Here is a 72,089-nt window from a genome sequence, read left to right as displayed (position 1 = left end):
AGAATACAATGCCTCACCTTTAAGATCACAGTTAGGCACGGTGAAATTCGTGTCAATGAAAAAAAAGAAGGATCGGACACTGCGCTAGGGCACAACGTGGCTGAACTAGATCCGGTGGTCGGAACACCTAGGTGCAGAGGTGCGGCGGCAACACTGTGCAGACGTGCGGCAGCGAGGGACAGATCTAGGGCACAGTCCTTTGCTGCTTGGCACAGCAAGATCGCTAACGTCATCTAGGGAGGGGTGGCCGGCGCTGAGATAGGTTGCGGCGACCGAGAGAGGAGACGATGGACGACAATCGGAATGGTGGCGCCGAGGAGATGGGTGTCGCCGGAAGCCCTAGATCGGGAAATATCTTACGGAAACAACTAGTATGTCCCCGTTGGCGGCTCGGGTGCTCGATTTCCGGCAGCTCCTGCTGTCCACGAAGAGAGGGAAGGAGGCTCGGTCGGCGATCGCTCGAGCGTCGCCGGTACTAAGGCTGAGGAGAAGCGGCAGTGGCGTCGGCGTCTGTCGGGTGGCCTGGCTTCGGGCGGAGGACACAGTGAGTTCGGGAGAAGGGCTCGGTGAGGAAAGGGGAGGAGATGAAGAAGATCAGCTCAGGAAAAATTTGAGAATCGGTAGAAGGGAACAGTGGCGGCGCCGGTTTGGGCACGGGAGGAGAAGGAAAGGCACGCGGGGGAGAAGGAAACGACGGAATAAGAAAATAAAAATAAAATAAAGAAAATCAATATTTACTTGCTAAAACGGGGTAGCCTAAACGGGCTTTCCCGGGACCCAGATTTTATCCCCATAACCGAAGTCATACGATCTCCGAAAAATTCCCAGAAAATTTCTAAAAATTTTAGAAAATTCCCTTATCGTTATTTTCCATTTTTTGATATTTTACACAGACCGTGTACACCACACAACCATGTAAGATTTCTAGAGACCAGGGAAGCCTGGCCGTGTACACCACACGACTGTGCAGGGTTTCCAATAAGCAAGAGGGCTTTGGCCGTGTACACCACACAGCCGTGCCAGGTTTCCAGAGGCAGAAAAAGTCCAGGCCGTGTAGATCTACACGACCATGCAAGGGGGGTCATGGAAGATGCATGTCATGGCCGTGTACCACACACGGTCGTGTAAGGTTTGCAGAGAATGGAATGGCTTTGGCCGTGTGAACCTCACACGACCGTCCCTTGGGGCCATGTTCCACCCAAACCTCACCTCTATATAAAGCCTCCTTCATGATTTGAGAAGGGATCTTCCCCCTTTTGGGAGTAAAACAAGATTTGTGGTGTTCCTTGCCATTCTTGGAGGGATTTCCGATGATCTAGGGGTAGATCTTCACCCAATCGACTCCAGGAAGGCAAGGATTGGATCCGAAGACATTCTTCTTTGTCGATAAGTTTTCTTTCTCTCTTTTCTTGGATTTGAGGAGATTAAGAATGCTTGTAATCTTCTTTTCTTCGGGGTTTTTTCTTTGTTTTATGGATTAGATTTCTTGTTCTAGGAGGAGGGAGTAATTGTAAGGATGATTTGATGTAAAACTCTTGTGGATTTGCCAATTTTCCATTTCTATGATTTTGCCCTGTTTTGTATCTATTTGATCTTGTGTGGATGGTTGTGTTTGGACCTAATTACCATGCTTGATTGAATGTTTGGATATCTTGTGGATCTTGTAGAGATTGTACCTCATTCAATTTTCTGAGGGACGTTCGTGACAGGAACATGCTCGTGTAAAGATGTTTGAGGGACGATCTTGAGGGTGAAATAAGGTTATTCAAGGGGGTAGGATAGATTGTATGTGTTTGTATATTGTATCTTGATGCGATTGAGGAGAGATGAACTCTATATTGATTATCCGAGGGGCGTACGTGACATGCAAGCCCGTATAAGGACAACATAGATTCATTCCAAATTGATCACGTTTACGTATAGATTTTAGTCCTAGGTCGGTTGTCTATTCAAGAGGGAACTGGCAACCTTCTACAAATAATGGACAATTGAGAAATAAGATTTGATTGATCATTTACATGGAACAATCCTTACAAAGAAACCAAAACTCCTAGAACATTCCCTTTATCGTTGCCCTTATTCTTGTTTCTTATTCTTTCATTTTCTATCTTACTTTTCATAGTTTTTACTTTACACTTGTCAACCCATTGATTGGTGGTTTATCTAACTCGCGTTAAGATATCTTTAGTGCTTATTCCAGTCCCTGTGGATACGATATCTTTTATTATTACTTACGACATTTCCGTACACTTGCGGAGGTCAACAAGTTTTTGGCGTTGTTGCCGGGGACTGCGCTATAACATTAGGGATTATCAATTGAGTTAGACTAAACATAACTTTTCTTTTCTTTTCATTTGCATAGTTGTAACTAATCTTTAGAATCCTGATTTCATAAGTTTTTCCTTTCGAGTATAACATTCTTGTCAGTTCTTTTTGTTGTAGTTCTAATTCTGCATTCTTGATTCTAAACATTTTAGTCTAACTTCTCTCTGTTTTTCTTTTGATTTAGTTTCTTTCTTCTTTTTCTTTTGTAAACATATCTTTCTATCTTGTTCTTGTATATGTGAAGATCTAACTTTGAAGGAGAACTTCTTCCTCTAGACCCTGAGATAGACAGAACATTTCATAGAAGAAAAATTTTACAAAGACAACAAACAGAACAAGAACATTCTATCATGGCGAATATACCACTAAAAGATTATGCAACACCTTATGCTAGGGGTTTTCGGTCTAGTATTTCAAGACCTTCAGTTGAAGCAAATAATTTTGAGATCAAACTGGCTATTATTTCTATGGTGCAGCAAAATCAGTTTGGTGGAGGACCGCATGAACATCCCAACCAACTATTAGAGGTCTTCTATGAGATATGCGGCACAATGAAGATGAATGGTGTTCCTTCTGAGGCAGTACTCCTATTATTGTTTGGGTTTTCTTTAAGAGATAGAGCTAACAAATGGTTGAATTCTTTGGCTCCAAATAGCATCACCACATGGGAGCAATGTGATCAACAATTTCTTGACAAATTTTATCCTCCAAGTAAAACGACTCATATGAGGATCTTATTGCAAGCTTCAAACAAGCTAACTCAGAATCTCTATTTGAAACTTCGGATATATATAATAGTATGCTCAGACAATCCCCGCACCATGGTTTGGAAAGGTGGTTAGTGCTACATATATTTTATAATGGCATCAATTATCATACAAAGGTGTCCCTTGATTCAGCTGCTGGAGGGGCACTTATGAACAAAAGCTTGGATGAAGCCGAAGAGATAATTGAAAGTGTAGCACAAAATCACCATCAATGGGCTAATGAAAGAAGTGGTGGCTATTCTTGTGTGAACCCAACAACAAAATCATCAAGGAAATTTGATATTGATCAAGTGACTTTATTGACTGCAAAACTGGATGCTCTCACAAAAAGATTTGAAAACATGGGAGCTAGCTCAAACACGGTCATTGCTATTGTTTCTTCTTGTGAAGTATGTGGAAGTTCTGAACATTCAAATGACTCATGCCCATTGGGAGCTATAACTGCACAAATTAATCAATTGGAACAATGTGGTGCAATCATGGGTTTTAATCAAAGGCAGAACAACCCATACTCAAATACCTATAACCCTGGGTGGAAAAGTCATCCTAATTTTTCCTACAGAAATAATCAAGGTCAAGGACCATCTATGGGGGCAAGACCTAGTTTTCAGTCCGAGCAGCAGAATTTTCAACAACAACAATCTTCTCATGGCTTTCCTATGTCTAAAATCGAAAAGATGTTTGAAGAAATTATCTCCAATCAGAATGAAATAAGCAGGATATATTGAAGCTTACTCAGAGAATGGATAATTCTGAAAGACATCAAAAGATTCAGGATAGCTAGATTGCCCAATTAGCTTCCTCATCTTCTAGAGCACAAGGACAACTACCTGGTAAACCTGATGTTAATCCTATAGAGGACTGCAATAGAATTGAGCTTAGGAGCGGACGGACCTTGAGAGACCCTCAAGTGACTGCTCCAAAAGGGATGTAAACTGAAGAAGAGCTCTCTCCTCCAAAGCTAAATTAGATTCAAGATGATGAGGAGAGTACCACTAAGGTTGAAGAGACTCTTCCACTTAACCAACAAAGTAGAGTTGTCCCTTTTCCTCAAAGACTTGTAATGCTCAAGAAAGATGAAGAGTTTGGCAAATTCTTGGAGAATGTTAAAGAAATTTGTGTTGAAGTGCCACTTATTGATGCAATTCTTCAAATGCCCAAGTTTGCCAAATTCTTGAAGAACATCATGTTAAACAAAAGAAGGAGAGGAGATATAGAGACCATAGCACTTATAGAGGAATGCAATGCTCTTTTGGAAAGGAATACTTCCCCAAAGTTGAAAGATCTTGGAAGCTTCTATATTCCTTCCAACATAGGAATTAAATTTATTGAGAAAGCTTTTTGTGACTTGTGGGCAAGTGTTAGCCTCATTCCTTATTCTATTTATAATAAATTAGGTCTCAAAAACTTTAAACTTACTACTATGGCACTGCAACTTGCTAATCACTCCTGTAGGTACCCTATGGGTATTGTTGAAGATGTACTGGTAGAGGTAGGTGGGAGTATAATTCCCACAGATTTTGTTGTGTTAGACATGGAGGAGGACCCAAAAATTTCTATCATATTGGGAAGATCATTCCTTGCTACAGCGGGAGCTATTATTGATGTTAAAAATCATAAACTTTCTTTGGTAATTGGTAAGAAATGGTTGGAATATGATTTATCTAATGCCTCTAACCATGCCTCTTCTCTTTTGAATGCTTGTAGCAGGACAAGCATTTATAAACTTGAGGAATGGAACTTCTATCCTCATGGGAGGCCACCAAATGAAGAAAATATTATGGTGGAAGATGTTGGGAGAAGACCTCCCAACAAAAATGACAAATATGTCTGCCCTCCAAGGGCAAGGAAAAGAGAAGAGTGATAAAGATTGGTCAAGCTAAAGACCCTAAACAAGTGCTTCTTGGGAGGCAACCCAAGGGTTCTTTTAGTTAGTGCATTTTATGTTTCCATTTTTCTCATTAGTAGTGTTTTTACTTTGTTTTCACTTTGGTTTTCAAGTTAAATTTCACTTCCATGAGTTGGCCATGATTGTTTCATGGGCATGGAAGTATTGGAGAAGCAAGAAAGGAGAAAAATCATCAAGTGGAGCAAAACAGAGCATAGTCATGTGTTGTACACGACCAGGCATATGCTGTAGAGAAGGGAGATGCTTGGGTCGTGTCTACATGACACGACCGTGTAGAGTCTCCAGAGAAGAAAAGGTACTCGGTCGTGTCTCAAACACGGCCATGTGAAGAATCCAGAGACGAAAAGGTGTTCGGCCGTGTAACACACACGGCCGTGGGAATAAATAAATTCAGAAGAATGCACTGGTCGTGTCCCAGACAAGGTCGTGTGCTAATTCCAGTAAAGGAGAATGATGAGGCTATGTCCCAGACACGGCTGGGCAAGGATAGCCGAGGAGAAGAAGGATATGGTCGTGCCAATTGGCACGACCGTGTGACTCAACCCGAGAGGAAGAAGGGAGGGGCCATGTAGATCTACACGACCCGTTTGGAGAAATCTGATCAGGCCGTGTCTCCTATACACAGCTAGATTCAAGCCTTGTCCCCAACACACCCTCCTCATCTCAACACCCTCTTCTCTCCAAAACTCCTTTTTTCTTCAACTTTTTCTCCAAAACTTCTCAGATCTAGGTCTAAAACTCTTTTCTTTCCACAAACTTCATCTAGATCTAGATTCTTCTCTTCTTCTAGACTCAAGATCTCCACTTTCATAACCCTAAGATCTATTTCTGCTTCTCTAATCACAAACAGTACTCTTCCTCTTTCAAACTTGACAATATGTCCAACCATCTTAAGTGACTTCGCAAGGGTGGTGGTGGATCTAATGGAGACAAAGGGAAGGAGCCACCCAAAGATAAAGGGAAATAACCGGTGAAAGGCAAAGGAAAGAGGACCTCACGCGACAAAGGTAATGACAACGAATTCAATATCATGTTTAGAAATGATGATCAAACAACTAGATTTACAATTCTTGTCAATAGAAAGATCGTGTGTACTAGGTATATGGACCCAACCATTTTAGATATGATGGGAATTAGAGATGATATAGATTGGATGATTGGGTTTTTGGATTGGAGTGATATTTTGTACACACATCTACCTACTTATCCTCGCCTTGTTTTGGAGTTTCTAAGTTCATTAGATGTCCATTTTTCCAATGAGGATGATTATGTTGGCAAGATAACTTTTAGATTAATGAATCAAGAATTTCAATGGACATTTAGTGACTTCAACACTTGTTTTGGATTATCTTCCGGTAGCTCTCGGAGGTTTGATTCTAGGTTTAATTGGAACAATTTTTGGAATTCGATCACCAGATTAGATCAACCATATGAGCCCTCTGGAGCCAAGGCTTCTCACATGCAAAACCCTATTTTTAGATATCTACATCGAGTTATGAGCAAAACTATTTTTGGTAGAGGGGAAAGTGATGGAGTCATTAAGAAAGTAGAACTTTATTCTCTATGGGCTATGTTACATAAGGTTGATTTTGATTCTGGTTTTCATTTTTTGTAAACCTTAGTGAGAGTTGCGAGGGCATCTTCGGGATCAATAGTTTTTGGTGGTTTGATTACTCAAGTAGCCATTAACTTGGAACTTGATTTAGATGGGTTGGAAGTTTTACATGGCAACGATATAATCGACATGGATGCATGTCTTGCTATGAAAATGATTGTTCGGGATGAGAATGGTTTTGCATTTCCTAGGAGGAATGGTTTTCCTTTACCTCTTCCTTGTCCTGCTCGAACTTTAATTCGCAACCTAGCTAATTAGGTTATCGTTGATTTAGACCCCGAATATGTCCCTTCCATATCCGGAGACACCAAGCCATAATTTGATCCCTCATCATCTGGACACCCGCAGCCTTCCGGTCATCCAGATCCAGCTAGGCATTCTTTTGCCTATGGTACGGACCCCTCTAGATTTAACTTCTCAGATTTTTGTGCATCTCTAGAATCACTTCATGAGAAGCAAAATGGCCAATGAGAAATGTTGAAAGGTCGCTTCTCTTTATCAAATGACCAGTTTAAAGAGGTTCAAAATCACTTTCAGTTCACTAGGAATTTTCAAGGGAAAGTGGCTGAATTTATCCAGGATTATGATACGGATCAAGCTTGAATGAGAGATTTTATGTAGAGCATGAGCGTCACTAGCCAACAAGTAGATGTTTTGTTTGAGTATCATATAGTCATGAGCGAAACTCTAGGTTTTCCTAGTTTTCCCATTGGCCAACCTCATCGTAGGCCTCCTTTCCCTCGCCCACCTCCACCTCCTCCACCATATTGATTTCATCGGGATGATGAAAAGTTTAAGTCTGGGGGGGTGTCGAACCTGATTTTTCTTTATGCATTCAAGTTTCCAGTTTTTGCTTGTTTTCTGCATGTTTAGTTTTGTTCTGCATTTTATTTTGGTTGTCTTGTTTTGATTTCTTGATTTTTGATAGTCACTTGACTATCTTTAGAAAATTTTGTGGCATACATCTTGAGATCATCAAAACTTCACTTATATGCTTTCTTGTCTTCAAGATTAAATGTTAGCACGTTCATTATCTAGATTCATGATACTTTAAGTGATGCTAGTAGTATGCTTAATGTACCTTTTTTCTATATCTTGGGTAGCATGACATAAGCTAAGTATCTTATGGAGATGAGTTTTAGTTTTAGCTTGACCTTAAGGATCTTATCTTCACTTCACTATACTTGATGCTTGGATTGTTGATATCATTGAAATAGTCATGTTTCATTTTGTTTGTTTAGTACTTGGTTTCCATGGTGATTTCTCAAACTTCATTTTGGTTACTAGATGAGGCTCAAATCATGTAAGCTCATTTGGAAAAATCAAAATATCCCAACATTTGTGCTAAAAGTACATTTGTGAATAAGTGTTGCACAATGCAAATACTTATGAAAAAAAAGTGTGAAAAATAGAAAAAAAAAAAGTGAATAAGGGATATAAAAAACAGTTGTCGTGAGTGGAATCTAGCAAGTCAACCCTTTGAAACCGAGTTAGGTTACTGGGGAAATGACTGCGTAGCTTCTCTTGAGATTGAGCATGCCTTTGAGTCCTTGGGTTGATTGAGAAAGATGAACCAAGTCTGTGGTAAGTAAGTGCCTATCACTAGTTACTTGTCTATCACTGGAAACATTAGGAATTCAAACTTGATGACGACTTGACTAGGACATAGATTGAAGCTTGAAGAGTTTTGAGTTACCTTGCAATATGCACAAGAGACATATGCTTGAGCCATACTTGTTTTCATGATTATGCTTGTTAATGAATCTTTTTGAGAGTTAGGAGAATGCATTAGGGATATGAGAGCATTGTAAAACATATGAATTTAGATTGCAGCATTTTGCTTGAGGACAAGCAAAGGTTTAAGTATGGGAGTGCGATGTGCGTAGATTATATACTTTTGTTTAGCATGTTTTGACGCACATTCACATACTTTGCACATGCTTTGTCTACGCATTTTCATACTTCCAGCTTTCCATTTAGCATATTTACTCTTTTTGTTCGGAGATTTGCTTTTGTGCATTTTCTGTACATAGGAGTCGAATTTGGTGAAGGTTTCATATTCAAAAGCCAAATCTGCAAGCGAAGCAAAGGAGGAAGGCATCATTCCTAAACCTCACACGACCCAGCCATGGGGAGTTGCCCAGGTCGTGTGGAGATCTTGTCCATGTAGCTGTAGTAGGAAAGGAAGATGGCTTGGCCGTGTGAACCTCACACGGCCGTGCCAAGATTTGAAGCCAAATGGAGCCAGGCCGTGTACACCACACGACCATGTAAGATTTCCAGAGACCAGGGAAGCCCTGGCCGTGTACACCACACGGCCGTGCAGGGTTTCCAGTAAGCAAGAGGGCTCTGGCCGTGTACACCACACGACCGTGCCAGGTTTCCAAAGGCAGAAGCAGTCCAGGCCGTGTAGATCTACACGACCATACAAGGGGGGTCATGGAAAATGCATGTCACGGCCGTGTACCACACATGGCCTTGTAAGGTTGGAAGAGAAGGGAATGTCTTTGGCAGTGTGAACCTCACACGGCCGTGCCTCGAGGTCGTGTGGTGCCCAAACCTCACCTCTATATAAAGCCTCCTTCATGATTTGAGAAGGGATCTTCCCCCTTTAGGGGGAAAAACAAGATTTGTGGAGTTCCTTCTTGGCCATTCTTGGAGGGATTTTCGGCGATCTAAGAGCGGATCATCACCGAATCGACTCCGGGAAAGCAAGGATTGGATCCGAAGATGTTCTTCTTTGTAGATAAGTTTTCTTTCTCTCTTTTCTTGGATTTGAGGGGATTAAGAACGCTTGTAATCTTCTTTTCTTCGGGTTTCTTTCCTTGTTTTATGGAGTAGATTTCTTGTTCTAGGATGGAGGGAGTAATTGTAAGGATGATTTGATGTAAAACTCTTGTGGATTTGCCAATTTCCCATTTCTATGATTTTGACCTATTTTGTATCTATTTAATCTTGTGTGGATTGTTGTGTTTGGACCTAATTACCATGCTTGATTGAATGTTTGGATATCTTGTGGATCTTGTAGAGATTGTACCTCATTCGATTTTCGAGGGACGTTCGTGATAGGAACATGCCCGTGTAAGGACGTTTGAGGGACGATCTTGAGGGTGAAATAGGATTATTCAAGGGGGTAGGATAGATTTTATGTGTTTGTATATTATATCTTGATGCGGTTGAGGAGAGATGAACTTTATGTTGATTATCTGGCGGGCGTACATGACAGGCAAGCCCGTGTAAGGACAACATAGATTCATTCCAAATTGATCACGTTTAGGTATAAATTTCAGTCCTAGGCAGGTTGTCTATTGCAAGAGGGAACAGACAACCTTCTACAAATAATGGACAATTGAGAAATAAGATTTGGTAGATCATTTATATGGAACAATGCTTACAAAGAAACCAAAACTCCTAGTGTTGGAGTGTATACTAAAAGCCTGACTTTTGTAAACATTTAATTATGAAATAAAAAAATCACATTGGTCAAAATCTACATTTATTTGTTAAATGTAATTGTTCAATAAATTTATATAAGTAGATAATATGGTGTGTGGTGTCACACTCAGAAGATCATGTTGTCGGTTCTTTATAATTATAAACAGTTGCTCGTGACTAAGATGGAAAGGAACAAACCATCGGAATAGTCATAGTGTAATTAAGTATTAGTCTATTTTGATTAATAAATTACACTGGTACACTCTAAGTGTATTGAGTAGGACCATTTAGGTAAGTTCTTTTTGTACTGACTTAATAAAAGAACTAGACCTTAGTTATTATAGAAGTGTGTGCTCTTAATCCTAATTTAATAGCAACCACATATATTTAATATTTATTTCTTTGACTTATCAAAGGGTGAGGTTTAGCTCGATAAATCAATATGCCCGATAAGTTGGGAAATGATATTACTTATAGTGTGTGTTGTTGATTATAGAAGGATTTTGTATCCTAGTTATCTAGGTTGAGAATGTCCCCAAGAGGAGCTCATAAGGACTGTCATGTTAAACCCTGCAGCTGGACTTAGTCGGACATGACAATGAAGTTGAGTGGTACTACTCTTGGAGCTAGATATTAATTAAGTGAGTTGTCAGTAACTTAGTTAATTAGTGGACATTTGTTATCTTAAACACAGGGAGACTAACACACTCATAATAAGAAGGATCCCATAATGTAATTTGGGATTGGTGCGGTAGTGTGATAATAACTCTCTAGTGGAATGAGTTATTATCGATGAACTTGAGTTGTGTGTTCGGGGCGAGCACGGGATACTCAAGCTCATCGGAAGGCCAAAATCAATTTATCCTCAAGGCCCCTGTCGTAGCCTCATTGTAGCCTCAAGTCCATCCAAATGTAAGGCTATTCTTGGTGTCCAACAAGTGGGCCGGTCCAATGCTTGGTGGCCAACCAAGGGCAAGCCACATCCTCTTCTATAGGGGCCGGCCCTTTGCTTGGTGACCAAGCATGAAGGGGTCGGCCACAATAATTCAAAAAGGGTGGGTTGTTTTGAATTTTTAAAATCTTCTCTTTGTAGAAAACTATAAGTTTTAAAAGAGAGATTTTAATTTTCAAAACTTTCCTTATTTGAATTAGGTCACATGTTTTAATAGAGAGTTTTAAATGTTAGTTAGAGCCCTAGAGCCAATCATTTGATGATTGTATTATGCACTTGTTGTATCATATTCTTATATAAATAAAGGCATTTTTTTTAGTTATTATACTTACTTGTATTGGTGCCAAATAAACTAAGTATAATAGCGTCCTTGAGTAGAAGGTTCTCACCTATATCAATCGGTTAGTTGAACCGATAGTGAGATGATATAGGGAACACTACTCTTAATCATTCCTAATCGAGTATTAACATTCAAGGACAATGTTAATGCAATAAGACTAGCATGTAGGTCAACTCGATGACTTGATCTCACAAGTCATGGATATAGAGATATCAAGTTGACACATGGGTATGCATTAAAGAATGTATACTGAATGACCCGCCATGAGAAAGTATCATGGATCGTTATATGAGTGTCATATACTTTCTCATGTGGCTATTAGTATGACTACTAGTCCTTAGACCTGTAGTCACCATGGTTCCCTACATAAGGAGTTATGTACTTTGGTTTCGTCAAACGTCACTCGTAACTGGGTGGACTATAAAGGCGATTACTGGATATGTAATGAATTATGCAGAGGGATGTGAGTGATGTAGATGAGATCTATCCCTCCTATATGACGGGAGAGACATCGATATTCTTGATAGAGTGAGACCACGAAGTGCATGGCCATGCCCAAATGAGTCAATATGAGATATTGAGCTCATTTGATTTAGTGAGTCTACTTGGAGTTCAAGATTTAGATTGGTCAGAGGATGACACGGTCTATGCCTCACATTGATCAATCTATATGTCTAGGATAGAAGGACACTTGTCATATTTTGTGAGGAGTCACAATTAGTAGTCACAAGATGATGTTGGATCTCAACATTCTTGTAACTTGGGTAGTAATGATGTGTTGCTAGATACCGCTCATTACTTATGTTCCTAAATGAGTTTAGGGGCATTGCCAACGTTACAAAAACCTATTGGGTCACACACTAAGGACAATTAGATGGAGACTAGGTTCATATGATGAACCAAGAGGATTAGATTCATGTGATGAATCAAATTGGATTAAGAGTAATCCTAATTGGGCTAATTGAGTTGGACTCAAGTTGATTCATGTGTTCCATGAGTCTAATTTAGATTATGACTCATTGAATCAATTTAATTAAATGAATTAGATTCATTATATTAAATTGGCTTGAATTAAATGGTTGGATTAGATCAACCATGAGAGAGATTAAGTCAAGTTTGACTTGACTTGAGAGGAAGAGGAAGAGTCAAGTTTGACTTGACTTTATACCACATCATTTGTGACTTGGCATTAAGTGGCCAATGATGATGTGCCACATCATCATGTTTAGTACATGTGTGTGCCACCTCATGGAGGTTACAAATTCCCTCTTTAATGGCCACTTAATGCAAAAAGGGGGTTACACTTCATTAGTGGTCAACCACTTTTGTAGAGGAATGAAAATTGATTTTCATTCAAGGCTCATTCACATCATCTTCTTCCTTAGGCTCTCTCCTCAAGCTCTCCCTCTCCTCTCTTGGCCGAACCTTACCAAGGTGCTAGCACACCTTTGTGTTAGGTTTTCTCCACCTATTTGTTTGTGTGGATACTTCCAGAGGTTTGTACACTTGACAACCTCGAGATCCGGCATCATTTGGAAGAGCAGGATATGCGAAGGGCTTCACATCAAGGGTAATTCCTTCTCCTAGTTTAGAACTAGCATAAAACTCGTACTCGTAATGTTTTCAAAAGTTTTACTTCGCACGGATCCGGTGGCATGGGGGTTTCGGGGTTTCCACGACGCGAAAAAGCGATTTTCGTGGCCCAAAAAAGCGGTTTTCGTGTCCCGAAAAACCCAACATTAAAAGTTTTAAAACTTTCCTTTTTTAACCATCCTCATGGTTTAAGAAAAAAAAGGGAAGAAAAGTTTTAAAATTAAAATTTTCTATCATCATGTTAAAAAAGAAAATTTTATAAGAGAGTTTTTAAATTTTAAAACATGGTTTTAATTTTTAGAAACTTTCCTTTTTTAACTCCTACTTTAGGAAAGAGAGCTTGTAAATTTTATAAGAGTATTACTTCTTTTAAAATTTTAAAAATATTTATTCCTTATTACTCTTGATAAGGTGGCCGACCACCTTGTTTGGTGGCCAAGCAAGTGGCCGGCCATAATTAAAAATAAAAAATCATCACAAAAATTAATGTTGGTGATTGATTCAATCAAGAGGAAAGAAAAGGAAAAATAAAAAGGGAAAAGGAAAAACTAGAGGATGATTTTATTTTTTGTAAAATGTTTTTCCTTATTTGTCTTGGGCAAGTAATATAAAAGAAGGGGTGAGGGGGCTTCATGAGACACAACTCTTATTCTCTTGCTTAGAGAACCTCAAGTGGCCGACCCTCTTTCTCCCTTCTTTTTCTCCTTTGCTCTCTTCTCCTTGGTGGTGGTGGTGGCCGGATTTTAGAAGAAGAGGAAGAAGCTTTTGAGTGGTGCTCATCTTGGAGGATCGTCGCCCACACGACGTCCAAGGCGAGGCGAGGAATACGGCAGAAGATCTCGAGGTTATTAGCTTACAAAGAGATGGTATAACTAATAATTTTCTTCCGCATCATACTAGTTATTTTCTTTTTAAAAATTCTAAATACAAGAGGCAATTAGATCTAGTTTATTGAATTTATTTTTCAATTTTGTGTTTTCTTCTTTTTCGAATTTGTGATTCGATTGTTCGTTTTGGTTAACCTAGAGTTATTTAAGGAAATTAAATATTAGCTTTCCTTAAAAGGCTTTGACTAGGCGGTGGTGGTTGCTCCCATATCCAAGAAGGCCATGCGCCTCGCCATGCAGTCCTGAAAGCCAATTTTGGATATTAATATTTAATGGAATTAATAACATAGGTGGATTTGAATCAATAGTGTTAAGTTCTGCTTGCGATTCAAATCTAAACCATTAAGAACAGATAAGTTAAATTTGGAATTAATGATGTTAAGGTCCATCTGGGATTCCTAATTTAACTTCTAAATAACACAATAGGTTATTTAAAGAAAGGTTCGATATTTGTACAAAAATTTTTGTACAGTGGAATCGGTACATTTTCCTAGGACTAACCAACAATTGGTATCAGAGCTAGGGTTTGTCTCTGTGTGTTTAGAGTTCAAATAGTTTATGCACATGTCATACATAATTTAGGCAGGACAATAGTAGGATGTGCTAACTCTTTGGTTGCAGGCTCCAACTATTATGGCTTATAGATGTTGTGTGTGATTGGACCCTTGGACATGTCAAGGGCATTACTTTGTGTGTGCATGATTGTATGTAACTAATACAGCAGGAGCTGTATTAGCCCTAGGATTTTAGAATTTTATTTTCGATCTAGATTACATGTACATTCCCTCGAGGAATATAGGATCGATATATGTAAAATTCTATTTTTGTCGCGGATCGGATGCTTGCAAGGCGTGGTACTTTTGAAGCACCAGAGGCACAGCAGAATAAGAAGCAAGATGGATGCGACGTCTCGACCCGATGGTGGTGGCTAAAGATGGCAGCATCTAGGGTTGGAGCATACTGAAGACAGTGATGGAAAAAGTCATAATAGTTGGAAAATTAATTTCCAAATTTATTGCTTTTATTTACTGTGATGTTTATGTAAATGTGATGTATGCTAGCATAGGTTAAAATCCTCATTTTAAATAACTAAATGGGAGAGGGATTTTAAATAAATCTCATGGTCTCCATTACTGGTTTGTAAGTGATGCAACAAGCTTGCGTGTTGGCTCTGAGTGCCTCCCTCCACAACGGATGGGTTTGTTGCATATCACTAGATCAAATTTCCTTTTATGGATGGTTATACGAAATTATTTAGGAGCGTGTGATCTTCTCCAACTGAAGGGGCACAATCTTATTTAATGGACTTAGTATCAAGTAATGGTATACACTTAGACGAAATCAATAGTATCCTCCCCAACGGAGTCACTGCTATTGTTTTGTGTGACCAAAGTGAAACAACTATTAATTTTCTTTGTCATGAAGTTAGATGACAAGATAATAAAATTAATGGGTTACACCCTCCTCTTACAAATGTTGAATTTGTATACGTCCACACTAACGTGGCATGCAATATTCACGGTGATGTGAGGTGTTGGTTAATTTAAAATAGTATTGTTTGAAGAATCAATATTATTCTAAATTTAGAGTCTTGACCAAAGTTTATTTTTGTGATTTTTAGGATGACTTTCAACCCACTGGCCATTATACTGAAAGAGAACAAACTTACTGGTCCCAACTATATTGATTAGAAAAGTAACCTGGACATTGTTCTTACTGCTGAAAGCTATAAGTTTGTACTAACTGAGGCTTGCCCTGATGCACCTGATGGTGACTCTACCCCAGAGGAGATTCAGTATCATAAGAAATGGGTAAAAGCTGATGAGATGGCGCGATGTTACATTTTGGCATCAATGTCAAATGTATTGCAACATCAGCATCAAGATTTACCTACAGCTTATGATATAATGAACAATCTCAAAGAACTCTTTGGGAACCAGAGTCGGACTGCTAGGCAATGAGAAAGCTAATGACAGCCACCATGTCTGAGGAGACACCCGTAAGGGACCATATCCTCAAAATGATGGCTTATCTGAATGAAATACAAGTCCTTGGAGGAGAAATTGATGGGAAAACCCAGGTCGATATAATTCTCCAAACACTACCTAGAAGTTTTGAGCAGTTCCGCCTGAACTATAACATGAACAAAAGAGAGTATACGTTGGCGGAACTTTTGACAAAACTACAGGCGGCAGAAGGAATATTTCATCACAGTTCTCAGATTCACTATGCTGAAAATGGTTCTACTTCAAAGTCGAAAGGCAAAAAGAAGAAGAAATAGGTCTTTTCAGCAAAGAAGGTGAATAAACCTCAAGGTACAGGACAGAAAGCTGGAATGAAGAAGCCGAAGGGCAAGTGCTTCATCTGCAAGCAGTTAGGACATTGGAAGGCGGACTGTCCTCGTAGGAATCAGAACAATAAAGGTATATCTCATACTCTAGTAGTTGAAACATATTTAGCGGTATTATCTATCAGCACCTAATGTATAGATACGGGAGCCACTGATCATGTCTGCAATTCTTTGCAGGGGTTCCAGGAAACCTGACGACTATTTGATGGAGAGATAACCGTCTACATGGGCAATGCTACTAAGGTGGCGGTGTTGCAGTGGGGACGTCTACTTATCTTTTGATAGGAACAGAAATTTAGTTTTAAGAAATTGTCTTTATGTATCCAGTTTTAGAAAGAATTTAATTTCAGTTTCTAAACTGTATTTGGATGGATACTCAGTTTTCTTTAGTAACAATGTGGTTATAAAGAGAAATAAAGTGATTATCTGTTCTACTGCATTGGTTGGCAATTTATATACTTTAAATCTAATTTCTCCCACAAAGTAAAATATGAAAATTAATAACACATCTTCTAACTCTAATAAGAGAAAAAAACCTTCGGAAATGAACCAAACGTATCTTTGACATCTAAGGCTTGGTCATATTAACTTAAGTAGGATTCAAAGGCTTGTAGCCGATGGACTCTTGGGTTCATTAGAGTTGGAAAATTTTCCAACATGTGAATCCTGCTTGGAAGGTAAAATGACAAAGAGACATTTTAAGGCCAAGGGGTATAGAGCCAAAGATGCGTTAGAACTGGTTCATTCTTATTTGTGTGGTACTATGTCTATCCAAGCAAGAGGTGGTTATGAATACTTCGTCTCTTTTATAGACGATTATTCAAGATACAGATACATTTACCTGATGCGCCGCAAGTTTGAATGCTTTGACAAGTTCAAAGAATATAGGGTTAATGTGGAGAAACGTCTTGGTAAAAGTATCAAGACATTACGGTCTGACCGTGTTGGCGAATACCTCTTTGGAGAGTTTAGGAATTACTTATCAGAAGTCGGGATTCAATCCCAATTGTCTGCACCTGGTACACCCCAGCAGAATGGTGTGGCAGAACGAAGGAATAAGACTCTTATGGAAATGGTTAAGATCGATGATGAGTTATTCATAATTACCAAATTCGTTTTGGGGATATGCTTTAGAAACAGCATTGTACATTCTGAATATGGTACCTTCTAAAACAGTTCCTTCTACTCCTATGGAATTATGGAATGGGCATAAGCCTAGTCTGAATCATATCCAGATATGGGGTAGTCGAGCACATCTACTGAAGGGAGATACTGACAAGTTGGAATTACGTACAGAAGTTTGTCTGTTTGTGGGATATCCTAAGGGAACGAAAGTTTGTCTGTTTTTGGCATCTCGATTTTTCGAAGAAGATTATGTAATGAACCATAAGCCCATGAGTGAAATAGTTCTAGAAGAAATAAAAGAGGACACGTCCACTTCAATACCAACAGTACAAGATGAAGTACCACAAGAGACTACAACACGTGTCACACATGATACACAACCACAGACGGTGCCTTGTCGTAGTGGGAGGGTTGTAAGGCAGCCTGAGAGATTCATGTTTTTGGGAGAGTCTTCGGACTTGATCCCGGGTAAAAACATGAACCTGATCCCCAGACATATGATGAAGCACTCCAAGATATAGATGCAGTATCTTGACAAAAGGAAATGAATTCTAAAATAGAGTATATGTACTCTAATAAGGTCTGGGAGCTTGTGGAACCACCTGATGGTGTAAAAGCTGTTGGATGCAAGTGGATCTATAAAAGGAAAAGAGGGACAGATGGGAAGGTAGAAACCTTCAAAGTAAGGCTTGTTCCGAAAGGGTACACTCAGAAAGAGGGAATCGATTATGAGGAGACTTTTTCGCCGGTAGCTATGCTTAAGTATATCCGGATACTCTTATCCATTGCCACTCATATGGATTATGAAATTTAACAAATGGATGTCAAGACAGCTTTTCTTAACGGAAGTCTTGAAAAAAACATCCATATGAAGCAACTAGAAGGGTTCATTGAAAAGGGCAAAGAGCATCTAGTGTACGAGCTCAATCGGTCCATTTATGGACTGAAGCAAGCTTCAAGGTCTTGGAACATCCGGTTTAATGAAGTAATCCAGTCATATGGATTTATTCAGTGTCCGGATGAGTCTTGTGTATATAAGAAGTGTAACGGAAACGTGGTGGTATTTCTTGTACTATACGTAGATGATATTTTGTTAATTGGCAACAATGTCAAGGTATTATCGGACGTAAGGGTATGGTTGTCCAAACAATTTGATATGAAGGACTTAGGAGAATGTGCACACATCCTTGGGATCAAAGTCATAAGGGATCGCAAGAAAATAATGTTGTGCCTATCTCAAGCTTCATACATAGATACAGTCCTTGCTCGTTTTAGCATGCAGAACGCCAAGAAAAGTTTCTTATCTTTTAGGCATGGAGTAGCCTTATCTAAAGAGATGTCTCCGAAAACATCAAAGGAGATGGAGGAAATGAAGGCAGTCCCTTTTACTTCGGCTGTAGGAAGCCTTATGTATGCGATGCTATGTACGAGACCTGATATCTGTTTTGCCGTGGGCATGGTCAGCAGATATCAGAGTAACCCTGGACAAGGACATTGGACTGCTGTAAAGCATATATTGAAGTACCTGAGAAGGACTTGAGGTTATATGCTAGTTTACCAAGCAGACGATTTGCTCCCTATGGGTTACACTGATTTGGACTCCCAATCAGATAGGGACAACAGTAAGTCTACGTCAGGCTATGTGTTTACTCTAGGAGGAGGAGCCATTGCATAGAGGAGTGTTAAGCAGAATTGCGTCTCGGACTCAACCATGATAGCTGAGTATGTGGCAGCCTCTGAGGCAGCCAAAGAAGCTGTATGGCTCAGGAATTTCCTAATGGATTTAGATATGATTCCTGGTTTGCCCAAGATCATCAAAATTTGTTGTGATAATAGCGGTGCAGTTGCAAACTTGAAGGAACCACGAGCTCATAAGGCAAGTAAACATATAGAGCGCAAGTACCACCTGATACGAGACATCGTCAAGCGAGGAGAAGTTGTCGTCGCTAAGATTGCATCAGCGGATAACCTGGCAGATCCTTTCACTAAGGCCCTTCCAGCGAAAGCTTTTGATCGACATGTGGAGGGGATGAGAATCAGATGTATGGCAACAGATATGGCAGCTTAGACTTTTAGTATAAGTGGGAGATTGTTGGAGTGTATACTAAAAGCCTGGCTTTTATAAACATTTAATTTTGAAATAAAAGAATCACATTGGTCAAAATCTACATTTATTTGTTAAATGTAATTGTTCAATTAATTTATATAAGTAGATAACATGGTGTGTGGTGTCACACTCAGAAGATCATGTTGTTGGTTCTTTATAAATTATAAACAGTTGCTCATGACTAAGATGGAAAGGAACAAACCATCGGAATAGTCATAGTGTAATTAAGTATTAGTCTATCTTGATTAATAAATTACACTGGTACACTCTAAGTGTATTGAGTAGGACTATTTAGGTAAATTCTTTTTGTACTGACTTAATAAAAGAACTAGACCTTAGTTATTATGGAAGTAAGTGCTCTTAATCCTAATATAATAACAAGCACATATATTTAATATTTATTTTTTTGACTTATCAAAGGGTGAGGTTTATCTCGATAAATCAATATGTCCGATAAGTTGGGAAATGATATTACTTATAGTATGTGTTGTTGATTATAGAAGGAATTTGTGTCCTAGTTATCTAGGTTGAGAATGCCCCCAAGAGGAGCTCATAAGGATTGCCATGTTAAACCCTACAGGTGGACTTAGTCCGAAATGACAATGAAGTTGAGTGGTACTACTCTTGGAGCTAGATATTAATTAAGCTACTGTAACTTACTTAATTAGTCGACATTTGTTATATTAAATATAGGGAGATTGACACACTCATAATAAGAAAGATCCCATAATGTAATTTGGGATTGGTGCGGTAGTGCGATAATAACTCTCTAGTGGAATGAGTTATTATTGATGAACTTGAGTTGTGTGTTCGGGGCGAGAACGGGATACTCAAGCTCATCGGCAGACCAAAACCAATTTCTCTTCAAGGTCCCTGTCGTTGCCTCATTGTAGCCTCAAGTCCATCCAAATGTAAGGCTCTTCTTGGTGTCCAAGAGTGGGTCGGTCCAATGCTTGGTGACCAAGCAAGGGTCGGCCACATCCTCTTCTATAGGGGTTAGCCCTTTGCTTGGTGACCAAGTATGAAGGTGACGACCACAATAATTCAAAAAGGGAGGGTTGTTTTGAATTTTTAAAATCTTCTCTTTGTAGAAAACTATATGTTTTAAAAGAGAGATTTTTATTTTAAAAATTTTCCTTATTTAAATTAGGCCACATGTTTTAATAGAGAGTTTTAAAAGTTTTAAAACTTTCCTTTTTTAACCATCCTCATGGTTTATGAAAAAAAAAAGGGAAGATAAGTTTTAAAATTAAAATTTTCTATCATCATGTTAAAAAATGAAATTTTATAAGAGAGTTTTTAAATTCTAAAACATGGTTTTAATTTTTAGAAACTTTCCTTTTTTAACTCCTACTTTAGGAAACAGAGCTTGTAAATTTTATAAGAGGACTACTTCTTATAAAATTTTAAAAATATTTTTTCCTTATTACTCTTGATGAGGTGGCCGGCCACCTTATTTGGTGCCCAAGCAAGTGGCCGGCCATAATTAAAAATAAAAAATCATCACAAAATTTAATGTTGGTGATTGATTCAATCAAGAGGAAAGAAAAGGAAAAATGAAAAGGGAAAAGGAAAAACTAGAGGATGATTTTATTTTTTGTAAACAGTTTTTCCTTATTTGCCTTGGGCAAGTAATATAAAAGAAGGGGTGAGGGGGCTTCATGAGACACAACTCTTATTCTCTTGCTTAGAGAACCTCAAGTGGCCGACCCTCTTTCTCCCTACTTTTTCTCTTTTGCTCTCTTCTCCTTGGTGGTGGTGGTGGCCGGATTTTAGAAGAAAAGGAAGAAGCTTTTGGGTGGTGTTCATCTTGGAGGATCGTCGCCCACATGACGTCCAAGGCGAGGCGAGAAATATGGCAGAAGTTCTCGAGGTTATTAGCTTACTAAGAGAAGGTATAACTAGTAATTTTCTTCCACATCATACTAGTTATTTTCTTTTTAAGAATTCTAAATACAAGAGGCAATTAGATCTAATTTATCGAATTTATTTTTCAATTTTGTGTTTTCTTCTTTTTCAAATTTGTGATTAGATTGTTCTTTTTGGTTAACCTAGAGTTATTTAAGGAAGTTAAATATTAGCTTTCCTTAAAAGGCTTTGACTAGGCGGTGGTGGTTGCTCCCATATCCAAGAAGGCCATGTGCCTCGCCATGTAGTCCTGGAAGCCAATTTTGGAAATTAATATTTAATGGAATTAATAACATAGGTGGATTTGAATCAATAGTGTTAAGTTCCGCTTGCGATTCAAATCTAAACTATTAAGAACAAAAAAGTTAAATTTGGAATCAATGATGTTAAGTTCCGTCTGTGATTCCTAATTTAACTTCTAAAGAACACAATAGGTTATTTAAGGAAAGGTTCGACACTTGTACAAAAATTTTTGTACAGTGGAACCGGTACGTTTTCCTTGGTCAACCAACACCTAGAACATTTCCTTTATCGTTGCCCTTATTCTTGTTTCTTATTTTTCCATTTTCTATCTTACTTTTCATAGTTTTTACTTTACACTTGTCAACCCATTGATTAGTTGTTTAGCTAACTCGCATTGAGACATCTTTAGTGTTTATTCCAATCCCTGTGGATACGATATCTTTTATTATTACTTATTACATTTCTGTAGACTTGAGGAGGTCAACAGTGGGCGGACGAGAAGGAGGCGTGCGACATTTCCGAGGGACGAGAAGCCGGAGTGGAAGATTGCTCGAGAAGGCCAAAATTGGGTTTGGGTCAGCCATAATTCGGTTGGATGAAATCACCCAAGTGAGCGGGGCCGGAGCGAAAGACCCGGACCGAGGTGAGCAGCACCGGAGCAGAGGGCTCGGACCAAAAGTCAACTAGGTTGACTTTAGTGGTCTAGGCGCCCGGAGCGATTCTGGGCTTCCGGAACTAGATTTTGACCGGATCACGGTCAAACATGATCCGTTGTGAAGGGGATAAAATTTTATCCCTCCTAGGCTCCTGGAACCCTCTAGGCGCCCCGACCAAGCTATTCATTCATTCAAGCAATTAGCAAACCAACACTTGTGCGCTTCCATTTTTAGTTTAGCTTCTATTTTTTGTACGTCATTGCTGTAAGAGGCTTCTCCGCCTGAAGGAGATATTAGTGCAGTTCATTCCTTGGATTAACAACCTCTCTGTTTATAACCTAGTCAAAATTCTGGTGCCTCTACCTTTTTAGTTCTTTCTTTAATTAATGCAAGTGTTCATTTGAAAGTCCGAGAAGGGTAGTTTTGTTTTTTATTTGTGCAGGCTACTCAACCCCCCCCCCCCCCCCCACTTCTAGCCAGCCAACGCGGACTAACAAGTGGTATCAGAGCCAGGACACTTCAAAAGGACTAACCACCTATCGAAGCACCGAACAAATGGTCGGGCCAAGCATATACCCATCGAAGTTCGAGGGGGAGTTCGCCAGCTGAAAAAAGTGAATGCAGGTATTTTTCAAAACTGACTTTGATTTACTTTTAATTATAGAATTTGGTTTTGTAGTACCGGAGGGCAAAGAAGAATACCAGTGGACAAAAAAAGAGCAGGCCAACTATGTGGCAAACGGCAAAGTAGAATTTCATCTGCTGAGTGCCCTTCCGCCACAAGAAGTCAACCGGATCGGCAACTACGACTCAGAAAAGAAACTGTGGGAAAAGTTAATTGAGCTACACGAAGGGATGCCCGAAACCAAACTCGCAAGAAGGGATTTACTTCGCAACCAGCTCACTAGCCTGAGACTTGAAGAAGACGAAACAGTTGTGCATCTAAACTCGAAAATTAAGGATATTGTCACTATACTGTCGAATCTCGGAGAAAAGGTAAGTAATCGAGATTCACTAAGGTACTCACTCAATTCATTTCCTATAAATACTAAATGGGCATCACTAATAGATGCTTTTTATATATCTAAGGACTTAGAAACTATTTCCTTATAAGAATTATTTTTCACATTTGAAGTGCATGAATAGGGATGTGCAGGTACGAAGGAGATGAAGCACAACATTGCCCTAAAGGCATCGAGAGACGAACCGGAGTCAGAATCCTCTCTTGACGATGAAGAAATGGTAATGATGGTAAGGTGATTTAAGAAATTATGCAAATCTAGGAAAACTAACCATTCCCAGGGTAGAAAGAAAAGGATGATCCGATGCTACCATTGGAACGAAGAAGGGCACGTCAAGGACAACTGCATCAAGCTAAGAAACAAGTACAAAGGAAAGAAGCCTACCCAACTGAACAAATTCAAGACATTAAAAGTGATGTGGGACGATACGCCGTCTGAATCGGAAGTCGAGGCCCTCTCCGGACTTGCATTAGTGGCAAGTCATCAAGATGAGGAGTACGATTCAAGCTCGTTCTAAATGAGCATCGAGAGCATCGATGAAGGGGGAGCTACGTTAAAAGAAAGTAACAGTTCAGTGGGAGACACGGATAACGAGATCGACAAGGTAAATCAAGTACGATCTCTTCCTCCTGATAAATTATTTAAGTTTGTTAAATTATTAACTAAGGATTGTTGTAAGTAAGAAAAGAGATTAAAAATTTATAAGTAATTCTAGGTAAGTCTTGCCCATTAGAAGAATTAGACAAATTAAAATTAGAAAATAATAATTTAAAAATATAAGTAAATAACTTAAAAAATCATGCATGTTCACATAATACAAATTTTAGAAAATACAACAATTTAAATTGGTATTTTAGATATCACAAGGGACAAATTAGGAATATTTCAAAAAAGTATGTCGCTAAGAAATTCCTAGTTAATCCAGTTGGTTGGAACCTATATTGGGTTCCAAAGTCTTGTTTAACCTGAACTCTAGATTAAACTTAGTGCTTTCAATGAGAAAATTAAACATTAAATTTCTTTATGAGGCTTTGTCTAAGAAAGTGGTTGTTGCTCCAATAACCAAGAAGACCTAGTGCCTCGCCACTGCCTGGAATTCAAAATATTGAAATAAAATATTTAATTAACTTACTGATAAAGCATTAAAATTTAAATTAAATAATGCTTTAAAAGGGGTTTTAAACATTTTTTCTAAAAATTACTTAAATTTATTTTTAACCATAGAATTTTTAACTTAGAAAATTTTCCTTGCCTTAAATTTTTTGCTTAAAAAAATTCTCAAAAAAATTTAGAATTTTTTTTTTGAATATTTCTTGCAAAATTGTCTAAACATAGAATTTTTTAACTTAGCATTTTTTTAATAAAGTATTGAAATAAGTTTTTAAAGTTTTCAAAATTATTACAGTTAGAGTTTCTCTAGGTACCCCAATTTTTATGTGATCAAAGGGGGAGAAGGAAAAGGTTAAGTCTAGGGCGAGGTAGATTACACTTTTTTATTTTTTGCACCTTATTGGAATATTATTTGTTTTTCTTTTATGTCTATTTACCTTAGCTTAACTTAGGTTGCTCATATCAAAAAGGGGGAGATTATTGAAACCCCAAGGTTGTTTTGATGTGATCAACAAGTTAAGTTAGGTCTTGTGGTGTTTTAACCATGTGTCTAAGTATGCAGGAGCTTAGGAGCACAGGGAGTCAAGCAAAAGACGCAGCTAGCGAGAAGGGCGGCGCGGGAGAGAACTGACGGGCTCGGTGCGTCTGAGGTACGAGGTGCTGTGGAAGAGTACGTGGGCGGACGAGAAGGAGGCGCATAGCGTTTCCAAGGGACGAGAAGTCAGAGCGGAAGGTTGCTCGATAAGGCCGAAATTGAGTTTAGGTGAGCCTTATTTCGGTTGGATGAAATCATCGAAGCGAGCGGAGCCGGAGCAGAAGACTCGGACCGAGGCGAGCAGCACCGGAGCAAAGGGCTCAGACCAAAAGTCAACTAGGTTGACTTTAGTGGTCTGGCGCTCATAGCGATTCTGGGTGCCCAGAATTCGATTTTGACCGGATCACAGTCAGAGTTCCGTTCTGTGTAAATCCCCTGTACAAAAATTTGTACGAGCACAGAACATTTCCTAGCAACTCACATACTTGATCAAATATGTATTTGATCAATCAAGCAAGTTCTTGATTGATCAAAGCGCACCTTGATCGAAGCACAAGATCGTTGGCCTCTTGTGTAGGTGTTCAGGATCCATACGAAAAAAAATAAACTAATTGCGCTGCGGAATAAGAATTAGTTATACCTTTCCTCGTATGCTAAGACATCTTGATCTTCTGCTATATTTCTCTCCTCCTCTTGGACGTCGTGTGGGTGACGATTTACCAAGACAAAACCACCTGATTCCTTCTTCTTGTTTCCAATCTTTCGGCCACCAAGAGATGCTAGAATAGGATGCCTCCTTCTCTTCTTCTTCTCCTCCAAGCAACTGGCCACAAAGTAAACTCTTCTCCAAAGGGGTGCCGACCCTAATGAAGAGGAAGGGAAAGATGCCGCCGGCCCTAGGGAAAGAAGCAAGCAAAAATAAGAGAGGAGGGGTGCCGGCCACAAGAGAATAGAAGAGGATTCTTAGGTTAGTTTTTGGGCACCACCCTCTCTTCTTTTATAATCTTTGCTGGCGGCTAAAAAGGAAAGATTTTAATAAAATTCTGTTTTAAATAAAATTTCCCTTTTATTTCTATTATGGATGGTTACAAAAAAGGAAAAAATTTAACAAAATTAAAATCTCTCTTTTAAACCATTGTAAATAGCTATAAAAGGAAAAAATTTAGCAAAATTCTGTTTTAAATAAAATCTCTCCTTTATTCCTATTGTTGTCGGCCCCTTGCTTGGGCACCAAGCAAGGCGTGGCCAACCCTTATCTTGGGCATCAAGCAAGGCTTGGCCGACCCTATGCTTGGGCAACAAAACAAGGCTTGGTCGGCCTCTTGCTTGGGTAAGAAGCAAGGCTTGGGTGGATGTGAGACTTTATTTATATAGAGGCAACAATAGGGACCGAGAGGAGGAATTGGTTTTGGCCTCCTGATGGACTTGAGCTTCTTGTGTTCGACCCGAACACTCAACTCAAGTTCATCAATAATAACCCATACCACTAAAGGGTCATTATTGAACTACCGCACCAATCCCATATTAAAATATGGGCTCCTACTTATCATGAATGTGTTAATCTCCTTGTGTTTAATATATCGTATGTCCATTAATTAAATAAGTTACTGACAACTCATTTAATTAATATCTGACTCCAAGAGTAGTACCACTCAACTTTATTATCATGTCGGACTAAGTCCACCTGTAGGGTTTACATGATAATCCTTATGAGCTCCTCAAGGAGACATCATCAACCTAAATAAATAGGTCACAGTTTGCCTTTATAATCAACAACACACCATATAAATGGTACTATCTCCCAACTTATTGGGCCTATTGATTTAACGAATAAATCTCACCCATTGATAAGTTAAAGAAATAAATACTAAGTATATGTGTTTGTTATTATATCGGTATTAAGAGTACACACATCCATAATAATAGAGGTTCTGTTCTTTTATATAGTAAGTACAAATAGAATAAGCTCAAATAGTCTTTCTCAATATACACATAGTGTTCTAGTATAATTATATAGTCAAGATAAACTAATACAAAATTACACTACAACCGTTCCAATGGTTTGTCCCTATCCATCTTGGTTGTGAGCTACTATTTATAATTTATAAGGAACTGATAACATGATCTTCTGTGTGAAACCACACACCATGTTATCTACAATATAAATTAAATGGATAACTACATCAACATATATATAAATATAAAAAGCAAAAATTTGACCAAAGTGATTCTCATTTCAAAATATCTCAAAAATAGATGTTCATACAAAAGCTGGGCTTATAGTATACATCCCAATAATCTCCCACTTATACTAAAAGACTATTCTGCTATATATGCTGCCATACATCTGATTCACATCCCCTCAACATGCCCATCAAAAGCTCTCGCCAAAGGGCCTTAGTGAAAGGATCTTCTAGTTTAGCTGCTGATGCAATATTGGCGACAACAACTTCTCCTCGCTTTACGATGACTTGTATTAGGTGGTATTTGCGCTCAATGTATTTACTTACCTTATGGGTTCATGGTTTCTTCGAGTTTGCTACTGCACCACTATATCACAATAAATTGTGATTATTTTGGGTAAACCAGGAGTCACATCTAAGTCCATCAAGAAGTTTCTGAGCCATACAACTTCTTTGGCTACCTTAGAGGCTGCCACATACTCAACTTCCATGGTGGAGTCCGAAACGCATTTCTGCTTAACACTCCTCCATGTTATGGCTCCACCTCCCAAAGTAAACACATACCCTGAGGTTGACTTACTATTGTCCCTATCTAATTGGAAGTCAGAATCCGTGTAACCCATAGGGAGAAAATCATCTGCCTAGTAAACCAGCATATAATTTCTAGTCCTTTTCAGGTACTTTAATATATGCTTTACGATAGTCCAATGTCCTTGTCCTAGGTTACTTTGATATCTGCTAATCATTCCCATGGCAAAATAGATATCCGGTCTCGTACATAGCATCGCATACAATAGGCTTCCTATAGCCGAAGTATAAGGAACTACCTTCATCTCCTCTATCACCTTTGATGTTTTAACACATATCTCTTTAGATAAAGGTACTCCATATTGAAAAGGTAGAAAACCTTTCTTGGAGTTTTGCATGCTAAACGAGCTAGGATAGTATCGATGTATGAATCTTGGGATAAGCACAACATCCTTTTCTTGCGATCCCTTATTACTTTGATCCCAAGAATATGTCCACATTCTCCCAAGTCCTTCATATCAAATTGCTTGGACAACCATACCCTTACGTCTTACAACACTTTGACATTGTTGTCAATGAGCAAAATGTCATCTACGTATAGTACAAGAAATACCATCACGTTTCTGTCACTTTTCTTGTATGCACAAGACTCATCTAGACACTGAATGAATCCATAAGACTGGATCACTTCATCAAACCGGATGTTCCAAGATCTCGAAGCTTGTTTCAGTCCATAAATGGACCGATTGACCTTGCATACAAGATGCTCTTTGCCCTTCGTAATTGTTGGTGCGGTTAGCACTAACGGTCTAACTCAGATTTTGATGAATGACAAATCAGGTTAAGTTAGGTTTGTCGTTATCTAACACTCTGATCGAGTGTGCAGGATAAGTCCAGACAGGTCGACAGGCTGACCGGATGTCTGGCACGAAGTCCAGCTAGGTCGACGGACTGACCGGATAGTTGGCGAGAAGTCCAAGCGGGTCGACGGGCTGACCGGACGCTTGGCAAGAAGTCCAGCTAGGTCGACGGGCTGACCGGATAGTTGGCGAGAAGTCCAGACGGGTCGAAGGGCTGACCGGACGTCTGGCAGGTAAGTGAGGTAAGTCACTAGAGGGGAGTGACTGCGAGGACGCGTTCCCGGGAAGGGAACATTAGGCGTCGATCCGGCTTAGATCCATTTCGGATGTCTAAGTCGAGATCGTGACTAGATTCCGGTCTCGGAAAGACGGAATCTAAGTCATACTATTTGTGCAAATTCATAAATGTGCTAACAATCTATTTTGCAGGATATATATTGCCTCGGACTAACTTTGTTTTGCAGGAAAAGGAAGTTTTCTGGAACAATGTGGTCCGGGCGCCCGGAGTGGATCCGGGCGCCCGGAGGTCCGAGCGCCCTGAAGGGATCCGGGCGCCCGGAAAGCAAATTATATCCAGGCCAAGTTGTCGCCACATGGAGCATCTCGGTTTGAGCAGCTACGTCACATTTCAGGCGCCCGGAAGGAATCCAAGCGCCCGGAGCAACATATAAAAGAAGCCCCAGGAAGGAGCTTCAGAATCATCTTTCAAATCTGAGAACTCTGAGATTACTCACTCTGCTGCTCTACGCTCCAACGACGATCACAGAGCTCCGACGACACGATCCCGCTCTTTTAAATTCCTTGTCTGTCGGTACAGCTTTGTTTTTCTTTTCAATAGCATCTTTTTGTACTTAAACTGTAATTATCCGAATTGCTAGTGAATTGCCCAACGAAAGTACTCAAGGAGTACGGGCCTTCGAGTAGGAGTCGTCACAGGCTCCGAACGAAGTAAAAAAATACTGTGTCTACTTTACTTTTCCGCTGCGCTTATACTCGATATTTTCAAATCGATATTCACATCCAACAAGTGGTATCAGAGCAGGTACCGCTCTGATTTGGTGCAACCACCAATCAGACTGGGGGTGAAATTTTTTTTCTTTCTTCAGTTTTACACTTAACTCCAAATTGGTTTATCATTTTTTTTACATTTTTTTTGCAATTAAATCTAAATTGGTGCAACACCAATCTAGATTTTTCTACAATTTTCTCTTCCCGCACTACTAATCCAAGACCAAGTCTTGGGATATTTTTCTTGGTTATTACTTGTATACAGGATGTCCCAACAAGAAGGATTCAGTACAGTACGACCTCCACTCTTCAACGGGGGCGATTTTCCGTACTGGAAGAAGCGCATGGAGGTCTACCTCAAAACAGACTTCGACCAGTGGATGAGCGTTATGAGACCCTATAAAATTCCAGCTGACAACTCCGGGAATATACTGGATCCTGAAGACTGGACAGCAGATTTGAAGAAGAAGGCGTCAACAGAAAATAAAGCAATCAACACTCTACAGTGCGGATTAACAAGAGAAGAACTAAACAGAGTCGATCCACACAAAAATGCTAAAGAGCTGTGGGACAAATTGATCGAGCTGCACGAGGGAACGAGCGACGCCAAGGTAACCAAACGAGACCTGCTCTTAAATAAAATTTTTAATATAAAAATACAGGAAGGTGAAACGGCGAATCAGCTCCGCGCGAGGATCAAGGACATCCTCAACGGGCTTCATGCGATAGGCCACCAGATGGAAAATAGAGACTTAATAAGGTACGCATTAAATGCTTTTCCACGTAATAGTTTGTGGGCATCAATCGTAGATGCCTACAAAATCTCTAAAAATCTTTCTAAATTAAAATTAGACGAGCTCTTCTGTGAATTAGAATTACATGAACAAACTAATGCTGGAGCCGAGAAAGGTATAGCCTTATTTGCAGGTTCCTCCAAAGAAAAGAAGAGCAAACATGAATATGAAGAAGATTCCAACCAAGACTCCGAAGACGAAGAACACCTGGTGAACTTGGTAAGAAAAATGTTCACCAGGAGAAAAAGGAGCTTCAGCAAAAAGGACCTTCAAAAGATCAGTTCTCCCTCAGAACAAAAGAACGTGGCTTGCTACGGCTGCAACAAAAAGGGACACTACAAGAACGAATGCCCGAAACTGAAGCTCGACAAACCGAAGCCAACCAAAAAGAATGCCCTCAAAGCAACGTGGGACGACTCCTCGGACGAATCGGAGGAAGAAGAGCAGAAACATCAGAGCCACCTCGCACTGATGGCCCGCGAAGATGAAACAGAAGACGAGTCGGAAGATGAAGACGAGTCTGAACCCGAAACAAGCCACGAGTCCGTACTCGTTTCCGAAGGCCCGAATGAGGTAGATTTTAATTTAAACAAAAATTTTTTTAGAATTATTTCCTGTTTAAATAGTAAATTGATTAAACTAGAAAATGAAAACAAATCACTTCTTGAGGAAAATCAAAACCTCAAGGAACAAAAAGAAAATACAAATCCAACTCAAGATCTAACACTTGGTGAAGAAAATTTATCATTAAAAAATGAGATTAACAATTTAAAAGAAATTTTAAAAAAAATCACAACAAGATCAAAAAAGCTAGACTTAATCCTAAATAATCAAAAAGCATGCTATAATAAAACCGGACTAGGATATAAGTCGAATTCAAATAAAACCTTCAAATCATTAATAACCCAATACAAATCAACCAATCTAGCTTGGGTTCCGAAAGCATGCTTAACCACGCAAATAGGACTTAATCAATATTATATACCTAAAGAAAAAATTCATTATGTAAAGTCGAATAAACCAAACCAAAATCCAAAATACTAACCTAAATCAAAATTTAAACACTTTAAAAATCAACAAAATTATCACCAAGTTAACCATAACTATAAAAGGAATTGACACAAACCTAAAACGAAAATTTAAATTAAAAGGTCAATAATTCAGGGGGAGGCTCCAGAATAGCTGGCACCTCCAAAATTAACTAACCCGGCAGGGTATTTAGGATTAGTTAAAAAGAGACAAAGTTTAACTTGAATCATGGTACTGGTGAAGTTTTTGGATGATAGTACGTTAGGGAAGCTTGGGCATTGCATGTCTAGAAAGATATGGTTTCGATCTGGTACATTTGGCCAAGTGGAACTGACCGAAGCTACCCTTAAATGAACCCTAACCAGTTAGACCAAGATTTAGTACTAAGCTCCGTGGATAGGACTATTCGGAAAACCTCGAAAGGTTGGTTACTTCTAATGACGTCCATGTGACTCACGAAGCTTAGAAGTTTATCCGAAAAATGCCTATTTGTGGAGACCAAAGCTAAATCTGAATCTAATACAAGTTAAACCAAAACTCCATAAGTAAAAATCTAATTTCATCTCACAAAATCATGAGATTCCCTGATTGATAATATAGATCGGGTGAGATGAATAAGGTTTCAAAATTTTAATTTTAAAATTAAAAATTAATTTCAAAATTTTAATTCTAAACTTAAAAATTAATTTCAAAATTTTAATTTTAAACTTAAAAATTAATTTAAAAAATAAAATTTTAAACTTAAAAATTAATTTCAAAATTTTAATTTTAAACTTAAAAATTAATTTCAAAATTTTAATTTTAAACTTAAAAATTAATTTCAAAATTTTAATTTTAAACATAAAAATTAATTTCAAAATTTTAAACTTAATTTTAACTTAAAAATTAATTTCAAAATTTTAATTTTAAACTTAAAAATTAATTTCAAAATTTTAAACTTAAAAATTAATTCCAAAATTTTAATTTTAAACTTAAAAAATAATTTCAAAACTTTAACTTTAAACTTAAAAATTAATTCCAAAATTTTAATTTTAAACTTAAAAATTAATTTCAAAACTTTAACTTTAAACTTAAAAATTAATTTCAAAATTTTAATTTTAAACTTAAAAATTAATTTCAAAATTTTAATTTTAAACTTAAAAAATAATTTCAAAACTTTAATTTTAAACTTATTAAGTAATTTCAAAATTCTAATTTCAAACTTAAAACTCACTTTAAATTTTAAAAAAAAAAAAACTTAACTTAAATAATGTCTGCTCAAAAATAAAAAGACTAACTTTAAATCCTACTTACTGTAGGAAACCAAGTGGATTTATATCACTTGAAAGTGAATTTAGCAACTTACGTCGAAAATTAGGGATGTGCTTAATAGACTAGGGTTTCTCAAATTTATTTTCAAAAATAATTGTTTTCAAATTATAAGTTAAAATTGTTTGTTTTCAAAACTTTCCATTTTTATATTTTCCAAAACAGTTTTGGCCTTAGACTAGCTTTGAATCCTTAGAAAGCATGTACTCATAGGACTAGTTTTTGAGCATCTCACCAACACCTTAGGCTTACCTTGCTTGTGTTTGACAAACATAGAAAGGGGTGAGATGCATAGGCCAACTGTCTGGACTTAAGATGCTTATTTCAGTGCATCAGCATAAGTCTGGACGTTAAATACAAATCAGACAGTAATCAGATTAAGATCATCAGTCAAGTCAAACACTGACTGCTTGTAATCACCTTAATCTGACTAACCAAGTGAAAGCTACTATCTTCTGATAGTTAGTTAGTACCTAATTGGTTAGACAGCTGTTTAATATTAAGTATCAAGTTCAGGGGGAGAAATTAATTAAAATTTTGTGTGTGTTTGAAAAATGCTTTTGTACATCTATTTTAAAACTAACTTATTTTTTAAAACACCAGTTTTCAAAAAGTTAAATTTAACTAAGTGTTTGAAAAATTTGGAAGTTTAATCCCACCTAATTTTTAAACCTGATTTTAAAAGTTGAATATTGCAAATTTAAACTTATTCAGTTTTGTAACATATGCTTGAAAATTAAACTTTCTAAACTTAGCTGTTATCAAATTAGCCTTAAGTAAATATTACTTAAACTTGAAAAGTAAATTTGAAAAACCTGATTTGAAACATTTTACACGCTTGAAAAGTTAAACTTGATTAACTTTAAAATTATACTTTTCAAAATTCAACTTGTCTCCCCCAAGTCAACTTGACTATTTTTAACTTAGTGTTAAAAAATTATACTTTTATCTTTGAATTTTGAACCAAACTTAGATATTTTTCAAAATTAGCTGTTTTTTTATTTTGATTACCTTTTACAGTAACTCTACACTATGATTGTTTACCCTTGCTTATTTTTTTGATGAATGCCAAAGGGGGAGGGTTAGGTGGTTAAGTTAGAGCAACTAAAAGCAAACTTGAAAAACTAACTTAAAACCTTAAAAACCTCAAAAATCATGCTTGATTTTTGCATATATTTATCACTAACTTAACCAGGTTGTCATTCCATCAAAAAGGGAGAGATTGTTGGTGTGGTTAGCACTAACGGTCTAACTCAGATTTTGATGAATGACAAATCAGGTTAAGTTAGGTTCGTCGTTATCTAACACTCTGATCGAGTGTGCAGGATAAGTCCAGACAAGTCGACGGGCTGACCAGATGTCTGGCACGAAGTCCAGCTAGGTCGACGGGCTGACCGGATAGCTGGCGAGAAGTCCAAACGGGTCGACGGGCTGATCGGACGCTTGGCAAGAAGTCCAGCTAGGTCGACGGGCTGACCGGATAGCTGGCGAGAAGTCCAGACGGGTCGAAGAGCTGACCGGACGTCTGGCAGGTAAGTGAGGTAAGTCACTAGAGGGGAGTGACTGCGAGGACGCGTTCCCGGGAAGGGAACATTAGGCGTCGATCCGGCTTAGATCCATTTCGGATGTCTAAGTCGAGATCGTGACTAGATTCCGGTCTCGGAAAGACGTAATCTAAGTCATACTATTTGTGCAAATTCATAAATGTGCTAACAATCTATTTTGCAGGATATATATTGCCTCGGACTAACTTTGTTTTGCAGGAAAAGGGAGTTTTCTGGAACAAGGTGGTCCGGGCGCCCGGAAAGCAAATTATATCCAGGCAAAGTCGTCGCCACGTGGAGCATCTCGGTTTGAGCAGCTACGTCACATTCCAGGCGCCCGGAGCAACATATAAAAGAAGCCCCTGGCAGGAGCTTCAGAATCATCTTTCAAATCTGAGAACTCTGAGATTACTCACTCTGCTGCTCTACGCTCCAACGACGATCACAGAGCTCCGACGACACGATCCCGCTCTTTTAAATTCCTTGTCTGTCGGTACAGCTTTGTTTTTCTTTTCATTAGCATCTTTTTGTACTTAAATTGTAATTATCCGAATTGCTAGTGAATTGCCCAACGAAAGTACTCAAGGAGTACGGGCCTTCGAGTAGGAGTCGTCACAGGCTCCGAACGAAGTAAAAAAATATTGTGTCTACTTTACTTTTTCGCTGCGCTTATACTCGATATTTTCGAATCGATATTCACCCCCCCTCTATCGAATCTAACGGTCCAACAGTAATGAATCGCTCTGGTTGCTTCATATGGATGGTTTTTCAAGACTAGGACTTAGATTAGTAGTGCGAAAGTAATGAATAGCATACTCGAAAAGAAATATCGCTCAAGTGATGTTGCACCAACTTTGAAAAAATTTAAAGAAATGAGAAAATTTGTCAAAAGAGGTGATTTTACCAATTCTGACTTATGATAAAAATTTAGAAATAATAGGTGACAAAAATTTCTGCTCAAATGGTGACAAAAGTAATAGGTGACTTATTCTTCTTCAAGCATTGCACCAGTTCAGCTTTCAGAATAGGCTCAAGATCAGCCGCAATATATGTAGTAGCTTCAGGTCGACCGGTCTGAATCTGAACTTCTTCCTTTTCTTCATAAACCAAAACAGGCTGCTTCTCCTGAATGGCATTGACCTCCATTCTTGGAATCTTTCGGGCAGCGTTAGCTTCAGTCCGAACAATCTCTACATAACATTTTCGAGATGTCTTCTGATCACCTCGCACTTCCCCGACCTGGTTATCAACGGGATATTTAATTTTTTGATAGAAAGTAGAAACGACCGCCCTAAACTCATTTAGGGCCGGTCGACCCAGTATCACATTATAAGAAGACGGGGCGTCTACCACCATAAAATAAGATCTTCTTGTTCTCATTAAGGGTTCCTCCCCTAGAGATATGGCCAGTTTTATCTAACCAAGCGGTTGCACTTCATTACCAGTAAATCTATATAAAGGAGTTACCATCTGTTGAAATTCACTCGAGTCGATCTGCAATTGATCAAAAGTCTTCTTGAATATAATATTGACAGAACTACCCGTGTCTATGAAGGTACGAGAAATAGTATAGTTGGCTATCACGGCTTTGATTATTAAGGCATCATCATGGGGTATTTCCACCCCCTCAAGATCTCTAGGTCAAAAACTTATCTCAGGACCAGTTGCTCATTCCATACTGCACCCCACAGCATGAATCTCCAGTCTTCGGGCATGTGTTTTCCTGGCCCGATTAGAATCCCCATCAGTGGGCCTGCCTGCGATCATATTGATATTGCCCCGAGCGGTGACATATATAGGTGTCATTACTCCTATTTTCTTCTTGTCGAGTTGTCATGGCTTCAGAAGGAGCCTTTTCCGACACCTGGCTTATACCGGCCGCGGTAGGCAACACATCCCGCCGAGGCTCGACCAGACGATATAACAATTTGAGCGGACTTTGCTGTCTAGGGTACTACTGCCGATAATAATTTTGCCTTTGGTAGCGCTCCCTGTTTGCTCGTTTATTTCTTAAAACAAAACAATCTTCAATATGATGACTGCAAGTTTTATGATAAGTGCACCATCTTCTCGGTGCCTCTAGCTGTATGTCTGTTAGCTAGAGCCCTAGAGCCAATCATTTGATGATTGTATTATGGACTTGTTGTATCATATTCTATATAAATAAAGGCATTTGGTTTTTGGTTATTATACTTACTTGTATTGGTGCCAAATAAACTAAGTATAATAACGTCCTTGAGTAGAAGGTTCTTACCTATATCAATAGGTTAGCTGAACCGATAGTGAGATGATATAGGGAACACTACTCTTAATCATTCTTAGTCGAGTATTAATATTCAGGGACAATGTTAATGCAATAAAACTAGCATGTAGGTCAACTCGATGACTTGATCTCACAAGTCATGGATATAGAGATATCAAGTTGACATATGGGTATGCATTAGAGAATGTATACTGAATGATCCGCCATGAGAAAGTATCATGGATCATTATATGAGTGTCATATACTTTCTCATGTGGCTATTAGTATGACTATTAGTCCTTAGACCTGAAGTCACCATGGTTCCCTACATAAGGAGTTATGTACTTTGGTTTCGTCAAACGTCACCCGTAACTGGGTGGACTATAAAGGCGATTACTGGGTATGTAACAAATTATGCAGAGGGATGTGAGTGATGTAGATGGGATCTATCCCTCCTATATGACGGGAGAGACATCGATATTCCTGATAGAGTGAGACCACGAAGTGCATGACCATGCCCAAATGAGTCAATATGAGATATTGAGCTCATTTAATTGAGTGAGTCTACTGGGAGTTCAAGATTTAGATTGATTAAAGGATGACACGGTCTATGCCTCACATTAATCAATCTAGATGTCTAGGATAGAAGGACACTTGTCATATATTGTGAGGAGTCACAATTAGTAGTCACAAGGTGATGTCGGATCTCAACATTCTTGTAACTTGGGGAGTAATGATGTATTGCTAGATATCGCTCATTACTTATGGTCCTAAATGGGTTTAGGGGCATTACCAACGTTACAAGAACCTATTGGGTCACACACAAAGAACAAGTGAATGGAGATTAGGTTCATATGATGAACCAAGAGGATCAGATTCATGTGATGAATCAAATTGGATTAAGAGTAATCCTAATTGGGCTAATTGAGTTGGACTCAAGTTGATTCATGTGTTCAATGAGTCTAATTTAGATTATGACTCATTGAATCAATTTAATTAAATGAATTAGATTTATTATATTAAATTGGCTTGAATTAAATGATTGGATTAGATCAACCATGAGAGAGATTAAGTCAAGTTTGACTTGACTTGAGAGGAAGAGGAAGAGTCAAGTTTGACTTGACTATTTGCCACATCATTAGTGATTTGGCATTAGGAGGACTAATGATGATGTGCCACATCATCAAAGTGTGCCACCTCATGGGGGTTACAAATCTATTCTCTTTAATGGCCACATTTAATGAGAATGGGGGTTACCTTTTTGGTTTTGAATGAGAATGAATTTTTCTTTCACTCACATTCACATCATCTTCTTCCTCAAGCTCTCTTTTTGCTCCTTCTCTTCTATTGGTCATGGGTTTCAAGCAAGTGAGAAGAAAGGAGAGTGGTCTAATCCAAGAAGAAAGGTTAGTGAAAGTCACATAGAGATTTTTAGAGGAGTGTGTTCTCTTCTTTTCCTTTCTTCTTCTTCCAATCCCATCCGAGAGCATAAGAAGTGCTAGCCCACTTGTGGTGTTCTCTTCTCTATCCTTGTGTGTTAGAGAACACATCTTGTTCGTGTGGATACTTCTAGAGGATTGTCTACGTTGATAATCTTGAGATCCGGCACTTCCTTGGACGAGCGGGATTCGAAAATGGCACGCATCAAGGGTAATTTTCTAAACATATAGATCTAAGAGTAGATCTAGTTAGTAAACTCGTACATGTAAAATTTTGTTCTATACTCTTCGCACGGATCCGTTGGCTAGGGAGTTTCGGGGTTTCCGCGACGCGAAAAAGCGGTTTTCGCGGCCCGAAAAATCCAACAGTGGTATCAGAGACACTTGCGAAGGCGTGCATGAGTTTATTTTGGTTTTTATGAAAAATAAACATTCTGTGAATTTCTGTAATTTTATGTTTTTAATGGTTTTTATGATTTTTTTTCTCGTAGAAGCGAAGCACAAGTGTTTCGACACTTGTAGGCTTCGACTACCAAGAGAATTTTTCCAAAACGGCATAGTTTCGCCCCAAAATTTTTTGGGACAGCGGGCTAAGGCGCTGTTGGATCGCAAAGGAACCCTCGCAATGGTTAGATCATGGGTAGGGGCGCTGCCCCTGGCCCCGCAAGGGGATTCGTTCCGCGATTGCGCCTGAAATCGCTAATCGGGACCGCCGGGAAAAATTTACTCATAAAAATTTGTAAAAATTATGAAAAATTACAGAAAAATATGAAAAATATATAATTTAGAATTATATATTATTTTTGTGATAGTCAAGGCCCAAAAAGACCCAATATGATTGGATTTGTGTTGAAATTTATAATACGACCTGCGTGTCGTCATGTGTTTGTGTGTGCTGTATTTGATACGCGACCTGCGTGTCGTGCCTCCCTATTTATATTATGGTTGTAAATTAGATTTAGACTCGAATGTAACTCGAGTTTCAAAATTGTAATGTAAATTTTGAAGCGGTGGAAGGTCCACTCAAGACGAAGTTACGAGGAAGGCGCGAGCAACACAAGGTGGTCAAAAGGAAGGAGCTTGAGAAGCTGTTGACCTTAGGTTGACCATCCGATCTTCTCATTGGCTTGATAAGATCATAGTAGGTCCATGACATAATCACAAAATTTAGTTAATTACTTGTGTATGTGATGCATGCTTAATTAAGTAATTAATTAGTGCCTAACGAATTAGATTAGATCTAAATCGTGCACAAGATGCACCCTTACGATTAGATTAGATCTACATCGTGTACAAGATGCACTTTATCGATTAGATTAGATCTATATCAAGTATATGATACAACATCGACATTTAGATTAGATCTAAATCACGACAACTTAAAATGCCTACCGTGCTGTGATACCTACTACTACCTCGATCACATGTCGTTGTTGAATCTGCCAAAGCAGAGCAACACATATTATCTTGGTAGGGTACGCAGAGACAATCTTGGTCCCACCTATCAACGCATGGGTGAGTACAACTTAATTAGATTGAGTAACTAATTAACTTAATTGGATCGAGTACAACTATAGGCATTCTTCCAACGGTTGAAAAGATAGGACATAGATCCCATTTATATTAATTCTTGGGCGTATTAGCCAAAACTAACTTAAGTTTTAATATAACTGCGGATAATGATCCTATAAACAAGAGTTGCATAGAGATGTAATTGGTAATCGTTACCTACCGATCATACTAAATCTTGGGCGTATTAGCCAAAGCTAACTCAAGGGTTAGTATGATGTGGATCTTGTCCCACATGAATTATAGAATTCGGTGAGAGCATCATTTAATTGAAGGTCTAATTAAATTATTTAAAAGAATATGATATTTATTTTTGCATTTATTTCTGTTATAAAATTTCCATGACGTCAAACATGAACAACTTCTCTCTGCGTTCTGTCCTTAAGAAGGACAAGCTCAACAGAGCAAATTTCCTGGACTAGTACAGGAATCTGAGAATAGTTCTCACCCAAGAACGTAAACTGTACGTTCTGGAGCATCCCATTCCGGAGGCTCCTCCTGCCACTGCCACGCGAGCAGACCGAGATGCTTCCAAGAAGCATCAAGATGACGCATTAGATGTGTCCTGTCTTATGCTCGCGACCATGAACTCTGAGCTTCAGAAGCAACATGAGTTGATGGGCGCTTACGATATAATTGAACATCTTTGTCACCTATATCAAGGACAAGCAAGGCACTGGAAGAGGAACTCCAAAGAATACCTGAAAGATCTTAAGAAGAAGAGAAATAAGATTTCTACTTCAGATATACATGTTATTGAAGTCAACCTCTCTATTTCTTCATCGTGGGTATTAGATACCGGATGTGCTTCGCACATTTGTACTAATGTACAAGCGCTGAGAAATAGCAGGGCATTGACGAAGGGTGAGATAGACCTACGAGTAGGTAATGGAGCATGAGTTACTGCTGTTGCTGTAGGAACTTATCATCTATCTCTGCCCAGACTAGAATTAGATGATTGTTGTTATGTTCCTGCATTAACTAAGAACATTATATCAGTTTCTTGTTTGGACAAGAAAGGCTTCTCGTTTACAATAAAAAACAAATGTTGTTCCATCTATTTAAACGATATGTTCTATTGTAGTGCACCTCTGATAAACGGACTCTATATTCTAAATCTTGAAAGCCCTATTTATAACATAAATACCAAGAGGTTCAAGTCAAATGACCTGAACCAAACCTATCTCTGGCACTGTCGCTTAGGTCATATAAATGACAAGCGCTTATCTCAGCTCTATAAGGATGGTTTACTGGACTCATTTGATTTTGAATCTTATGAGACGTGCGAGTCATGCCTACTAGGCAAGATGACCAAGACACCCTTTAGTGGGCACAGCGAAAGAGCGACTGATTTGTTTGGACTCATACATTGTAATGTATGTGGCCCTTTCAATGTCGCTGCTAGAGGCGGTTATAGGTACTTCATCACATTTCCTGATGACTTCAGTAGATATGGTTATCTGTACTTGATGACACATAAGTCAGAATCCTTTGAAAAGTTCAAAGAATTCAAGAATGAAGTACAGAACCAGCTTGGCAAGAGTATTAAGATACTTCGATCAGATCGAGGTGGAGAATACCTTAGCCATGAGTTTCGTGACTACCTAGCTGAGTGTGGGATTCTATCCCAACTCACTCCTCCTGGAACACCACAGTGGAATGGTGCATCCGAAAGGAGGAATCGTACCTTATTAGATATGGTACGGTCTATGATGAGTCACACAGATCTTCCGACATTCCTTTGGGGCTATGCTCTAGACACGGCAGCTTTTATACTCAACCGAGTTCCATCCAAGGCCGTGATAAAGACACCATATAGGATATGGACTGGGAGAGATGTCCAAGTGTCTTTCATGAGGATTTGGGGTTGTGAGGCTTACGTTCGACGTCAAGTCTCAGACAAGTTAGGACCCAAATCCGACAAGTGCTACTTTATTGGATATCCCAAGGAAACTAAGGGATATTACTTCTACATTCCCAGTCAGCACAAGGTAGTTGTGGCAAAGACTGGGGTCTTTCAAGAAAGGGACTTTGTTTCTAGAAAGACTAGTGGGAGCACGCTCGATCTTGAAGAAGTTAAAGATGCGAACAATAGCACTGAAACCTCGATGGAAGTTGAACTGGAATCACAAAGTGTTGTGGATGATGTTGTTCCACAAAGAGTTAAGGAACAACAACCAGTTCAAGTAGACATACCTCTTCGTAGGTCTGATAGGGTACGTCGTCAGCCTGAGAGATACTCATTTCTCTTGTCTGACCATGATGACGTTGTGCTCATAGAGGATGAGCCTATCACCTATCAGGAAGCTGTGATTGTTGGATTTTTCGGGCCGCGAAAATAGCGTTTTCACGTCGCGGAAACCCCGAATCACCCATGCCACTGGATCTCGTGCAAAGGATAGATTTCAAAAATTTACATGTACGAGTTTCTACTTAGATCTACTTCTAGATCTACATGAAGAAAAGGTTATACCTTTGAAGCGCACCCTTCGCGAATCCCGCTCGTCCAAGGTGCCAGATCTCTAGACCATCAAGCGTACGGTCCTCTAGAAGTATCCACACGAACAATCCTTGATGGAGAAGACCAAACAAAGGTGTGCTAGCACCTTGTCTTGTTCGGCCAAGAGAGGAGGAGAGGGAGAGGAAAGAGCTCCAAGAGGAAGAAGATGTGAATGCACTTAAATGAGAAAAATGAATTCTCTTCAAATTCAAAAGTGGCCGGCCACTTCCCAAGTGTAACCCCCCAAATTTTGCATTAAGTGCAATTGATGTGAAGCCATTAAAGAGAATGACTTTGTAACTTCCATGAGGTGGCACCCATGATGATGTGGAATAACATCATTAGTCCACATCAATGCCAACTCACCAATGAGGTGGCATAAAGTCAAGTCAAACTTGACTTTTATCTTCCTCTCAAGTCAAGTCAAACTTGACCAAATCTCTTCCATGGTTGATCTAATCTAACCATTTGATTCAAGACAACTTAATATAATGAATCTAATTCATTAAATTAAGTTGATCTATGTTACGCTCCGCAAGTGTACGGAAATGTCGCAAGTAATATAAAAGATTATCGTATCCACAGGGACTGGAATAAGCACTAGAAATGTCTCAATGCGAATTAGCTAAACAACTATCCAATCGTTTCAAATGCAAAGTGAAGGTAAACAAATCTAATATTATAGATCAACAAACAAGAGTTTAGTGTTTTGGGTTATGATAAGGGAGATTCTAGGAGTTTCGGTTTCTTTGTAAGATTTCTTGAATGTAAATGGTTCACCAATTCTTATCCCTCAATTGCCAAACTCTTGTAGAAAGTTGCCGGTTCTCTCTTGCAATAAATAACCGGCTAAGGACTGAGAAATGTATCTAAACATGATCAATTAGACGTGAACCTACTTTGTCCTTACACAGAAGCGCACCTATTACTATGCCTTCCTCGGATATCAACATAGAAGCCCACAACTTTTTAATCTATCAAGATACAAGGAACTAATCACAAAATCCATCCTACTCTCTTGAATATTCCTATTTCCTCTTCAAGATTATCTCTCAAATGTCCTTACACGGGCTTGCACCTGTCACGTGGATCCCTCGGATGATCGAGTGAGAGTTTATCTTTACAAAGTCCACAAGAAATCCAAACAATCAATCAAGAATGAGAATTAAGCACAAATCATAATTACTCACTCAAGATCTAATTGATACAAGCAAGACAATGTCATTGAAACAAGAAAATGGCAAATCCACAAGAGATTACATCAATCCATCATACAAATACTCCCTTAATCATAGAATACAAGATCTACTCCATGAATCGAGGAAGAATATCCGAAGAAATGAAGATTACAAGCATTTCTTAAATTCCCAATCCAAGAAACTAAGAAAAGGGGGAAAGAGAAAACTTATCTACGGAGAAGCCTCGTCTTCGGATCCAATCCTCGCTCCGGAGTCGAAATCGTCAAGAACTCCCTTAGAATCGCCCAGAAATCCTCCCAAGAGTGGGAGGAAACCACCAAATCTTGCCTTCTCCCAAAGGGGGAGAGATCCCCTTTCAATTCATGAAGGAGGGTTTAAATAGAGGAGGGAATCGGGCGCCACACGGCCCCGTGACACGGCCGTGTGAGATTCACACGGCCATGTCCAGTTCCTTCTCTGCCAAAGCTGCACGGCCGTGTGACTCGCACTGCCAGGACCCTTCTGCTCTCTGGAAATGCTACACGGTCGTGTGGTGTACACGGCCACAGCCTGCTTGCTTTCTGGAAACCTCACACGGCCGTGTAGATCCACACGGCCGTGTAGATCCACACGGCCATGTAAGGCTTATGCTCTGGTTGGCTTCAAATCTTGACACGGCCGTGTGAGCTTCACACGACCATGTCATCTTCCTCTTCTGTTGGTGCCAAACTCCACAGGGCCCAAGGTCCATACCAGTGCAGGGCCGTGTGAGGTACACGGCCTGGTGACTTCTCCCTTTGCTTCCTCCAAGTCTTACCCAAAGATGTAGATTCTTCACCAAATTGACTCCTGTGTACAGAAAAATGCACAAAAAGCAGATCTCCGAACCAAAAGAGTAAATATGCTAAAAGGAAAGCTGGAAGTATAAAAATGCATAGATCAAGCATGCTCAAAGTATGTAAATATGCGTAAAAACATGCATAAAAGAGTATATAATCTACGCACATCACCCCCCCAGACTTAAACCTTTGCTTGTCCTCAAGCAAAATGCCGCAGTCTAAATTCATATGTTCTACAACACATTCATAAAACCTAGTGCACTTTCCTAACTCTCTGAAAAAGTTTCATTAACAAGCATGATCATAGAAACAAGTAAAGTATTGTTCAAGCATAAGAATCTTGTCCACAGTGTAAAAGTAACTCAAAACTCTTCAAGTTTCAATCCATGTCCTAGTCAAGTCGTCATCAAATTTGAATTCCTAGTGTTTCCAGTGAAAGACAACTAACCAGTGATAGGCACTTACTCACCATTCACTTGGTTCATATTTCTCAACTAACCCAAGGTCTCAAAGGTGTGCTCAATCTCAAGGGAAGCTAAGCAGTCATTTCCCCAGTAACCTAACTCGGTCTCAAAGGGGTGACTTGCTAGATTCCACTCATGACAACTGTTTTTTATATCCTTTATTTTTTTCTTTTTTTTTCTTTTTTTTTTTATAAGTGTTTGCATTGTGCAAAACTTATTCACAAATGTAATTTTTAGCACACATGTTGGGATATTTCAATTTTTCCAAATGAGATTTAATGATTTGAGCCTCATCCAGTAACCAAAATGAAAGTTGAGAAATCACCATGGAAACCAAGTACTAAGCAAACAAGATGAATCATGACTATTTCAATGACATCAACTATTCAAGCATCAAGCACAAGTGTAGTGAAGATAAAATCCTTAAGGTTGAACCAAAACTAAAACTCATCACCATAAGATTCTCAGCTTATTAATGCTTCCCAAGATAGAAAAAAAGAACTACACAAAGTTTACTACTAGCATCATTCGAACACCATGAATCAAAACAATGATCGTGCTAACATTTCACTTGAATCCAAGAAAGCATATAAGTGAAGATTGATGTTCTCAAAAAAATTTTTCCTTGTCATGATTATTTCAAAAACAAGCAAAATAAAGCAACAAGAACCAACATGTATAACTAACAAAAACTAAAAACTGAAAATGAAAACCAAACTAAACAGTACATGACACCCCCCCAGACTTAAACTTTTCATCGTCCCGATGAAATCAATATGGTGGAGGAGGTGGAGGTGGACGAGGGAAAGGAGGTCTACGACGTGGTTGGCCAATAGGAAAACTAGGAAAACCTGGAATCTCACCCAAAGATCTATGATACTCATATAAAGCATCTACTTGTTGGCTAGTAAGCATCATGCTCTGCATAAAATCTCTCATCCTAGCCTGATCAGTATCATAATCCTGCACAAACTCAGCCACTTGACCTTGAAAATTCCTCGTAAACTGAAAATGATTTTGTACCTCCCTAAAATGATCATCAGATAAAGAGAAGCGCCCCTCCAATATTTTTCGTTGGGAATCTTGCTTCTCATGAAGTGATTCTAGAGACGTACGAAAATCTGAAAAATCAAACCTAGAAGATCCAGTGCCATATGCAGAAGAATGCCTAGCGGGCTCCATAAAACTAGAAGGCTGCGGGTGTCCATATGACGAGGGCTCATGATGTGGCTCAGTGTCTCCAGGTATAGAAGGGTTATCCTCAAAATCTAACTCAGAAATTACCCAATTAGCCGGGTTACGAATAGTAGTTCGTTCAGGAAAAGGAAGGGGTAAAGGAGAACCACTCCTCCTAGGAAACGCGAAACCATTCTCATCCCGAACGATCATTTTCATAGCAAGACATGCATCAATGTCAATCATGTCATTACCATGAATTATTTCCAACCCATCAACATCAAGATTTAAATTACAAGCTATTCGGGTAATCAAACCACCAAAAACAATTGATCCCGATGATGCCCTGGCAGATCTTAATAAGGTTTGAACAAAATGAAAACCGGAATCAAATTCAACCTTATAAAGCATAGCCCATAAAGCATAAAGCTCTATCTTTTTAACCACCCCATCACTCTCTCCCCTACCAAAAATAGTTTTACCCATGACTCTATGTAGATACCTAAAGATGGGGTTTTGCATATGGGAGGCCTTAGCTCTTGAAGGCTCATAAGGTTGATCTAACCCAGTTATTGCATTCCAAAAATGATTCCAATTAAACCTTGGATCAAACCTACGAGGGCTACCGGTGGTTAATCCAAAACAAGAATTAAAGTCACTAAATGCCCATAGAAATTCTTGATTCATTAGTCTAAAAGAGATTTTTCCAAAATAATCATCTTCATTAGTAAAATGGACATCCAATAAACTCAAAAATTCCAAAACAAGACGAGGATAGGTAGGCAAATGGGTGTACATAATATCACTCCAATCCAAAAACCCAATCATCAAATCTACATCTTCCCTAATTCCAAGCATATCAAGAACAGTTGGGTCCATATATCTAGTACACACTATCTTTCTATTGACAAGAATTACAAATCTAGTTACTTGATCATCATTTCTAAAGACAATATTGAATTCATTGTCATTACCTTTGTTGCGTGATGTCCTTTTGCCTTTGCCCTTCACTGGTTGTTTTCCTTTGTCCCTTGATGGTTCCTTCTCTTTGTCTCCACTGGATCCACCACCTCCTTTGCGAAGTTTCTTCAAAGTATTAGACATCTTGATGAGTTTAGATAGGGGAAGAATTATCTAGAGTTGGAGAAATGGAACTCAAAGAACACAGATCTTAGGTTAGGAGAACAAAAAGTCCAAGTCTTAGAAAGGAGGAGAATCGGATCTAAGAGATCTTGAGAGATTAGAGAGGAGTTTTTAAGAGATCAGGAGAGAAAGATATGTTTTGGAGAGTTGGGGGTGTGCGGAACACGGCCAAGATCTGGCCGTGTAAGGTAGAAAGAGGACTTTAATAACTCTCCTACACGGGCCGTGCAGATCCACACGGCCTCCCCCTCTTCCCTCTCTGGATTCTTCGCACGGCCGTGTCTGAGACACGGCCTCTCCATCCTTCTTCTCGGGATTCTTTACACGATCGTGTCTGGGACACGGACTATACCTTTTTCTCCTCGGGAGATCCCACACGGCCGTGTCTGGATGTCACGGCCCAAGCACTTCCCTTCTCTGCAACCTTTACCTGGCCGTGTATAGCACACGGTCTGGCTCTGTTTTGCACCTAACCTGAAAACAAAATCAAAAGAACGCATCAAACTAAAAGAAATTAAAATACAAATCAAAACTAACTAAAAGAACCCTTGGGTTGCCTCCCAAGAAGCGCTTGTTTAAGGTCTTTAGCTCGACCAAACTTGATCATTCACTTCTTTTCCTCGCCCTTGGAGGACAGATATACTTTTCGTTTTTGTTGGGAGATCTTCTCCCAACATCTTCCACCACATTGTCTCCTTCGTTTGGTGGCCTTCCATGAGGATGGAAATTCCATTCCTCAAGTTTATAAATGCTTGTCCTGCTACAAGCATTTAAAAGAGACGAGACATGGTTAGAGATATTAGATAGATCATATTCCAACCTTTCCTTACCAATTACCAAAGAAAGCTTATGATTTTTGACATCAATTATAGCTCCAACAGTAGCAAGGAAAGGTCTTCCTAATATGATAGGAATCCTGGGGTCCTCTTCCATGTCCAACATGACAAAATCTGTGGGAATAGCATTCCCATCCACCTCTACTGGCACATCTTCTATAATACCCAAAGGGTACCTGCAGGAATGATCAGCAAGTTGAAGTGCCATAGTAGTAAGTTTAATGTTTTTGAGACCTAATTTATTACAAATTGAATAGGGAATGAGGCTAACACTTGCCCCCAAATCACAAAAAGCTTTTTCAAAAAATTCTTTTCCTATGTTGCAAGGAATATAAAAGCTCCCTGGGTCCTTTAGTTTTGGGGAAGTGTCCTTCTCCAAAATAGCACTACATTCCTCACTAAGCGCAATTGTCTCAACCTCTCCCCTTCTTCTCTTGTTTGACATGAGATCCTTCAGGAATTTGGCAAATCTAGGCATTTGAAGAATAGCATCAATAAGAGGTACCTCTACACAAATTTCCTTAACTTTTTCTAAAAACTTGCCAAATTCTTCATCTTTCTTGAGCATTGTAAGTCTCTGAGGAAAAGGGACAGCTTTGCTCTGATGGTTCAGTGGAAGAGTCTCTTCAACCTCATTGGTACTCTCCTCATTAGCTTGAATCTGATTTGGTATAAGAGGAGAGAGCTCTTCTTCTTTTTGTATCCCTTTTGAAGCGGTGACTTGGGAGTCTCCCAAGATCCGTCCACTCCTAAGCTCAATTCTATTACAATGCTCCATAGGATTCACATCAGGTTTTCCAGAAAGTTGTCCTGGTGATCTGGATGATGAGGAAGCTAGTTGGGCAATTTGACTATCCTGGATCTTGTGATGCTTATCAGAATTATCCATTCTCTGAATGAGCTTTGCTATATCTTGCTTCATTTCATTCTGACTTGAGATAATTTCTTCAAGCATCTTTTCAATATTTGACTTTGGTAAACCTTGAGAAGATAGATGTTGGAAATTTTGTTGCCCAGCTTGAAAATTTGGTCTTACCCCCATAGATGGTCCTTGATCTTGATTATTTCTGTAAGAAAAATTGGGATGACTCTTCCATCCAGGGTTATAAGTATTTGAGTATGGGTTATTCTGCCTTTGATTGTAACTCATGATTGCATCACATTGCTCCAGTTGATTGATTTGTGCTGTGATAGCTCCCAATGGACATGAGTCATTTGAGTGCTCTGAACTCCCACATACTTCACAAGATGTACTAATAGCATTGACCATATTAGCACTAGTCCCCATATTTTCAAATTTTTTTGTAAGAGCGTCCAATTTTGCAGACAAAAGAGTGACTGCATCTACATCAAACTTCCCTGATGCTTTAATTGTTGGGTTTACAGAAGAATAGCCACCACTTCTTTCATTTGCCCATTGATGATGATTTTGTGCTACACTGTCAATAATTTCTTCAGCTTCATCTAAACTTTTATTCATAAGTGCCCCTCCAGCAGCTGAATCAAGGGACACTTTGGTATGATAGTTGATACCATTGTAAAAAGTGTGCAACACTAACCATCTTTCCAACCCATGATGTGGGCATTGTTTGAGCATACTATTATATCTATCCCATGCTTCAAAAAGAGATTCTGAGTCAGTTTGCTTGAAGCTTGCAATTAAATTCCTCATATGAGCTGTTTTGCTTGGTGGATAGAATTTATCAAGAAACTGTTGCTCACACTGCTCCCAAGTGGTGATGCTATTTGGGGCCAAAGAATTCAGCCATTGCTTTGCCCTATCTCTTAAGTAAAACCCAAATAATAACAATCTAACTGCTTCTGAAGGAACTCCATTCATTTTCATGGTACCACATATTTCATAGAAGACCTCTAAGTGTTGATTGGGGTCTTCATGAGGTCCTCCACCAAATTGGTTCTGCTGCACCATAGATATAATTGCGGGTTTGATCTCAAAGTTATTAGCTTCCACTGGAGGTCTTGAAATACTAGATCGAAAACCTCTTGCATAAGATGCTGCATAATCCTTGAGTGGTCTATTCGCCATGTTCAAATGTTCCAGTTCTTCAATTTGCCTTTGCAGAATTCTTCTTTTATGGAAAGTTCTGTCAATCTCAGGGTCAAAAGGAAAGAATTCCCCTGTAAAGTTAGATCTTCGCATACACAAGAACAAGATAGCAAATGACAATTCAACAGAAAAAGAAAAATAAGAGAATCAAAAATACAGAATTGAAATTGTACAAAAAGAATTAACAAGAAGTACGAGTTATACAAGAAAATAAAAACAGAAATCTAATAATTAGTTACAACTATGCAATATGAAAGGAAAACAAATGTTATGTTTAGTCTAACTCAATTGATAATTCCTAATGTTATAGCGCAGTCCCCGGCAACGGCGCCAAAAACTTGTTACGCTCCGCAAGTGTACGGAAATGTCGCAAGTAATATAAAAGATTATCGTATCCACAGGGACTGGAATAAGCACTAGAAATGTCTCAATGCGAATTAGCTAAACAACTATCCAATCGTTTCAAATGCAAAGTGAAGGTAAACAAATCTAATATTATAGATCAACAAACAAGAGTTTAGTGTTTTGGGTTATGATAAGGGAGATTCTAGGAGTTTCGGTTTCTTTGTAAGATTTCTTGAATGTAAATGGTTCACCAATTCTTATCCCTCAATTGCCAAACTCTTGTAGAAAGTTGCCGGTTCTCTCTTGCAATAGATAACCGGCTAAGGACTGAGAAATGTATCTAAACATGATCAATTAGACGTGAACCTACGTTGTCCTTACACAAAAGCGCACCTATTACTATGCCTTCCTCGGATATCAATATAGAAGCCCACAACTTATTAATCTATCAAGATACAAGGAACTAATCACAAAATCCATCCTACTCTCTTGAATATTCCTATTTCCTCTTCAAGATTATCTCTCAAACGTCCTTACACGGGCTTGCACCTGTCACGTGGATCCCTCGGATGATCGAGTGAGAGTTTATCTTTACAAAGTCATCAAGAAATCCAAACAATCAATCAAGAATGAGAATTAAGCACAAATCATCATTACTCACTCAAGATCTAATTGATACAAGCAAGACAATGTCATTGAAACAAGAAAATGGCAAATCCACAAGAGATTACATCAATCCATCATACAAATACTCCCTTAATCCTAGAATACAAGATCTACTCCATGAATCGAGGAAGAATATCCGAAGAAATGAAGATTACAAGCATTTCTTAAATTCCCAATCCACGAAACCAAGAAAAGGGGGAAAGAGAAAACTTATCTACGGAGAAGCCTCGTCTTCGGATCCAATCCTCGCTCCGGAGTCGAAATCGTCAAGAACTCCCTTAGAATCACCCATAAATCCTCCCAAGAGTGGGAGGAAACCACTAAATCTTGCCTTCTCCCAAAGGGGGAGAGATCCCCTTTCAATTCATGAAGGAGGGTTTAAATAGAGGAGGGAATCGGGCGCCACACGGCCCCGTGACACGGGCGTGTGAGATTCACACGGCCATGTCCAGTTCCTTCTCTGCCAAAGCTGCACGGCCGTGTGACTCGCACGGCCAGGACCCTTCTGCTCTCTGGAAATGCTACACGGTCGTGTGGTGCACACGGCCACAGCCTGCTTGCTTTCTGGAAACCTCACACGGCCGTGTAGATCCACACGGCCATGTAAAGCTTCTGCTCTGGTTGGCTTCAAATCTTGACACGGCCGTGTGAGGTTCACACGGCCATGTCATCTTCCTCTTCTGTTAGTGCCAAACTCCACACGGCCCGAGATCCATACCAGTGCAGGGCCGTGTGAGGTACACGGCCTGGTGACTTCTCCCTTTGTTTCCTCCAAGGCTTACCCAAAGATGTAGATTCTTCACCAAATCGACTCCTGTGTGCAGAAAAATGCACAAAAAATAGATATCCGAACCAAAAGAGTAAATATGCTAAAAGGAAAGCTAGAAGTATAAAAATGCATAGATCAAGCATGCTCAAAGTATGTAAATGTGCGTAAAAACATGCATAAAAGAGTATATAATCTACGCACATCAATTTAATGAGTCATAATCTAAATTAAACTCATTGAATACATGAATCAACTTGAGTCCAACTCAAGTTAGCCCAATTAGGATTACTCTTAAACCAATTTGATTCATCAAATGAATCTAATCCTCTTGGTTCATCATATGAACCTAATCTCCATCTAATTGTCCTTAGTGTGTGACCCTATAGGTTCTTGTAACGTTGGCAATGCCCCTAAACCTATTTAGGAGCATAAGTAATGAGTGGTATCTAGCAACACATCATTACTACCCAAGTTACAAGAATGTTGAGATCCAACATCACCTTGTGACTCCTCACAATATATGACAAGTGCCCTTCTATCCTAGACATCTAGATTGATCAATATGAGGCATAGACCGTGTCATCCTCTAATCAATCTAAATCTTGAACTCTAAGTAGACTCACTAAATCAAATGAGCTCAATATCTCATATTGACTCATTTGGGCATGGCCATGCACTTCATGGTCTCACTCTATCAAGAATACCGATGTCTCTCCTGTCATATAGGAGGGATAGATCCCATCTACATCACTCACATCCCTCTGCATAATTTATTATATACCCAGTAATCACCTTTATAGTCCACCCAGTTACGGGTGACGTTTGACGAAACCAAAGTACATAACTCCCTATGTAGGGAACCATGGTGACTTCAAGTCTAAGGACTAGTAGTCATACTAATAGCCACATGAGAAAGTATATGACACTCATATAACGATCCATGATACTTTCTCATGGCGGGTCATTCAGTATACATTCTCCAATACATACCCATGTGTCAACTTGATATCTCCATATCTATGACTTGTGAGATCAAGTCATCGAGTTGACCTACATGCTAGTCTTATTGCATTAACATTGTCCCTGAATGTTAATACTCGACTAGGAATGATTAAGAGTAGTGTTCCCTATATCATCTCACTATCGGTTCAGCTAACCGATTGATATAGGTGAGAACCGTCTACTAAGGACGTTATTATACTTAGTTTATTTGGCACCAATACAAGTAAGTATAATAACCAAAAACCAAATACCTTTATTTATATAGAATATGATACAATAAGTCCAAAATACAATCATCAAATGATTGGCTCTAGGGCTCTAGCTAACAGTGATGAGACCAGATTCCGAGAAATGGCAAGAGGCCATGAGATCCGAAATGGAATCCATGTACACCAACCAAGTATGGACTTTGGTTGATCCACCTGAAGGGGTAAAACCCATAGGGTGTAAGTGGGTCTTTAAGAGAAAGACTGATATGGATGGACTTATCTATAAGGGTCGCTTGGTAGCTAAAGGTTTCAAGCAGATTCATGGTATTGACTATGATGAAACCTTTTCACCAGTAGCGATGTTTAAGTCCATTCGGATCATGCTTGCTATTGTATCTTACCACGATTACGAGATCTGGCAGATGGATGTCAAAATCGTGTTTCTGAATGAAAACCTACTCTAGGATGTGTACATGACACAACCTGAGGGTTTTGTAGATCCAAAGCATACTAGTAGAGTATGCAAGCTGCATAGGTCCATTTATGGACTAAAGCAAGCTTCTCGGGGCTGGAATCTTCGATTCGATGATGCAATCAAACAGTTTGGTTTCACCAAGAATGAAGATGAACCTTGTGTCTACAAGAAGGTTGTAGGGGACATAGTTGTCTTCCTCATATTGTATGTGGATGACATACTGCTCATTGGGAAAGACATCCCTTTGCTACAGTCTGTCAAGACTTTGCTAGGGACATGTTTCTCAATGAAGGACTTAGGTGAAGCATCCCATATTCTAGGGATACAGATCTATAGAGATAGATCTAAGAGATTGGTTGGCCTAAGTCAGAGTACATATATTGACAAGGTACTCCTTCGGTTTGCCATGCAGAACTCCAAGAAGGGATTTCTGCCGATGTCACATGGCGTGAGTCTTTCAAAGACTCAGGGCCCCTCTTCTAGAGACGAGAGAGACCGCATGGATCAGATCCCTTATGCTTCATCCATAGGATCTATCATGTATGTCATGCTATGTACTCTACTTGATGTCTCGTATGCTTTGAGCATGACAAGCAGATACCAGTCAAATCCAGGTGAAAGTCACTGGATAGCGGTCAAAAATATTCTTAAGCACTTAAGAAGGACTAAAGAATATTTCTTGATATATGGAGGCGATGATGAGCTAGCTATAAAGGGTTATAGTGATGCTAGCTTCCAGACCGACCAAGATGATTATCGATCGCAGTCAGAGTTCGTGTTTTGCATAAATGGTGGTGCTGTGAGCTGGAAGAGTTCGAAGCAGCACACAGTAGCTGATTCTACGACAGAGGCCGAGTATATTGCTGCATCAGAGGCAGCAAAGGAGGCAGTTTGGATTTGCAAGTTCGTCACTAAACTTGGGGTGGTTCCTAGCATTGCTGACCCTATTGAGCTCTATTGTGACAATAATGGGGCTATAGCACAGGAGAAGGAACCTCGCTCACACCAGTGGACCAAACACATACTACGGCGCTTCCATCTCATTCGAGAGATTATCGAGAGAGGAGATGTGAAGATTTGCAGAGTACCCACAGAGGCTAACATCGCAGATCCCTTGACCAAGGCTTTGGCACAGAGGAAGCATGATGGTCACACTAGGTCATTGGGGCTTAGAGCCTACACTGATTGGCACTAGTGCTAGTGGGAGATTGTTAGCTAGAGCCCTAGAGCCAATCATTTGATGATTGTATTTTGAACTTGTTGTATCATATTCTATATAAATAAAGGCATTTGGTTTTTGGTTATTATACTTACTTGTATTGGTGCCAAATTAACTAAGTATAATAACGTCATTGAGTAGAAGGTTCTTTACCTATATCAATCGGTTAACTGAACCGATAGTGAGATGATATAGGGAACACTACTCTTAATCATTCCTAGTCGAGTATTAACATTCAGGGACAATGTTAATGCAATAAGACTAGCATGTAGGTCAACTTGATGACTTGATCTCACAAGTCATGGATATAGAGATATTAAGTTGACACATGGGTATGCATTAGAGAATGTATACTGAATGACCCGCCATGAGAAAGTATCATGGATCGTTATATGAGTATCATATACTTTCTCATGTGGCTATTAGTATGACTATTAGTCCTTAGACCTAAAGTCACCATGGTTCCCTACATAAGGAGTTATGTACTTTGGTTTCGTCAAAAGTCACCCGTAACTTGGTGGACTATAAAGGCGATTACTGGGTATGTAACAAATTATGCAGAGGGATATGAGTGATGTAGATGGGAACTATCCCTCCTATATGACGGGAGAGACATCGATATTCTTGATAGAGTGAGACCACGAAGTGCATGGCCATGCCCAAATGAGTTAGTATGAGATATTGAGCTCATTTGATTGAGTGAGTCTACTTGGAGTTCAAGATTTAAATTGATTAGAGGATGACACGGTCTATGCCTCACATTAATCAATCTAGATGTCTAGGATAGAAGGACACTTGTCATATATTGTGAGGAGTCACAATTAGTAGTCACAAGGTGATGTTGGATCTCAACATTCTTGTAACTTGGGGAGTAATGATGTATTGCTAGATATCGCTCATTACTTATGGTCCTAAATGGGTTTAGGGGCATTACCAACGTTACAAGAACCTATTGGGTCACACACAAAGAACAAGTGGATGGAGATTAGGTTCATATGATGAACCAAGAGGATCAGATTCATGTGATGAATCAAATTGGATTAAGAGTAATCCTAATTGGGCTAATTGAGTTGGACTCAAGTTGATTCATGTGTTCATTGAGTCTAATTTAGATTATGACTCATTGAATCAATTTAATTAAATGAATTAGATTCATTATATTAAATTGGCTTGAATTAAATGGTTGGATTAGATAAACCATGAGAAAGATTAAGTCAAGTTTGAATTGACTTGAGTGGAAGAGGAAGAGTCAATTTTGACTTGACTATTTGCCACATCATTAGTGATTTGGCATTAGGAGGACTAATGATGATGTGCCACATCATCAAAGTGTGCCAACTCATGGGAGTTACAAATCTATTCTCTTTAATGGCCACATTTAATGAGAATGGGGGTTACCTTTTTGGTTTTGAATGAGAATGAATTTTTCATTCACTCACATTCACATCATCTTCTTCCTCAAGCTCTCTTTTTGCTCCTTCTCTTCTCTTGGTCGTGGGTTTCAAGCAAGGGAGAAGAAAGGAGAGTGGTCTAATCCTAGAAGAAAGGTTAGTGAAAGTCACATAGAGATTTTTAGAGGAGTGTGTTCTCTTCTTTTCCTTTCTTCTTCTTCCAATCCCATCCGAGAGCATAAAGAAGTGCTAGCACACTTGTGGTGTTCTCTTCTCCATCCTTGTGTGTTAGAGAACGCATCTTGTTCATGTGGATACTTCTAGAGGATTGTCTACGTTGACAATCTTGAGATCCGGCACTTCCTTGGATGTGCGGGATTCGAAAAGGGCACGCATCAAGGGTAATTTTCTAAACATATAGATTTAAGAGTAGATCTAGTTAGTAAACTCGTACATGTAAAATTTTGTTCTATACTCTTCGCACGGATCCGTTGGCTAGGGAGTTTCGGGGTTTCCGCGACGCGAAAAAGTGATTTTCGCGGTCCGAAAAACCCAACAATCTCTACGTGTTGTACTGCCTGTGGATGATATTCTGGCTAGCGATGAGGTGGATGAGTCGCTTGAGGCCCCCTTGGTGGAGGAACAGGGGTAGGAGCTTTCTCCTTAACCGGAGTAGGAGAAGAAGTAATGCCCTCCTTTCTGTGTGCGTCTTGAGCTTCTTCCACGTTAATAAATTCAGTAGCACGCTCAATTAAGGAATCAAAATTAACAGGAGGATTTCTCACTAGGTCTTTAAAGAAATCATTATCATTTAAACCTTAAGAGAAAGCGCTTACTAAGATTTTAGTAGTAGCATTGGGCACATCGATAGCTACCTGATTAAACCTTTTGATGTAAGCTCAGATGGATTCTTTGGATGCTTGCTTAATTGAGAATATACTCCAAGGAGTCTTATGATACCTCTTCTTACTAGAGAAGTGATGTAGAAAAACTTTCTTGAAATCCTTAAATTTTTGGATAGATTTTTCTAGCAATCTCTTGAACCAGCGTTGTGCAGCTCCTCCAAGTGTAGTAAGAAACATCTGACATTTCACCCCATCAGAGAATTATTGTAATAATGCTACATTCTCAAATTTCAATAAATGATCCTCTGGATCTGTAGTCCCAGTGTACTCACCGATCTGAAGATTTTGATACCGCTTGGGAAGCGGGTCATCCAGTACACTTTGAGAGAAGGGAGAGATGACTTTCTCTAGCCAGCTATCACTAGCTATCATTTTAATCTTATGCTTTTCTCTATCTGGTGCTTCGCCAGAAGATTCTTGAAACACAGGCCTTCGTCCCCCCTGTTCCATGTGAGTATGAAGAAAGGCTCGCGGACGTCGTGTCGGAGAAACTGTAGCTGGAGGAAAATATGCATGTTCTTCCTCTTCTAGTTCTTTTCCCTTCCGGTGCTCAGTAGTTGAGATTGCCGGATTATGAGCTGTTGGCAGAGTAGCTCCAGTATGAGCTCGAAGTTGTTGTTGTTGTTGTTACAAGGCTTTTTATACATGAGAATTAATGAGGAAATCCATATCTTTATGAATAATGGTGAGTAGGTTTGATTTTCTAGCCTCTTCCATCTTGTAGTCTCAAATTCAGGTGAAGTTCCCACAGATGATGCCAAATTTGATCCTGTCTGAGAAGCTTGACAAAACGGAGAGCCGGGAGAAAAAACCTACTGCTGGCAAAGAATAATACCTATGGAACGCCGATCCGAGAAACCCAAAGCGGATCCATGAAGATGAAACCCCAGAGTGTCCTTCCGATGTAAAGTACCAATGGTGATAAAGAGATCCGATCGAAGAAAACCTAGATACAGAGCTTCTAAGGCCTCCTGCGCACAAGAGACTAACCAACACTATCGTAAGTGACCTAAGACCGGGGTGGGAATCCTTAGATAGGCCCTCTAACGCTCAAGTCAGTGATCTCTCTTGGTGTGGAAGGAAGAAGAAGAAGAACAATAGTTGAAAATTAGGGTTATGAATGTGAGCAATGATGTGAACTTACCTAGCCAACGGAGAGGATTCCCCTTTTTATACCACTTCATATAACCTCCGTAGTCATGAAGTGGACCCCGGTTTCTTAGAGTTTGTTATGAGATGACGTAAGCTCTGTAATTATGGTAAATGACTTTTAAGGAATCTTTTTTGTACCCCAGATGTATCTTCTTTGTCATCTAGTACCTGCAAAAAGTCTAAAAACACATTTTCTGCCAAATATATAACACCTGTTATACAATCACATATTGCAAATATCTTCATAGGCTACTTCATTTGAAATATTTACTTCTATCATGTTTCGCAAACTCTTTCCAAGTGTTTTTACCGTTCCTACTTGCCTCTCCTGTTTTAACTAGGTTTGACCAATTGTCATTACCCCTCCTGAGACTCCTTGGGTAATGCTTGTCCTTGCCCTTCTGAGTTTGTTATCCCAGCTGACCCTGAGCTATATTTTATCAGATATGTAATCTTGATCAATATTGGTATATCTTTTCGAGGCACTATTCATCCCGACCGATATTAGCCTTCCTCCCTAAAAGTATATCTCGATCGACACTAACCTGCTTATTTGGAAGCATATCCCGGCCGATATTGGCCTACCTCCTTTGAGATATATGTTGATCGACATTGGCCTTCCTCCTTTGAGGTATATCCCGGCCGATATGAGCCTTCCTCCATGAAGGTATACCCCGATCGATATTGACCTACCTATTTTGAGGTATACGCCGGTCGATACTAGCCTACCTCCTTTGAGGCATATCCCGACCGATATTAACCTACCTCTTTGAGGTATATCCCGACCGATATTGGCTTATCTATTTGGAAGTATATCCCAGCCGATATTGGCCTACCTCCTTTGAGGTATATGCTGATCGATATTACCCTTCTTCCTTTGAGGTATATCCCGGCCGATATGACCCTTCCTCCCTGAAGGTATACCCCGATTGATATTGGTCTACCTACTTTGAAGTATACGCCGGTCGATACTAGCCTACCTCCTTTGAGGCATATCCCGGCCGATATTAGCCTACCTCCTTTGAGGTATATCCCAGCCGATATTGATCTTTCTCTCCGGAAATATGTCCTGCTCGATATTGGCCCACCTCTTTTGAGGTATATTCCGGCTAATATTGATCTATCTTTCTCACTTGGTTATCCCCTTTTCCCCTCCTTATCGGGGATTCATGAAACCTAACCCATATCAATAGTCAATACCATGAATTTGCTTGAAACCTTTAGCTACCAAACGACCCTTATAGATAAGGCCATCCATGTCAGTCTTTCTCTTAAAGACCCACTTACACCCAATGGGTTTGACGCCTTTAGGTGGATCAACCAAAATTCATACTTGGTTGGTGTACATGGATTCCATCTCGGATCTCATGGCCTCTAGCCATTTCTCAGAATCTGGTCTCATCACAGCTTCTTGATAGGAGGTAGGCTCATTCTCAATGAGCATAACGTCGTCATGGTCAGACAAAAGAAATAAGTATCTCTCAGGCTGACGACGTACCCTGTCAGACCTGCAAAGAGAATGGTCTACTTAAACTGGTTGTTGTTCCTCAACTCTTTGTGCAACAATCTCATTATCCACAACATTTTGCAGTTCCAGTTCAACTTCCATAAAGCTTCAGTACTATGGTCCATATCTTGAACTTCTTAAAGATCGGACGTACTCCCACTAGTTTTTCTAGAAACAAAGTCATTTTCTAGAAATACCCCAGTCTTAGCCACAAACACTTTGTGTTGACTGGGAATGTAGAAGTAATATGACTTCGTTTCATTGGGATATCCTATAAAATAGCACTTATCGAATTTGGGTCCCAGTTTGTCCGAGACTTGACGTCGAACGCAAGCCTCACAATCCCAAATCCTCATAAAAGATATCTGGGCATCTCTCATAGTCCATATCTTATATGGTGTCTTTATCACAGCTTTGGATGGAACACGGTTAAGTGTGAAGACTGCTGTGTCTTGAGCATATCCCCAAAAAGATATAGGAAGATCTGTGTGACTCACCATCGATTGTACTATATCTAATAGGGTACGATTCCTCCTTTTAGATACACCATTCCACTGTGGTATTCCAGGAGGAGTGAGTTGGGATAGAATCCCAACCTCAGCTAGATAGTCACGAAACTCATGGCTAAGGTATTCACCACCTCGATCTGATCGAAGTATTTTAATACTCTTGCCTAGCTGGTTTTGTACTTCATTTTTGAATTCTTTGAACTTTTCAAAGGATTGTGACTTATGTGTCATCAGATACACATAACCTTATCTACTGAAGTCATCAGTAAATGTAATGAAGTACCTATAATCACCTCTAGCAGTGACATTGAAAGGGTTACATACATCACTATGTATAAGTCCTAACAAGTCAGTTGCTCTTTCGTTGTGTCCACTAAAGAGAGTCTTGGTTATCTTGCCCAGTAGGCATGACTCGCATGTCTCATATGATTCAAAATCAAATGAGTCCAGCAAACCATCTTTATGGAGCTGGGATAAGCGATTCTCATTTATATGACCTAAGCGACAATGCCAGAGATAGGTTCGGTTCATTTCATTTAACTTGAACCTTTTGGTACTTATGTTATAGATGGGGTTCTTTAAGTCTAGAATGTAGAGTCCGTTCATCAGAGGTGCACTATAATATAACATATCTTTCAAATAAATGGAACAACATTTGTTCTTTATTATAAAAGAAAAGCCTTTCTTGTCTAAACAAGAAACTGAAATGATGTTCTTTGTAAAAGCAGGCACATAACAACATTCATCTAATTCTAGTACAAGCCTAGAGGGCAGAGATAGAAAGTAGGTTCCTACAACAACAGCAGTAACCTGTGCTCCATTGCCTACTCGTAGGTCCACCTCGCCCTTCGTCAATGTCCTGCTATTTCTCAGCGCCTATACATTAGTACAAATGTGAGAAGCACAACCAGTATCTAATACCCACGATGAAGAAATAGAGAGATTGACTTCTATAACATATATACCTGAAGTAGAAATCTCATTTCTCTTCTTCTTAAGATCTTCTAGGTATCCTTTACAGTTCCTCTTCCAGTGCCCAGTCTGACCGCAGTGGAAGCAGGTAGCTGCTGGGACTTTCGAGCCGTAAAAACAGCTTTTGTGTTACGGAAACCTCGAACTCTTGCCATGGATCCATGCGAAGATATATAAAAATAAATCATGTACATGTTTCTAACCTAGATCTACCTTAGATCTACATGAACAAGAAGCGTTACCCTTGTTGCGAAGCCCTTCGCTTATCCCGCTCGTCCAAAAGGTTGCCGGATCTTGAGAGTGTCAAGCGTACACTCCTCTATACGTATCCACACGGACAAGAAAATTGAGAAAACACCTTAGAGTGTGCTAGCACCCCAAAGGAGTCATGACAATGGAGGATCAGAGGGAGAAGAGAATGTAGAGAGGAAGAAGATGACTTCAATTAGCACACAAAATGCTTAATGCACACCATAAGTGGCCGGCCACTTTTAGAGGCTTTTAAACCTCCATGTAATACCAAGAGTCATGACTCTTGGTCTCCCTCATGAGGTGGCACACACTTGATGTAGCCTTGATGATGTGGACCATCATCATTGGTCAGCCCTATGCCAAGTTACAATGAGGTGGCAATTGGTCAAGTCAAACTTGACCCTTCATCTTCCCTCTCAAGTCAAGTCAAACTTGACTTATTTATCTCCCATGGTTGATCAAATCTAACCATTGATTCAAGTCAATTTGATTTAATGAATCTCTATTCATTGAATTAAATTGATTCAATGAGTCATAATCTAAATTAGACTCATTCAACACATGAATCAAATTGAGTCCAACTCAATTAGTCTAATTTGGATTACTCTTAATCCAATTTGGTTCATCATATGAACCTAATCCTCTTGGTTCATCATATGAACCTATTCTCCATCTAATTGCCCTTTGTGTGTGACCCTATAGGTTTTTGTAACGTTGGCAATGCTCCTAAACCCATTTAGAGGCATAAGTAATGAGCGGTATCTAGCAATACATCATTAATTCTCAAGTTACAAGAATGTTGAGATCCAACGTCACCTTGTGACTACTAATTGTGACTCTCACAATATGTGATAATGTCCTTCTATCGTTGACATCTAGATTGATAAAATGAGGCATAGACCATGTCATCCTCTAATCAATCTATATCTTGAACTCCAAGTAGACTCACTATAAACAAATGAGCTCAATATCTCATATTGACTCATTTGTGTATGGTCATCCACTTAGTGGTCTCACTCTATCAAGAATGATGATGTCACTCCCGTTATATAGGAGGGATAGATCCCATCTACATCACTCACATCCCTCCATATAATTTGTTACATACCCAGTAGTCGCCTTTTTAGTCTACCCATTTACGGGTGACGTTTGACGAAGCCAAAGTATGCAACTCCTTATGTAGGGAACCATGGTGACTTCAGGTCCAAGGACTGATAGTCATACTAATAGTCACATGAGAAAGTATATGACACTCATATAATGTTCCATGATACTTTCTCATGGCGGGTCATTCAATATACATTCTCCAATGCATACCCATGTGTCAACTTGATATCTCTATATCCATGACTTGTGAGATCAAGTCATCAAGTTAACCTACATGCTAGTCTCATCACATTAAAATTGTCCCTGAATGTTAATACTTGACTAGGAATGATTAAGAGTAGTGTTCTCTATATCCTCTCACTATCAATTCAACCAATCGATTGATATAGATAAGAACCTTCTACTCAAGGACGCTATTATACTTAGTTATTTGGCACCAATACAAGTAAGTATAATAACCATAAAGAAATGCCTTTATAAGTATATAGGAATATGATACATCGAGTCCATACAACAATCATCATATGATTGGCTCTAGGGCTCTAACTAACAGTAGCATCCTTGGCAACCCCTCCTTTAGGTTTCATTACCTTGTCTTTGCCCTTAGCTTGGGACTTTCCCTTGGTTTTAGGCTTGCCCTTGCCTTTATGCTTTTGCACCATCAGAATGGAGTTGGGCTTTACCTTCTTAAGGTTGAGCTCAGCAGTTCGCAACATACATAGCAGCTCAGGCAGTGGCTTATCAATTTCGTTCATATTGTAATTTATGACAAATTGACTGTAACTTTCTGGCAAGGATTGCAAGATCAAGTCAGTTGCTAGTTCTTGGCCAAGTGGGAATCCCAACTTCTGTAGGTTCTCTAGGTACCCAATCATCTTGAGTACATATGGACCTACGGTAGTCCCATCTTGCATCTTGCATCTTGCACTGAAACAGTGCCTTAGAGATCTCGAATCTCTCGTGTCTTGCTTGTCCTTGATATACTTGATGAAGATGTTCTACCATATCATAAGCAGTCATCAACTCGTGTTGCTTCTGAAGCTCAGAGTTCATGGTTGCGAGCATGAGGCATGATACATCTAATGCATCATCTTGATGCTTCTTATAACCATCTCGGTCAGCTCGCGTGGCAGTGGCAGGAGGTGCCTCCGGAATGGGCTGCTCCAAGACGTACAGTTTTCTTTCTTGTGTGAGAATGATTCTCATATTCCTGTACCAGTCCAGGAAATTAGCTCCATTGAGCTTATCCTTGTCAAGGACAGAAAGTAGGGAGAAAGTGTTCGTGTTTGTCGACATGACAATCTACAACATAAATAAAGTAGAAAGTAAATATCATATTCCACTTATCATTTAATTAGGTCTTTAACTAAATGATACTCCCATTGAATTATAGGGCTTTTGTAGAATCAAGTCATGGATGTGGTCAAACCACACTACTAGATTCAGACCAATTAGCTATAATTCTCGCAAGACAAGATCCACATCATAGTACGCCTTGAGTTAGCTTTGGCTAAATCTCCCAAGACTTAGTATGATCGGTAGATAACTAATTATCAATTACATCTCTATGCAACTCTTGTTTCTTCTAACCGTTGGAAAATGCCTATAGTTTTACCCGATCCAATTGAGTTAACTAGTTATACTCAATCTAATTGAGTTTGTACTCACTCAAGCTTTAATAGGCGGGACCAAGATTGTCCCTCCGCACCCTACCAAGATAATATGCGTTGCTCTACTTTGGCAGATTCAACAACAACAAATGATCGGGGTAGTGATGGATATCAAAACTTGGTAGGCATTTTGAGTTGACTTGATTAAGATCTAATCTAATCATGAATGTGTATCATATACGCATTAAGGCACTAATTACCCTACATTAGCATGCATCACATACACACAAGCAATCATATATACTGATTAATTAATTGTGATGAGGTCATGGCCCTACTACGATCTTCTCAAGCCAATGAGAAGATCGGACGGTCAACCTAGGGTCAACAGCTTCTTCAAGCGTCTCCTTTTGACCACCATGTGTTGACAGCACCCTCTTCATAACTCCTTTTTGAGTGGACCTTCCACCGCTTAATTTTGTACATTACAAATATGAAACTCGAGTTACATTCGAGTCTAAAATATATTTACAATAGGAGCATAAAAGGGGAGGCACGACATGCAGGTCGTATATCATATACAACACGCACAATACAAAAAATGACGTGCAGGCCATATTATGAATTACAACACAATTTTAAACCAATCAAATTGGGGTTTTGGGCCATGACTATCACAATATCATACATAATTCTAAATTATGTATTTTACATAAATTTCTATAATTTTACTACTATTTTTACCAATTTTATGAGTCACAACTCTCAGGTGGTCCCGTTTAGCGATTTTCAGGCGCGATCGTGAGACAATGCCCCTTGCGGGATTAGGGACAACGCCCCTTCTCATGAAATGAATATCACGAGTGCCCCATCTTTATCTAACAGCGCCTTAAGTCACTGTCACAAATAAAATTGATTTTGTTTGGGTGAGACCTTGTCGTTTCGGAAGGTTTTTCTTGGTAGATGAAGCCTACAAGTGTCCAAGCACTTGTTGCTTCGCCTTTACAAGAAAAATACTCACAAAATACATAAAAATAGAAAAATTATAGAAACTTACAGATCTGAAATCTTTTCATAATAAATAAATACAAACATGTATAAGCTCGCACGTGGCTCTGATACCACTGTTAGCAATTTCGAGCCGCAAAAATAGTTTTTTGCGTTGCGGAAACCTCGAAGCTAGCCACGGATCTGTGCGAAGAAAAATAAAAATTATTCATGTACATGTTTTTCTACACTAGATCTACCTTAGATCTACATGAAAAGGAAGTTTTACCCTTGTACCGATGCCCTTCGCTTATCCCGCTCGTCCAAACGGTTGCCGGATCTCGTAGAGTGTCAAGTGTACACTCCTCTACACGTATCCACACGGACAAAAGGTGGAGAGAACCATTTAGAGTGTGCTAGAACCCTTAAGTGGTTTCGGCAATGGAGGAGAAGGAGAACAAGAAAGAAGAGAGGAGGAAGAAGAAGCTTTGATCAGCCTTGATTTGCTTCACTAATGTGACCGGCCACTTTTTAGAGGTTTTATACCTCCATGTAATACCAAGAGTCATGGCTCTTGGTCTTCCTCATGAGGTGGCACACAATGATGTGGCCATGATGATGTGGAACACCATCATTGGCCAGCTCATGCCAAGTCACAAATGAGGTGACATTTGGTCAAGTCAAACTTGACCCATCATCTTCCCTCTCAAGTCAAGTCAAACTTGACCTCTTATCTCCCATGGTTGATCAAATCTACTATTTGATTCAAATCAATTTAATTTAATGAATATCTATTCATTGGTTTAAATTGACTCAATGAAACATAGTCTAAACTAGACTCATTCGACACATGAATCAAATTGAGTCCAACTCAATTAGTCTAATTTGGATTACTCTAATCCAATTTGGTTCATCATATGAACCTAATCCTCTTGGTCCATCATATGAACCTAATCTCCATCTAACTGCCCTTTGTGTGTGACCCTATAAGTTCTTGTAACGTTGGCAATGTTCCTAAACCCATTTAGAAACATAAGTAATGAGCGGTATCTAGCAACACATCATTACTACCCAAGTTACAAGAATGTTGAGATCCAACATCACCTTTGTGACTACTAATTGTGACTCTCACAATATGTGACAATGTCCTTCTATCCTTGATATCTAAATTGATCAATTGAGGCATAGACCATGTCATCCTCTAATCAATTTATGTCTTAAACTCTTAGACTCACTCTAATCAAATGAGCTCAATATCTCATATTGACTCATTTGGGCATGGCCTTGCACTTAGTGGTCTCACTCTATCAAAAATCATGATATCACTCCCGTCATATAGGAGGGACAGATTGTAAAATACCGTAAAATTTAATAATACGATTATTGGAGAAATAGCCTTATTGGATTTTTCTGAAATTTTTAGAAATTTTTCGGGATTTAAACGAAGATCGTATGACCCATTTTAAAGGGATGGATTCGGGGTACAGTGAAAGCCTGTTTGGAATACTCCTTAAATAGGAGTTGATTGAGGAATAAACTTAACGGTTAATTAAGTTAACCTAAGTTTAAATCCCTAAAATCTTGATTCTTCTTCTCCCATTTCCCCGATTCCTCCCTTATCTCGTGACACTTCCTCTTCTCCCTCACGCACTGCCCTATCCGGTGATTTCTCTCTCGGCGACACCGAGCCACCGCAGTGTGGGCATACCGATTGCGTCGACGCATCTCAGCCCACCGTCGGCCGAGTCTCCTTTCTTCCTCTTCACCGATCTCGTATCCTCCTCATTCCGACGCTGTGGACGACACCACCCGCACCATCAATTCATCGTTGCTGGCGTTTGAGGTCCATCCGAGAGCCACTTGGTTGTTGTCAGACTTCTTTCCGATCTTCTCCTCCCCGATTCCGTCGAAAACTCTTCCTCTCTCTTGGATGACTTGACACACTCGATGTCGACGGAGACGATTTCTTCCCCAACGATCTTGTTCTCACTACGTCGCCTGAGGAGGAGTTGTCGAACCTCAACAATACCTGTGATCTCCGGTTGAGTGGACGTCTTTGTGGATGTTCTTGAGCGCGATTGGCAGCAGCTCGACGCCTAGGGCATTACGATGGACTCGCCTTTCCTCGTCCCCAACCGATCGACCTTCTCATTCCTTCGCCCCCCCCCCCCCCGAGTTGATCACTAAAGGGTGATCTGTATCTCCTCACCAGCTGGATTGAAGCGGGTGTCATCATCTAGGGGCGACCAATCTAGGTAAGTTGTATCTGGAGCCTTGTGAATTCCAAGATCATGTGTAATCTGTTTCCCCTTTGTGATGTTCTCTCTGATCCAGACTAGGAGGAGGCATTGGATCAGCATATTGGTGGATTTCCCTATTGTCGATCACTGTTTCTTCACTCCTTGAAGCTGTGGAGGTCACGAGTGAAGAGGTAGGGGTTCGATTGAGGTAAATATTATCCTGTTTATTAGGGTTTAGCAATGTACTACTTTATGGATTAGTTCTGGACTGATTCTTGGAAGATTTGGTGTGTGGGTGTTCTTGTGTAGTTTCCGGACAGTGGAGTGTAGCGCTGTTAGGTACTGGAATTGGCTGCCCTATCTCAAGGAGAGTGTATTTCAGTGATGCACTTTTGATTCTTTGCAATATGTTGCTAAATTAGGTTTCTAAAGGATGGTAGGGTTTGTGCTTGCTTTGATTTATGAGTGGTGTGATGTGGATTGGATGAATTATTGTGGATTAAGAATTAAGGTGATTTCATTTCTACATGAGTTTGGATTAGTGTTTCATTGATGATGAATTATGTGAATTGAATTGGATTAATTCATGAGGAGATTTGATTAGTGATGATTGTGGATTATGATTGGATTTAGAAAGAGTGGAGTTTAAGGATGGGCCTATCATCTACTTTGGTTTGGATCATTGGGTGGAAACTAAACAGGGTTACCTAATCGACGTAGGATTAGGTTTTGGGTTTAGTTTGTTGTTGATTATGTGATTAGCTAAACATTATATATATACCATGTGATTCGCAGGACTTGGATTCGGGATGAGCGTCTCAAAGTGGATTTGATTTATCTGACACGGTCGACAGATAAATGCGGGTATTTCTTCCTTGGCACTATGTAGATTTTTATTGAGCTTAGTGTATGGTTATTATGTAATGGTTTATGCTGCTTTACCTTATATCGTGTTCGTTGGTTGCTTTCCTGTTTGATACTTATGCTTGACCCTTGTGATAATCTATTTAATTTTTATATAGTCTACACTTTATATTATCTATACTCTGTGGTATTTGAGTACATGTAGAGTATGTATGGTAGGGGATGGTTCGCTGGCGGTGTTCATATGATGATTGTCCATTTGTATGTCGTGTACACATTTACCCGGTGTGATGATTAGAGGAGTTGTGTTAATTGTATATTTGTTGTATATACACGTGTCTGATGAGTTTTACTAGAGGATATATCTTGATTGTACCTATGTTTCGTGTACATGTGTTTAGGGGGATTATCGGAGATCATGGTTGATTACACCTATGTAGTCGTGTATATGTGTTTGGTGGGCTATGTGGAGGTATCATGATGATCGTATTCATGTTGTGGGGTACTTGTGTGGATCTGGGGGTTGCATGGATGATGACGTTGTCCGTATCATGATTATATATATATATATATATATCATGCTCATCATTCATTGCATGCTGACGACTAGTGTCTCCCTTGTGGTTGAGAGAGTCGTCAGTCATTTATAGCTGTCCTTTCGACCACTGATGGAGAGTGGTAGGAGTGGAACTAGTCCTGTCGTGCTTACTCAGTCGCTCAGTGTTCTGTCAGCCTCGTCCACTCTGGAGTAGTGAGTCTTGAGGGTACAGTAGTCAGAGGGCTAAAGAAGTGTGTCGTCAGGGACCCTTAGCTCTGTAGTAATATAACTACTTAGCTGACCGTCCGCTTCGGCTACCTATAGCGATGCATGTACTGGAGGCTAGTAAGGTTTGTCATGGACCGAAGCCTCTCATCCATACAGGGGTCGTGGTGTCTAGAGAGGTGGCGGGGGTGACCATGGAGCATGCATGCACATTTGCATTTGATGCGCGGTGCATCTTTGGAGATATATTTGCATACATGCCTAGTAGATACTAGTTGCATGTGTTTGTGGTATGTTGCATTTGTTTGCTATACGATTGTTGCATATGGTTGTTATGCTGCATACATGTCATTTATTTTACATGTATTTACAGTCGTATTGATATTGGACAGGTGTCACGAGTAGGTCTGTTGCAGATCTGGTGAGTTTACTGACCATTGTACCAGGTGTCGATTCCAGATTGGGTATTTATCTATCATTATGTCGGTTGTGGTTTGTATAATATGTATGTCAGGTTACTAGGTCTGATATGTTCAGATGTATTGATTATGATAGTATGATTATGTTCTTTGATTCCCTACTGAGACTGTATATCTTTGATCTCCATGTTTATTTATAGACCATGCACTATCCTTTCTATTACTCACTGAGTTACCTATACTCACCGCCGCATGTATATCTTTATGTTTTCTGGTAGATGCCTGGAGTGTCGCTCGGAGTATCCTATCTGCCATGTCCTACGTCACATCCGATGATCGTTTCGGGTTTTGTATATCTTTTATTTGTATTTGGTGGTTGTTGTATTTGGTGTGTTGTTGATGTGTTGATTTGTTTTGTATGGGCTTTCGTTATCGTTTTTCCACTGTGTTGATTTAATACAGCCGAGTGGGCTGTCTATTGTATATATATAACTGCGTGGTTGTGTTTTATTCTTATTTCAGCCGAGTGGCCTGATTTTATAATTGCGTGGTTGTGTATATATTCCAACCGTATGTGGCTGATTTATTTTGTATGTATTTATGCTTCAGATTGTCACCGATACAGGGGAGGTGCTGTCGAAATTTTTCGATAGGGGCTCCTTTGGGGGCGTGACAATTTTTGGTATCAGAGTAGGTACGATGCCTGTTATTCATGTTTTTGGGTTTTGTGTTTCGATTTTCTTGATGTGACTTTCGGACTTTGGGACCAGGCAGCAGCAGGACATCTCCATGCAATAGGAGGTATGTTTGCATATTGTTATCTTACATTTCTGTTAGTTCATGCATAGTTGTGATGTGTGTTAGTGCTCTCTTGTTAGTACTTGCCTAGTTGATTCTATCATGCATTTCATGTGTTGGGTCAATCACTGATCACGGTTGACCCTATTGGAGATCAAGGATTATAGTCTCAGGGGAATCGTCATATCATACTACTTGTAGTTTTGGTGTCTGTTACTATTAGTTGATTGAGAGTTAGAGTCATATACCAGTCTCTGTTATTATTAGCTGGGTAGTGGAGGGTATCTGTATACTCATATTGACTCAGTTAGTAGAGTACCAATTTACTCCTGTTGAGGATTGACTTACTTGGTTGACTTGTGTAGTTATGGTTTGACTTATTACCCTTGTTGACTTGGACAGTTGAGGATTGACTTATCTTAGTTGGTTTTGTCAGTGATGTACTGATTTACTCTTGTTGGATCAGATAGTAGTTGATCGATTTATTTTGTTGGTATGATCAATAGGGGACTGGCTTACACTATTTTTAGAGATTCCTATCTTTGGGGTTATCTCGTGCTTGGTTAGATATTTTGAGAGACTCATTTGAGTACATGACTTGTACCGTCAAGGAAAGGACTGAATTAGCATTATACCATCGTCGGCTTAGTTAGTCTATAGAGGATTGTCGTATCCTATTCCATGGGGACTTTGACCTTGGACCGTCTGTACCTTATTGGATGACATAGAAGGTATTCGGATACGATAGCCCATGGTATAGAAAAGTTGGAATTAGCTGCTTAACCCTTACGTGACCCGGTACCACTTGAAGGGGGAAGTAGAGAATGCTTTTTGGAGATCAGGGCATCACTTAGTGATTTTTTGGACGTATTTGGAGAGAGAGTACTTCTTTACCTCTTTCGATAGCATGATGGTTTATAAGGCGATGACCAGTCGACTCGCCTAACAATGTTCCATGGGAGATCCTGACTCATGGAACTATTGGATATGATTAGATATCCATGACATACTTAGTGATATATACCTCGCAATGGTGCGAAGGAAGTGGTGTTAGTTGAGTAATACCTAGGAGGTCCGACCGTAACTAGGTAAAATTTCAGATGATGATCTTCGAGGGGTAGAGTGTCGATTAATAGATATTTTGATCAGCTATTTAGTTGTAGCGTTCCTCTATCTTTGTGTTCATTGCTCGATACTGGAGGTTGCTGAACCTCAGGGTGGAGCAATCACAGTATGATGGGGTACAAGACAAAGGTTAGATGACTCAGCTAACATTGTCTCTATCAGGTGGCTCAAGACCTTGACCACGTGCTCATTTTACCAGATATTGTAGTCTATACTCATATTAGAGGGTTTGACCTTTTATTGGTATTTGTCGAGGGACATATATAGGATGATTATGAGGGTGGTGGAGATATTTTCTTGATGGGTGGACTCTCAGTCAGGAGGTTGTGTGAATCCTTGGACTTGAGATTGATATTCTTTTACTGTGGATGTTTGAGTATCTAAGAGGATGAGATGATGAGATTTGGCAGACTTTTTGGATACAGCTAGTTTGTTAGCAGTGAGTGTTAAAGGTTGGATGACTTCGTTTTTCGCTATCATTGTACATGAAGTTATCAGGTTTGATTGATGTTGAGGATGCTTATGATTGGTAGATATTGGGAGATCAGGTGTGGTGATATATTGTCTTTTGATGATCTATTAATGGATATTTGGGTTGATGATATACTATTTAGTGTTTGACATTGATAGCGATATGGGGAGTAACACGTGTGATATATATGGATTTGTTGATTTGTAGTTGGTGATTAGATTACAGACTTGTTGTTGGGGATCTTACGGTTGAGTGAGCTTGTCGTACGTACATTATGAGTCATTGGCGTTACCATTTATGCATACAGTACCTAGATGTTTTCATGGACTCAATGTAATTGGTAGTCATAGGGTGTTTGGATCAGCTTGCATTGTCTTCATTGACGATGTTGTGATCTATTACTGATCCGAGGTGGATCACGTACACCATCTTCGCATAGTTCTAGAGATGTTTCGATGGGAACATCTATATGTGAAGTTTAGTAGTGCGCATTGTGATTATTTTCTGCGAGATTTATGGGACACGTTGTCTCTAGTAGAGGGATATTAGTGGATCCACAGGGGATAGTGTAACACCCACTAAGCTTTTAAGATAAGCATATGAATGTAGGATTTTGCCTTAGAAAAATAAAAGGAAGTGGGTTGAAGCAAAAAGAAATAAAATGAAATGAAAAGAAGAGGAGGTCAAGGATTGAACCTTGAACCTCTTATATTATAATTTATAGAATTAATTAGTAGAAACCAA

The 72,089-nt window shown here is 39.3% G+C and overlaps 1 non-coding gene across 1 annotated transcript; it reads left to right on the top strand.

Annotated features, from left to right (window-relative positions):
- Nucleotides 1-49,087: 49,087 nt before the first annotated feature.
- On the top strand, nt 49,088-49,193 carry LOC122018281. Its single transcript, XR_006121703.1, has one exon. It is a non-coding gene; the product is annotated as a small nucleolar RNA R71 (small nucleolar RNA).
- Nucleotides 49,194-72,089: the final 22,896 nt, after the last annotated feature.

This window comes from Zingiber officinale, chromosome 8B, assembly GCF_018446385.1.
Source record: "Zingiber officinale cultivar Zhangliang chromosome 8B, Zo_v1.1, whole genome shotgun sequence".
In the NCBI taxonomy this organism is placed as follows: Eukaryota; Viridiplantae; Streptophyta; class Magnoliopsida; order Zingiberales; family Zingiberaceae; genus Zingiber; species Zingiber officinale.
The sequence above is the reverse complement of the archived record's forward strand: the minus strand, read 5'-3'. Positions and strand labels throughout refer to the sequence as shown.